The following is a 72,089-nucleotide window of genomic DNA, read 5'->3' as shown; positions in this document are numbered from 1 at the left end:
CTGTTATTTAAGTTTCAAATCAAAACTTTCAAATCGCTCTGACAAGGGAACCTCCCCATCGCACCCCCCTCAGATTTAGTTACAAGTTGGCACAGTGGATAGGCCTTGTAAAACTGAACACAGATCAATCGAGAAAACAGGAAGAAGTTGTGTGGAACTATGAAAAAATAAGCAAAATATACAAACTGAGTAGTCCATGCGCAAGATAAGCAATAACAAGGAAACAATATGCTTAGGAGTGCCGTGGTCCTGTGGTTAGTGTGGGCAGCTGCGGAACGCCTTCCCTCGGGTGAAAAATTTTAACTTTTTTTTCAGTTTATGTGACAAACACTTACGTTTTTATCACTTTTTTGGGAGTGATTATCACATCGACAAGAAAACTTTAAATCGGGCAAGGTAGAAGAATCTTTTTACCCATTCGCCAAGTGTACAAGTTAGGTTGGTTGACAACATATTCCTGTCATGTGACGCACATGCCGCCACAAGTGTTGTATAGATTATATCAGATGTGTTTTCCTGTGGAGGAATCGGTTGACCTATGACATTGCGATCAAATGTTTTCGGTTCCCATTGGAGAGGCACGACTACTAATCGCACAGTTTTGCGATGCGGTCGCAAAACACAGACACTAAACTTATTACAGTGAACAGAGATGTCAATGAACGAACGGACAGATCATAACTTTGCAAAAATAGAGAAAGTAAACTTTTCACCCGAGGGAAGACTTGAACCAAGAACCTCACATTCCGCAGCTGCTCACGCTAACCACGGGACCACGGCGCTCCTGGGCTCACATTTTCCTTGATGTTGGCTATCTTGCACATGGACTACTCAGTTTGAATATTTTGCTTATTTTTTCATAGTTCCACACAACTTCTTCCTGTTTTCTCGATTGATCTGTGTTTAGTTTTTCAAGGCCTATCCACTGTGCCAACTTGTAACTAAATCTTAAGGGTGTGCGATGGGGAGGTTCCCTTGTGAGCACTACGGGACTTAACATCTGAGGTAATCAGTTCCCTAGACTTAGAACTACTTAAACCTAACCAACCCAAGGACATCACACACAACCATGGCCGAGGTGGGATTCGAACCTGCGACCGCAGCAGCAGCGAGGCTCCGGACTCTAGCGCCTAGAACCGCTCGGTCACTGGGGCTGGCATTTAAGTTTCCTTCAGTACACTGTACTTCTTGTCACTCAAGATAAAACAGGGTATAACTGCTATCAGTACAGATATTCTTATTGTGGTGCCTTAATATTTACACACATTTGTGTGTTGATTGTTTTCTCCCTGCATTGAACACTCTTCCCTCAACACATCACAAACTTTACGAACTGATATTTTCTAGACGTTTGTAACTGCGTCAGTAAGTGGACTACGCCAGTCAGTATAGACTAACCATTTTGTGTTCATGCTCCCACAATTCAACACCTGATCTAATGGGTGGGGAAAATAAGCGTTAATGGTTGCTCTTGCCGCAGGTACTTGGAGATACTAACCAAGATAAAACCATACTACGCTAGTGGCAGCAGCGGCGCTTCTCGATATGTAGTTCTGCTGCCCTATCTTTGGGGCGACCTCGGCTTCTTCCGTGTGGTGTGAGTGTGGATTTCGGTTGGGGACGGAGGCGCAGCGAAGTCGGACAGAGCGACAACACGCCGGGACCTCTGGCGGCTTGTATGGACTGCTAGATCGAAGGGCAGTGGTCACAAGGGTGCACGACCTCGTCGAAACCGGATCCTGCATGTTTAAGTTGCATTTATCTTAGAGAAACCTCCACCATTGTGAAACCTCGCGGAGTGGCTGAGCGGTTCTAGGCGCTTCAGTCTGGAACCGCGCGACCGCTAGTTCGAAGTCGAGGGAACTGATGACCTCAGATGCTAAGTCCCGTAGTGCTCAGAGCCATTTTTTGTGAAATCTCGCGATTCTCCAGTGACTTGGGTTCGTGATGCTGCTCGTAGTGTCGCCGAGGCGAAAAGCAGTGAATGGAGTTCCTGGGGAAGGCGGATCTGATTACCCTTCCTGAGCTTCTAATTACTATTTACTATTTTCAGCTTCTTACATTGTTAAGTTCAACCAGTCGTATTTTTCTGTCTTGAGACTCCTAACACCCCAGTTACCGGCCCTGGGTGTTAGTGTTTGTAAAAGCAGTGTACATTTCCTCGCCTTTCCGCCGCTGTCCGGTGAGGCGTGTAAGTTTGACAACTTCTTGATTGTAGGTTGGGTGGCGTTCTTCCACCTTACTGGTAGGCATTCCTTCATATTCCAGGCGCTCTAAGAACGGTATTCTGCGGGCGGAACCCAGACCGCCGGTTCCGGCTTTGGCGTAATTTTACATCTTGCATTTGTTTTGTTTGATGTCAGATAGCCTTATCAAGATTATCTTTAGTCGCTCGTTAGTCTGCCACTAGTCCGAGTTACCATCTTGTGATCTGAATGCAACTCTTGGCTGCATTTATCTTCGCTCGCGAACTGATTTTTGGTGTGACGTACTCAGAGGTCGACTCCTGGAGCACCGTCCGTCACTGGCCTTTGTGTTTTAATTTATTATTGTATTGTTAAGTTACCATCATTTGTCTCACCTGTTTGGTAATCTGTTGTTTTCTTAAATTAACTTTTGCTATACCATTCGCCATATGACAGCATATTTGTTAAACTCTTTTAAATAATTACCATTTTGGGCGTTTCAGGCCATTAGCCGTGATAGTGGTTACTTGCCTTAAAATTTTGATTGCGACCACATTGGCTTGTTTTCAAAATTATTTGCTGTCTGTATTTTATGATTCGTTAAATTTCAAATAATTGCCACTTTGCGTGTTTAAGGCCTTCTGCCATGATTGTGGTTAAGTGCCTCAAAAGTGTGATTGCGACCTCGTTGGCTTGCTTAAAAACATATTTATTAAAATAAATGTATGAAACTGCAAAGCAAACAAATAGCAATTGATTCAGGCCCCGTACACAATCGTAACTCAATCCTGCCTTCCTTAATTACCAAGTTTCACTGGTTAGCGGCCACAAGACAGAAAAATACCGCTGGTTGAACTTAACAATGTTAGAAACTGAAAATAGTAAATAGTAATTAGAAGCTCAGGAAGGCTTATCAGATCCGCATTCCCCAGGTACTCCACTCACTGCTTTTCGCCTCGACGACACTACGAGCAGCAACAAGAACCCAAGTCATTGGGGAATCGCGATATTTTCCAGTATTGGAGGTTTCTCTAAGCGAAATGCAATGCACTCAACTTAAACATGCAGGATCCGGTTTCGACGAGGTCGTGCACTGCCCTTCGATCCGGCAGTCCATACACGCCGCCAGCTGTCCCGGCACGTTGTCGCCCTGCGCGGACCTCGATGATCCTCCGTCCCCAAACGAACTCCACACTCACACCACACGGAATAAGCTGAGGTCGCCCCAATGATAGGGCAGCAGAACTACATATCGATAAGCGCCGCTGCTGCCACTAGCGGACAGGCAACGCTTACGAAACGGAGTGGCGCTAATGGACACGAGAAGAAGACAAACAACGCAACCATGTTTACTAAACGATACGGACTAACAGAAACCTACACATGACAGCAACGCAAGTCGCAGCACGGCTCAATTATTAGTCTGAAAATGTAGTAAATAGTGATGTAGTATACAGTACACTGTCCTCAGTCACCAATAGAAATACCTGCACATATACAAAAATATATTGTCGGATTGTTTTGCAGCTCGTACATCAGTTTAGTTGAGGTAAATACTACAACTGTTTTACTATTTACCTCAACAGCTGGTCCACTAAGCCTGATTTGGTTGATAAATTGACGCGTAATAGCACATGGTGGAACAGAAAAGAGTTCACTGACTTCAGGATAAATGAAAAACGGTAGAAGGGCGAGTACGGAATGACGTACAGAAACAAGAGGATGCTAACTAAATGATACGACAAGGAAGACGTCGTGATGGTAAGCACATTTCATGACGATAGAGTCCAAGAATAAAGTTCAGAGAATGGCATCATGCAGAAGCCAAGTATTGTCGTGGATTACAACGGAGGAGGCGTAGAGTGAATTGATTCACAGTGACAAATCGACCTAGCGGCCATGAGCAATCTGAAAAATAATATCAGATTTTTTGCCATTTATTTGTTTTTCCATGTTTTATTGCATACGTTGCATACAAAAAAATATAGCAACAGGAAAAACAGATTTGAATTCATTATTTGTCTCTGGAGATAGTTGCCCATATTCTCTTCGCAACAAGGGTGTTCAAGTGGATGTTCCACATCGAATACCATAAGCAGCTCTTCTTAAAGGGAAGCGCTTGCAGAGACAAGAGAACTTCGAAGGGAGACACCTTTTTATGGCAAAATGTGATATTCCTCTTTATTTTGCACCATATTTAAAAATACCAAACCACCTGTTAGAATGTGAAAAGGTCAGCCGCGGTGGCCGAGCGGTTCTGTGAGCTTCAGTCCGTAACCGCGCGACTGCTACGGTCCCAGGTTCGAATCCTGCCTCGGGCATTGAGGTGTGTGATGTCCTTACGTTACTAAGGTTTAAGTAGTTCTAATTTCTAGGGGACTGATGACCTCAGATGTTAAGTCCCATAGTGCTCATAGCCATTTCAACCATTTCAAGAATGTGAAAACGATATTTCGTATACGTCTTTTGACAGAATCGCTTTTCTTTTAATCAACTTCAATTTTGTTTCACAACATGGTGAGCTACAGGTACAGCGTGTACTGAGATCGAAAGGTCGCTTGATCGAATCCGAGTCTGACGAAAAAGTTTTTCAGTCTGCCTTCAAAATAGCCTTTATCTCTCGATGGTGTGATGATTCGCCAAAAACGTCACCTAGTTCGGATTCCTCACTAAACTGTTGGCCCTTTCACTTGCTGTAACTCTGATTTATAATTTTTTTAAGTAAAATTACCTCCCTACTTCAAAAATCATCATTACTGTGGAACCGGTGGGCAATTAGGATATTTTACTACTGCAGAGCTACAAAGGTGGGCGGTAGGCAAAATGCGTTGGTTACCCTGTGTTAGTTGTTGTGACTTCCTTCATATTGGCACTAAAGTGACACGTTTCTGCGTTTATCTCTGCGGCTGAGTACAGCGCAAATGTATAAAATTAATTTTCAAGAAGCGGCGTGGGGAATGAGATGGTGGAAGGTTACGAACTCCTGTGTTGTTCAGAAACCCGTGTGCAAATATGAGAATTGAAAGACATGGAACGGAGGCAATAAGTAAGGGGAGAGCTATTGGATTGTACACACGATATTCAACTTGTGCTTGGAGGAAAGAGTAAGTGAAACGAAGGACACAGTTCTAACAGGATCTGCAACTGAGGGAAAATAAATACCGTAAGGCTTGTCGATAATGGAATACTTCACTTAGAGTCTGCAAAAAACTCAAGATCAGGTGAATGTTTTCATTAAAACAGGTTGTAAGATAATGACAATTGTAGAACAATGGTAATACATTTCAAGTAAATCATTCTACACTGAAGATATTTGATTAGGAAATGCAACAATCAAATTTTGATACTTGTGTATCAGAAAAACTGAAACTCACAAATGTAAAAATGATGTAACATACAGCACGAGAAAGAGAAACTATTCTGGAAACCAAAAATACTGGTAATACCGAATGTAAATACAGGTGTTCGGTATTTCTTCAAAGTATTTTTTTCACGGGTAGCATTATATGAAAGTGACATTTGTATGATAAACATTGCAGATAAGGTAATAGAAGCTTTCGAAACGTGTTGCAACAGAAACATATTGAAGAGTAGGTTGGTAGCTTAAGCAGCTACTGAACCGAACTGGGGAGAGAAGATTGGCAAAACTTCTGTGACAGGACAAATCCTGAGGCATCAAGGAGTGGATAACTAAGTAATGAAGGGGCGTTCTACGGAGGAGAATACACTAAGCAGACTGAGGTCGATAATTTTTTTCGTAGGAGGCTCCATTCGAGTAATGAACCATGTCAGAGTCAGTGACTTTTCAGCTAAATACAAGATGACTTAAATAGAAGACTACATTGTCCGATGTAGCGTGTACTGTGCTTTATTAAAATAGTGCTATTAGGTAATTTCGGCCGTAAGCCATCATCAAGCACTTTGCTACGTCATGTATTACACATCGTGCTCATCACTTTTTTATGTCACTTACATAAAACCAGAAGTCATACTCAGTCGCAACATCCTCTAAGTTCTGCAGCTTGACAACTTTGCAGCACTCAGAGTAATTTACGATGGATACGACTTCTCGGTTTATATATGTGACATAAAAGAATGTGATGAGCACGAAGTGTAATGCACGACGTAGCTTGATAATGGCTCATGGCCGAAATTAGCTAATATCACTATTTGAATAAAGCACAGTACACGCTAAATAGGACAATGTATTCTTTTATTGAACACTTATGGGGTGTGGATCACCACAGAAATAAAATCTACAAGATGAGTTGGTAGGAGGAGAGCAGCAGTTGCAATTAAGAAAATTTAGGAGGGAGCGCGGGATTTCCGGTTCAGACATTTCCCTAACAACCAAGGGAAACCACCCGATAACCTCGGTCAGAACCGGGGAATGGGAATAACTCCTAATTTAATTCTAGAAATAAATGTCTCAGACAAGTAAATATGAAGTGTATGTGAAATTATATTTGTGTATACAGAGTACAGTCGATGCAGTGTACTTATCGCTGTCGGTCTCAGGCAAACTGACTGACAATGGCGCAGGAGTAGCCGGTAGCGAAGGGTAAGCCTCATGTGGATCGTGGAGAGCTGCACCAAAACAGTTTTTGATTACTGAAAACAACAGCACCATCCCTATTTACTTGCCTTTACCGGATGACGACGCATCGATTGCAGAGATAGATTGTAGGTTTAGTGGCGACGCCAAAGACGGCAGTACTACGCAACGTAATCGCAGGCCACGCAAATAGGGCCGCCTGGTGAACTAAGAAAATGGCAACAGGAAAGGACGCGGAGGAAGCTGAAGCCCTGTTTCTCTTCAGGCAGCCACCTCAAGTGGATTATCGCCTACTGTGGTTCGCCACCATCCTCTTACCGTCACTACTACTAGACTTTATTACGACATCGCTCTGCTATCCTCAACTCAACCTGTTTCCTTGTCTCACCCACCTGTTGCCGTGCTTTGTCAGCGTTGCTGGACTGCAACTGATAGAATGTGGTACGTTTCCATAGGGCATCTGAAGATCTCGGTGTATACAGTGCTAAGGGACAATCGATGAGAAGCTAAAACTGTAAACATCGTGTGACTAGGGCCTCCCGTCAGGTAGACCGTTCGCTGGGTGCAAGTCTTTCGATTTTACGCAACTTCGGCGACTTGCACATCTGTGGGGATGAAATTATGATGATGATCAGAACAACACAACACCCAGTCCCTGAGCGAAGAAAATGTCCGATCCAGCCGGGAATCGAACCCGGGCCCTTAGGGAATGACATTCTGTCGCGCTGACCACTGAGCTACCAGTGGCGGATGACGAGAAACTGCATTACTACGAGTAAAATATGCTATATTATGTGCTTTATTCATGTTAGTTGATAGTTCCTCGATAAAGCGAGAAACAGCAATTCTAGGGCTAATTTCAGATCCTCATTAATGACACCTTTGTCAGAATGTGGGTATCTAAACAAAGTGCGAGAAAGTTGGCTGTTAGTAGTATCAACGTGTGCGGTATTCGCGAAAGGATAATGTTTTTCAGAGATAATTTGTACTGATCCGTGATGTGAATAACTACAACTAAGCTAAAGACCCTGAACATAGTCCTTAACGCAAATGGAATTCAAAAGCTGTTGCCAACTGGGAACATGTGAATGTACCTAAGGAAGTGAATATATTTAAGCAAGTAAACAATGCTGTGTCCTTTGCCATCGTTTACGTGAATTTACGTGACAATGTGATGGCAGAAATGTTCAGGGCCATCTTCTTGTTTACATACAGTGGTAAGGACACATTAAAATTAATTTTTATTGTTCTGATCACAGTAAATTTTTGGGGTTGCTATACTTTATTACTACAAAAACTGTTGGTGTAAACCGTACAGTCATAAACTGTAACAATTCGGATCTTTTAATTTGTGTTGTGGGGAATTTTAAAATAATACCCTGTTAACTCGCAGAACAAGTAAACAGTTATATGTCAGTGATAACCCATTTTAGGTGCAGTGAATTATCAAGTAAATAGTGTTAAGTACCCACTGAAATATTTTTAAGGATAAAATTTTGAATAGAATATACGACGTCAAAAATATGTCGCTACTCTACAAATTTTTAAAAACAATGGCTTACTGGGGAAAAAAATCACAATAGATGTACTTGAAATGCATTTTTATGAGATTTTATTAAAACTTTACCGCGAAATTTCTCAATACAAACAGATTATCCTTTACCACTGTTCACAACCTAGATCTTCATAAAACATCGATATAGTGTGGAAAACTCTGAATCTGCTAAAGTTATTATCAGGTGTTTCTGATTGTATCCTGTGATAGACTCTGAACTTCTGCAACTTAAGATACCAGTTTCTTTTACTTCACTTGTTTCCTCGTAGATTTAATATTTTCCCAAATACAGGTACCTTAAATTGTACTGATGTTTGATGGGCAATAAATTCTGTAGCCATGAACTTGTTATTGATATGCTGCAGCTTACAGCAATTACTGTACTTCGTCGTCAAACAACTTGTTGATTAATGTCACGCCCATTGCCACCGAATGGAGGAACTTTATTCGACAACACATGACGTGGGACGGTTCCTGAGGTCATCAGCAGGCCAGGGGCACAGGTGGCGCTTCGCGTGTCCTCGATGTTCAGCAGGCCGTTCCAGCGCTCCAGCAGGAGGCGTGTCCTCGTCAGAGTGCATTACCGGCACCGGCGACGACAGCGCCACACGCGTGAGCGGACAGCGGCCGAAACTTGAGCCGTGTCGGTGCGCCGAGGCGGAAAACGCCGCACAAAAGAGCTGCCTGGCCAGCGCTGACGTCATTACACAGTTTCTCCTTCGCCCGAGCCTCGTTGTCACTCTACAACACGGCCCATGCAGTTCCTTCGCACGGAATATTACGAACAGAAGAAAATTTCTATCACTATCCGTACGCCGCTGTATTCTTGCGTCCCCATATCTACGTCCGTACTCTTCAAAACACTCTGAGGCTCTCCACCACATACTGTACATCTACAAAGTGTTAAACAGACCAATTCTCTCCTAAGCCAATGTCTCCAGCATTTGCGCTCCACCGAAACGTTTCCACTCCCACCATCGAAGATCTTGTACTCTATCTTGCCTTCCGTATCCGCCCCCGATGCCCCGCTAGGGTCATGCGTCAGCGTATTAATTCCCCTCTCTCCTCCCCCGTATTGGGCAACTTCGATCAACCTACACTTCCCGCAAACTTGACACCAATCACCCTATCGACTCATCTTTGATTGTTAACCCAACTGTATTTACATCTACATCTGCATCTACATGGATGGTCTGCAAATCACACTTAAGTGCCTGGCAGAGGATCCATCGAACCATCTCCACAATAATTCTCTATTATTCCAATCTCGAACAGCGCGAGGCAAAAGCAAACACTTATATCTTTCCGTGAGAGCTCTGATTTCCCTTATTTTATTATGGTGATCGGTCCTTCATAAGTAGTTGGCGTTAACAAAATATTTTCGCTTTCGCAGGAGAAAGTAGGTGATTGAAAGTTGGTGAGAATATTCCGCCGCAAAGAAAAACGCCTTTGTTCTAATGATGTCCATCCCAAATCCTTAATCATGTCAGTGACACTCTCTCCCCTATTAAGCGGCAATGCAAAACGTGCTGCTCTTCTTTCAACTTTCTCGATGTACTATCTTAATCCTATCGGGTAAGAATCCCAAACCGCACTGCTGCACTCCAAAGGAGGACGCGCAAACTTAGTGTAGGCAGTCACTTCGTAGATCTGTTACATTTCTAAGTGTTGCGTCAATAAAACACAGTCTTTGGTTTACCTTTCCCACAACATTTTCTGAGAGTTCTTTTCAATTTAAGATGTTCGTAATTCTAATTCCGAGGGATTTGTTTGAATTTACGGCCTTTGGATTTGATTGATTTATCGTGAAACTGAACAGATTCCTTTCAGCACTGATGTGGATGGCCTCACCCTTTTCTTATTTAGGAATAATTAATAATTCCCTTTTATAAGAAAACACGACACTGATCCTTGACAGTGTTCAGCTAATTGTGAACGTCACAACATCCCAACGGATGAGTCATAGCGTCGATCAGGTAGAAGAAATTGAAGAAAACATGATTCGCCTTAAGATTTTACCTTCAAAGTTTTACTTCTTTGTCTTGAGTAAAAATGTCTGGAGAAACAAAATTTCTTTATTGCTAGAATGAAGCTCCTACTTCTATGGTACTGGACGGAAGAGAGACCTGAAGTGGCAACGAACAGAGGTTGGCTTCGATTCCACGCAGATGACTAATTAGTCACTTGTATTGACTGTGATAAGCAGAGACAGGACCTATAGCAGCATGCCTCTTTAAATCTGTCAAACCCGATTCCAATCTGAACGAGAATCTGCACGATTTACAGCTTTGTTACAATACGTCGCCGTTTTATGTTATCTTTTTCTGCCTTTTTTATGTGAATCTCTAACGGCGAAAGAAATGCTTTTTTCGCCTTTTTGATTATCATTTATTCCTCTATTATTAGAAACAGCAAGAGAGACGCCGTATAAACTGGTAATAGTAGGTAATGGGTTTAATTATCATTAGTGTTTACTTGGCTTGCTATCGATTGTACAAGCTAACTACTAAAGCGCCGAAATTCAGTGTTTCTTTACTCCGGGAGTTGCTAAATTGCATTAATAATTCGGATCTGACGTATTGTCTACTGACGGAAAAATACGTCTGGGCAAACATGTGAGCAGTCAGTGAATTACGAAAAGAAATTTCTCGACATAACAGTACAACCCAACGCAAAAATGAACATTCCACGGCTATTAGGAACAACTTTTCTTTGCTTCCGACGGTAACAGCAACAACAATTTAAAAATCGCAGTTTGCGTTCCATTTATGTAAACCATTTATTGCTGTCGGCATGCCTTTGTGAAAATTATAGAACCCTACAATAAGACAGAATTTTGGAGAAGTATGACTTTAATTTGCGAAAATGTAACTTAAGTGAATATGATACTAAAGTAATAAGAATCATTAAACAGGAAGTAGAGACTAAAATGATGTCAATATCAATCGACAAGTGATCCTATCGGTAGTTTTACTGCCAATGACACTGTTCGACCATTAGATCTTTCAGATGTTGAATCAATAAAAGCACACCTGCTTGGAGCAATCCGTCTGGAAAAAGTCAGTGTTTCAAGTACCGCATAGTTATTTATCAATTTGTTGTAGCTACTGTGGCATGAAGACCGTGCACCGTGCACGAAAACGGCTGCGACCACTTTAAAACTGCCATTCCCAAACATGCTTCAAACATGCTTAGTACATGGTTTTCACAAGGTATCAGAGTATGTACCAAGCTTGTTTCTGTATGTCAACAAATTGACTTCCAATATTACGAATATCTTTTTCAAAGCCTCGTCAAGGATTCAGAGATTTAAATGCATTGCATCAGGTATACTTCTGCCTCCTCAGTCTACCATAACGAGATGGAGGACATAGTTTTTAGCAACAGTTTGCTACGTTTCAGATTTTCGGTGTATAACTAAGGTGGTTAATGCTGTAGAAGAGGAAGCTCCTGCAACTGAAACAGTAAAGAAACTTCTCAGATCTGCGATAACTGGTAAATGACTTCACTTTCATTGCGGCCGAATGTGGTTTCCAGTTTCAAGGAACAGGGCAGGATCTGAGGAAGTCAGCGAAACTTGTTGATGATTCAGTGCAAAGACTGGAGAGTGTGCTGGGAAAATCAAATGGTTAAAATGGCTCTGAGACTATGGAACTTAACATCTGAGGTCATCAGTCCCCTAGAACGTAAAACTACTTAAACCTAACTAACCTAAGGACATCACACACATCCATGCCCGAGGCAGGATTCGAACCTGCGTCCCTAGCGGTCACGCGGTTTCAGACTGAAGCGCCTAGAACCGCTCGGCCACACCGGCCGGCTGCTGGGGAAAATGTGGTTCATTAGTTAGACACAAGCGCAAAATGTTGTATTCGAAAAATCCTGATCTTCACAAACTTAGAAACATTTTAAAAATTCTCGAGGTTACTACTCTTGTAATAGAATGGACCCCACAGTAATTCATTGCTTCATGGCTGTTCCAGTTACCTCCATAAATTTTTGATGAGTCATTTCCTTAAGTGGTAAATCTATTTTCTGACAGGAGGCTCAGCATGACTCCGGAAAATACAGAAATGAATTTGGTTGTCATGTGGAGCCAATAAGCCGATAAAGTACTGTAATGCGTAAGCTTTCAAGAAACTTTACAGTATTTCTAAGAATTACTATTAGTATTTTATTTAAAATTTCAATATTTTATATAGATGTGTAAAAACACGCTGTTAACATAAATTTGATGCTTGTGCGATTGTCTGAATAGTGTAATATAGAAAATAAATAGGCATATTCGTAATGTAAGATTATTCTGTATTCCCTTTTATTGCCTAGTTTAGCTTTTTATAATGCCTTTTCTCTTAGTGATTTATAGTGCTTAAACTTTCGGTACCTGATGAGAAGCCATTTTGGTGTGACAACGCATTGCACCATTAGATGGTATTCTTGCTTGTTACTTTCTTGTTAAGCGGCGTAGAACGACACATGGGCCGACTTGTAGCAAGAGAGGCACCACAGGACATTTTAATTTCCACTGTCTATAATTTTACAAATAACATCATAAAACTTTAACCGCATGACCAGGACGGATTCAGGATTCGTACTCATAGCAGTGGAAGCTCAAAAACGCAGCAAAACACATTTTCTTTACATGTGAAATTTCATCGTTTTTTCACTTACTACTGGCTGCATTTGTTGTTGTAGGTACACTTTTCCTCCTAAGTAAGAAAGATTCTTCGAGGACTTTTGCACAGGATACAAATTATAGTTACAGGTGTATGAAACTCTAGAACTTATTTAATTTATGAAAAAATGAATGAACTGTTACATTTTAAACTTCATGTTTAGAAAAAATTCAAGTTTTATAGTTAATTATCTCAATATTTTTCATAGTTTTTTAATAGATTTGGAAAATTCTAGAGTTTCGTACACTGTAACTAATGTTTGTATGCTATGAAAAATTCATCGAAGAATCTCTCTTACTTAGTAAGAAAAGTGTACCTATAGCAACAAATGCAGCCAGTAATAAGTGAGAAAATGATGAAATTTCACATGTAAAAAAAGGTATTCTGCTACGTTTCTGAACTTCCACTGCGATGAGTGTGAGTCCTCAATTCTTCCTGGTCATGGTGACAAAGTTTTATGAATTTATTTGTAAAAGTATAGATAGTAGAAATTAAAATGTCCTGTGGTGACTCTCCTGCTCCAAGTCGGCCCGTTTGGCGTCTTACCCCCCTTAATATTGAGCTTCGAGAGATATTTTTCTCTGATTTTTGGATGCGAAGATATCTGCCATGGGATGATCGTTGAGAGCGAGTGGACTGTAACCTTCGCAGTTACCTAAACAATAGTAGAGACAAATTTGAGTCCTCTATTAGCAAACTCACTCGTACCCACGCCTATAAAGGTAGCTAGTGGGCTAGTGGCAGGGGACAAGCAGACAACGTGGAAGAGCGCCCGATTACTGGCCGAGGCTCACGTGCCAGGCGGCACTCGCCCGTGGCCTTCCTGATCGATGGCTCGCGTAATCGATTTTATGCCCAGTTGCTGCGTTAGGTGCGACAAAGTACGCCACTGGCGGCGGGGGCGGTCTTCCGCTGAAGGCGTTTATTGCCGCGGGAGCGCCGGGGCGCTAATCGCCCACCGCCCACGTACCTGTACCTGTTTCCCGGCCGCGGGTGCATTCCCAGCCATCCTTAAGGCTGCAGTACTGGCGGCAGTGGGCGGGCTGTGGTCCACCCTTACTGTTACAGGTAGCTTTGTCATAATAATGTAGAAATAAACACCAATATCAATGAATCTGACGATCTGATAACAATGCAAGACCTGTAGAAAATGGTCCATCAAAGAAATATCAATAGTCGACGGGCACAGATAACATAAACATTGAGTTGATTAGATATATGTCTGATCAACTAAAGTATAAGCTAGTTTGTAAACATCTAAATGTTTATGACGCCATAGCTCTTGTATTACGCGTCGTAAAATGACAATAACTTCGCAAGTGCAGTCAGTGGTATATGTAGATAACATCTTCAAACTGCGTTGCGAATAGAGTAGTCAATAAATAAATAATACATTAAAACGTCATGATATGCTGTGGTTAGACTGCATGAACAGTGAAACTATAGTAAACGATAACTTTTGCCTCCCATCTCTCTTTTTTGGGTAGGGGTGGGGGGGAGGAGCCTGCCAACGAGAAAAAGTTTCGTATATGTAACAAACTATGTGTAAAGTTTGTTGGAGGTCACTAAGTTCATACTCAACAACAGTCCGGGCAGTTCCTGGCTATAATACCTGTATTATATTGTTGAACTCTCAACGTAAGATTGTAACTCTTATTGAAAAGCTCATGGCAGCACATTAAATTTATAGTTCAATCAATAATTACGTGAAATATTGAAAGTCAAACTTTTTTGCCCATGGAAGCCTTGAGGTAGGCAACTTGCAAATGTTGATGTTTTCCTGGATGGCAGTTTAGTAGTACAGATCTTATTGCGATAGTATGCAGATTAATAAAAAAAATTGAAAGAATCTATGACACCATCAACAGTACACTTATAAACCAAGAAATGAGATCAAGTTTCGTAACATGGCGCGAGTCCTCTTGATAACAGCAAGATCAGGACAATAAATTGATCATACAGCGGAAAATAAAAACCTGTCGATGGGATTTAAGACTAAAGACAGGCTACACAGCTACCTATACAAGAGACGTAATGTACGAAAGGTACGGAAACTGTTCAGTACATGGGATAGAGTATCCCAGTGTAGCGTAAAATGGAAAGAACATATTAAATTATTCGATGAAAATAATCTTTCAAATATCTTCATTTCTGATATGAGAGTCTGAACAAAAGCAGCTACTTAGATCTGAAGATAATACAGAATGATTGAAATACTTTATGTAATAAAAAATGTGCAGCTGATACTGAAGAATAAATGGGAATTATTTCAAATCTTATGTAGTTCACTAAATTTAGGAATATCATACCCCAGATGGGAGAATAGGTAGGAACTGTCCGGTATACGAGCTCCTTCTCCCCTGTGAATAATGTAAATGTTAGTCATATTTTCGCTACAATAATTACTAGCGACCCGCCCCGACATCGCACGAGTGGCACTGAGTATCTATGGCGGGACGACTTGTCTGGCGTAGCGGTAGGTTGGGTTATGATAAAATATCAGAAAAAATGGGTCAAATGGCTCTGAGCACCATGGGACTTTACTTCTGAGGTCATCAGTCCCCTAGAACTTAGAACTACTTAAACCTAACCAACCTAAGGACATCACACACATCCATGCCCGAGGCAGGATTCGAACCTGCGACCGTAGCGGTCTCGCGGTTCCAGACTGCAGCGCCTAGAACCGCACGGCCACTTCGGCCGGCAAAACATCAGAGAACAGTGTTAACTGAATACCACCACTTTCACATAACTTAAAACGATTTAAAGCAGCACATGCGTACTGCAGCGCCTATAAAGTCGATATTACTAGACACACTTAACGTGTACCAGCGGCAGAATGGGTGGAGCTAGTAGTTTAGAAGACGGTTTATCCGCCTAGGAGAAATAGGAGCCGTTCTACTATGGACACGCACATGCACAGTGGAGGTGATACGAAGGCGCATGCGGAAAACGCGGCAGACTTTCCGTTTGTACCTACGGTCAGCAGTCGAGATATACGTGAGCTCCGTGAGATATTCTACACAGTTTTCAGTAGATAGTCTTTTATAAATACAGTAATAAAACAAATTAAAATTCTCTCTTTTGTATTTCTCTTCAGAAAAGCTCTTTATCCAATGATCGCTGCGAGTAGTAGAAATGGAATGGGACAAAGAAAGTATAAGAATGCTTACTGGTGCATACAGCGAAGAAAGGTGGCTGTATGATGCTCTAGATCCGCCATTCCACAGTAAGGTACGTCAACAAGTGTTTAATTCTGCGTTTATGTATTTTGCATAAATATGCGCCTAATTTTACTTTCGATATGTGTACGTACCACCATAAGCAGTGAAAGTACCGTACGTATTTGATTTGATGACATCGTTTGTATTACTTCAACATACCAGGAAGGATACTCTTGAGAGAACAGACACAAAGATCGAAGCAGTTGTGCAGACAGCAACCACTGGAGACTGTAAAAGCCCTTTTTCATCGATGCGACGAACTGAAAAAGACACACTGAGCGTAGTGACACAGACACAATACAAATTAATAAACCGATTGGGCGAAATAGCTTCTCCCATTACTGTGTCATTAGTGCGAATCCCATCACTTAGAATCAACAACAGACTGTCAAAACAAGTCGGATGCATTCTGACGAAATTCCTAAACTCCTGTGAATCTTTGGACCTCAGCTCCTTCATTAACAAGGAGTATATATGTCGCTACCTTCACCCCTTCACCCTTTCTTCCCAGCTAGGTTCGAACCCAATTCCTACTCCTGTCATTACGTCATCGTTCTGTCCTTCTGGTAACGACAACGGCGGCCAGTTTCCCTTCAAGTACTGCGTAGATACACTCCTGGAAATGGAAAAAAGAACACATTGACACCGGTGTGTCAGACCCACCATACTTGCTCCGGACACTGCGAGAGGGCTGTACAAGCAATGATCACACGCACGGCACAGCGGACACACCAGGAACCGCGGTGTTGGCCGTCGAATGGCGCTAGCTGCGCAGCATTTGTGCACCGCCGCCGTCAGTGTCAGCCAGTTTGCCGTGGCATACGGAGCTCCATCGCAGTCTTTAACACTGGTAGCATGCCGCGACAGCGTGGACGTGAACCGTATGTGCAGTTGACGGACTTTGAGCTTTGAGCGAGGGCGTATAGTGGGCATGCGGGAGGCCGGGTGGACGTACCGCTGAATTGCTCAACACGTGGGGCGTGAGGTCTCCACAGTACATCGATGTTGTCGCCAGTGGTCGGCGGAAGGTGCACGTGCCCGTCGACCTGGGACCGGACCGCAGCGACGCACGGATGCACGCCAAGACCGTAGGATCCTACGCAGTGCCGTAGGGGACCGCACCGCCACTCCCCAGCAAATTAGGGACACTGTTGCTCCTGGGGTATCGGCGAGGACCATTCGCAACCGTCTCCATGAAGCTGGGCTACGGTCCCGCACACCGTTAGGCCGTCTTCCGCTCACGCCCCAACATCGTGCAGCCCGCCTCCAGTGGTGTCGCGACAGGCGTGAATGGAGGGACGAATGGAGACGTGTCGTCTTCAGCGATGAGAGTCGCTTCTGCCTTGGTGCCAATGATGGTCGTATGCGTGTTTGGCGCCGTGCAGGTGAGCGCCACAATCAGGACTGCATACGACCGAGGCACATAGGTCCAACACCCGGCATCATGGTGTGGGGAGCGATCTCCTACACTGGCCGTACACCACTGGTGATCGTCGAGGGAACACTGAATAGTGCACGGTACATCCAAACCGTCATCGAACCCATCGTTCTACCATTCCTAGACCGGCAAGGGAACTTGCTGTTCCAACAGGACAATGCACGTCCGCATGTATCCCGTGCCACCCAACGTGCCCTAGAAGGTGTAAGTCAACTACCCTGGCCAGCAAGATCTCCGGATCTGTCCCCCATTGAGCATGTTTGGGACTGGATGAAGCGTCGTCTCACGCGGTCTGCACGTCCAGCACGAACGCTGATCCAACTGAGGCGCCAGGTGGAAATGGCATGGCAAGCCGTTCCACAGGACTATATCCAGCATCTCTACGATCGTCTCCATGGGAGAATAGCAGCCTGCATTGCTGCGAAAGGTGGATATACACTGTACTAGTGCCGACATTGTGCATGCTCTGTTGCCTGTGTCTATGTGCCTGTGGTTCTGTCAGTGTGATCATGTGATGTATCTGACCCCAGGAATGTGTCAATGAAGTTTCCCCTTCCTGGGACAATGAATTCACGGTGTTCTTATTTCAATTTCCAGGAGTGTATTTGCGTCCTGCGTATCTAAAACGTTCCGAAACGTAAACACAGATAATCATTTGCTTGTCCCAAGACGACATAAAACGAACACTCCAGTCAATAATTCTGCATTAACGTAACGTAATTTCATTCTGTTTGCGGAAGATAACAGTATCTGCTTAATAAATATGAAGCTGTACTCCTCAGAAGTTTCAGTATGAGTAAATACAGACTTAACAACATCAATTTTCACACTCAACGACGTAAACAAGCCTGCAGTTCCCCTGGGGCGCCAATGCAGACTTCCACGTTAGATGTATCGAATAACAGGGCTAGCAAAGATGTTGGTAGTTACAGACTAGAACGCTTGTGTGGCAGGTTCAGACTTTTATACGACAGGCGTGTTTCGTTATACCGCCTGAAAGCAGTTGAGTGGACTGCCCGACCTCATCCTCCCAACAATGCGTGCCGAGCATCAAAGCCACCGCGTCTCGGCGGACGATCTAGATTTACATCTACACTTTGTCGACGAGACGTACACGGAGAAAAAGCGCTGCAGGATTGTAATTTTTCAGCCAGTCTGCACCAAAAATTTATAAATTACGTCTGTGGTCTATTAGCTGCAACGGTACATGATCTCAAAAGTAGTTCCCGGGACAGCGAGTCAAAGTCGGCGAGGGAGTTCAATTTATTGCGTGTACAGGAGAGTGTAGGTTTCTATGCATATATCCTGGTAATAATAATTTCGTGTGACTGTGTCCTGGTGCAAGTCTCAGTTGGGCATCACTTCGGCGACTTAACGTATCCCTGGCGATTTATACGGCAGGAAAACGACGAATTACAGTTAAATGTGGAATCCGACACGTGTGTGTGCTTGGATAAATAATCAGAGATACGAATCCGTGGTCTCGTGACCTTTCAGTTACTACGCCGCCACTTTACCGCTAGGCCACCAAGCACGACCTCAGTTCTGCTCTGGGAAACAAAACATATAGTTTAACATGGCATTTGAACCACGTTTCGCGTCTAGCGATAGTCCACATCATTGACATCTGAATGCTAGGTTAAAAATAGTGGAAAATCAGTGGTCTGTCCGGGATTCGATCTCGAGACCTTTCGGTTTTCAGGCAAGCGACAGAGGCTAGACGACCAGGTCCAATATGTCTGGAGCTGCAGCGACTGTATCGCTAGATGGAAATACAATTGTTTTGATAGTAGCGACGGACTGAAATTCACTCCTCCCCCCCCCCCCCCTTTCACACTTCAGTCACTTTCCATGAAATATTTCTAAATTGTATATGTGAACCTTCAGCGTGAATCGATCTATATACACTCCTGGAAATTGAAATAAGAACACCGTGAATTCATTGTCCCAGGAAGGGGAAACTTTATTGACACATTCCTGGGGTCAGATACATCACATGATCACATTGACAGAACCACAGGCACATAGACACAGGCAACAGAGCATGCACAATGTCGGCACTAGTACAGTGTATATCCACCTTTCGCAGCAATGCAGGCTGCTATTCTCCCATGGAGACGATCGTAGAGATGCTGGATATAGTCCTGTGGAACGGCTTGCCATGCCATTTCCACCTGGCGCCTCAGTTGGATCAGCGTTCGTGCTGGACGTGCAGACCGCGTGAGACGACGCTTCATCCAGTCCCAAACATGCTCAATGGGGCACAGATCCGGAGATCTTGCTGGCCAGGGTAGTTGACTTACACCTTCTAGAGCACGTTGGGTGGCACGGGATACATGCGGACGTGCATTGTCCTGTTGGAACAGCAAGTTCCCTTGCCGGTCTAGGAATGGTAGAACGATGGGTTCGATGAGGTTTGGATGTACCGTGCACTATTCAGTGTCCCCTCGACGATCACCAGTGGTGTACGGCCAGTGTAGGAGATCGCTCCCCACACCATGATGCAGGGTGTTGGCCCTGTGTGCCTCGGTCGTATACAGTCCTGATTGTGGCGCTCACCTGCACGGCGCCAAACACGCATACGACCATCATTGGCACCAAGGCAGAAGCGACTCTCATCGCTGAAGACGACACGTCTCCATTCGTCCCTCCATTCACGCCTGTCGCGACACCACTGGAGCCGGGCTGCACGATGTTGGGGCGTGAGCGGAAGACGGCCTAACGGTGTGCGGGACCGTAGCCCAGCTTCATGGAGACGGTTGCGAATGGTCCTCGCCGATACCCCAGGAGCAACAGTGTCTCTAATTTGCTGAGAAGTGGCGGTGCGGTCCCCTACGGCACTGCGTAGGATCCTACGGTCTTGGCGTGCATCCGTGCGTCGCTGCGGTCCGGTCCCAGGTCGACGGGCACGTGCACCTTCCGCCGACCACTGGCGACAACATCGATGTACTGTGGAGACCTCACGCCCCACGTGTTGAGCAATTCAGCGGTACGTCCACCCGGCCTCCCGCATGCCCACTATACGCCCTCGCTCAAAGCTCAAAGTCCGTCAACTGCACATACGGTTCACGTCCACGCTGTCGCGGCATGCTACCAGTGTTAAAGACTGCGATGGAGCTCCGTATGCCACGGCAAACAGGCTGACACTGACGGCGGCGGTGCACAAATGCTGCGCAGCTAGCGCCATTCGACGGCCAACACCGCGGTTCCTGGTGTGTCCACTGTGCCGTGCGTGTGATCATTGCTTGTACAGCCCTCTCGCAGTGTCCGGAGCAAGTATGGTGGGTCTGACACACCGGTGTCAATGTGTTCTTTTTTCCATTTCCAGGAGTGTATTAGTGGAAACCAGATCAAAATTTTTACTGTAGTTCTTGAGATCAGTCCATACACACAAAAGAACCGAGCAGGGACGTTCAATTTTTGTAAAGGGTAATTCAGCCGCCTCTAGCTATCGGGTTTTATGCAGACTGTAACGGTTTCAGAAACCACGTGTGACATATGCATGCTCTCTCGCTCACTACATACTGTTAACCCTACAGCAAACGAAACAGGATCATTTTGCAAGAAAGTTTACATACTTAAATTTTCTAATGGGATACGTTTTTGCTGAAGGGCACAATTTTCGATATATTCACGAAAAACGTTGTTGGAGATAACTTTTCCAAGTTTTTCTTGAATTATTGTAAAACTACGGCCTCTTGCGGAAACGTTTCTCAGTGCAAAAATTAATTAAATGAAATGTAGGGATGTCTTCTGCGAAGCTAATTCTATGCAATGTAGTTGGGGGGAAGTGAAATATGGATGACAAGTGGTTTAGACAAGAAGAGAATTGAAACTTTTTGAAACTACAGAAGAATGTTGAAAATTAGGTAGTTAGATCGAATAACTAATGACGAGTTACACAAACGAACTGGGGGAAAATGAAATTCGCAACACTTAGGTAAAAGGAGGGCTCGGCTGACATCACATATCCTGCAGAGTCAACCAATCGTCAGTTTGGTAAGGAATGAAAGTGGGGAGGGGGGCAGAGGAGAGGGGGTATGAACTGTACAAGAAGACCAAAGTCTGAATAAAGAATAAGGTTCATGTAGATAAATGTTCCAGTAGTTATGCAGAGATGAAGATGCTTGCATGGAACAGATTAGCGTGGAAGGCTATATCAAACCTGTTTTTCGGGTGACGAAAACAGCACAACACATGTGAACTGTACGTAGAGCAATCAGTTATTCACCAGATACGCCACGAATATAACACAAATCTGTAGAATAACCGAACAAATAAAACTGCTCTCATGAATTTTGAAATCTATGTGCTATATGATACAGCTTATTACACATAGAAAATACTGGAAGAGGGCTTTGAAATCCGGCACCGTTATTACATCATGTGCCAATGGCTTCCACTGTACTCAGAGCAACTCTTTACCATTCGAAACCATTTATCCTCTGCTAATTCGGGTTCATCAGTTATTTTCGGATTTACTCGCTTAGTGAAACTGAGTCCAGCTAATTACAAGCACGAAAGAGGGACACCGCAGACCCTGGTGCGGTCGACGGATCTGTGTTACACGAAATCTGTTTGCCATGATGCGCGCCCGCTAGAGTTTGCGGTCTGCGGTGGAAGTGAACGGCGACCACGACCAGAAGAGAGGGTGGTGGTGCGGTCGATGGCGCAGCGGCAGCGAGGGCGTACGAGTTGGAAACTGCTGCTGCAGGGCGGGTCATTCCGTGTTTGCACCTCGCTAGCGATGGCTAACATAATCTTCAATGTTATCCACCAGTGCTGTACCCTCTTTGACAACGAAGGTCAGTCGAAGTCTAATGACGGCCATGTAAGTCGAAAACCGGTTAACAAAATATAGAACATTCGCTATTTGAGTTTTCATTTATAATTATGAAGTTATTTCACTACGAATCGACGGAAGAATTACTTAAAATTTGCGTTACGGATACGGAGAGGAGAACACAATTGGGGCTAATAATAGTGATAAACACCAGAGAAATATGCATTAATAAGTAGGCCTTGGAACTTAAAAATTCGAGAATATTAAATCGATTGCAAATAGGTAAACGTTTACTGTATACATTCAAAGGGAAAAAGGTCTCGTCTGGGACGAAGAACAAGAAACACCAAAGTGTTGCTGGCTTGCACGTATTACACACATGAAAATATTTCAAAACAAATTTTAGCAGAAGACCGAGAAGATGACATGAAAGAAGGAAGTTAGTCAACAATAAAAAAATTGCAGGATCGACAAATATACTTACACTTAATAAGAGGTATACTTTCAAACGTTTGGAGGATATCTTATTGTTAGTTCAGCAGTGGGTTTTATATGGCTGGCTATGATAATTTGATTTTATGGTATTAAGTGACGGCAATTACACGCGCTTCCGTGTAGTTCAATGTGTTTACATTCTCTTGTTTGATATCATTGTGTTATTCACATTTTGCCTACCTACATATTTCACTCCAGGTCGGTACAGTATTAAATAAAATGGTGAATGAAATACTGATGGAATTTTTTACAACTGTTGCAGTAATTCTTCAGTGTTCGCATGTAGAATTATACGTACTGGCTGAAAGTGGCGAATTTTTTTGTGTTGTGCACTTAGTTTTGTAGGTCTTCATTCCCTGATTCCTAAAGATTTACAAAAAATCAGAAGATTATGATATACCTAGCAAGCCAAGAACAACTACGAATTGAGATGTAGTTTGGTACGCTTACATTTTCGTGTTTCCTTATATTTTTTTCTAATTTTTTTAGGTACAACAACAATCCTACCAACGAGATATAGTTTAACGTGTGCGCAGGTAAGCTGTGATCTTTATATGAGCACAGAGCAAGTCCATACGACAGCTTTTTGATTGCTTGAGTTATTTTCTCTGATAGTCTTCTAATGAGCCATGCCAAGAATGTGTAAACAAACAAGTTTTGACAATAAGTGGGTTCATCTCATCAGCGGGCAAAAAGCGATGATAAGGACGTGATCTGTACTTATTCTTCCATTTATCGTTTGATTGGAGATGTTGGGCAGAAACGGCCTGCGAAGCTTGTAAGGGTGTTGCAGGGTAGATTGTGCTGAGAAGTAGTTGTTAAGAAAAATCGATACATTGTGAAGTTGCGGAAATAATTAGAATTGAAGTTATCCAACGGAGTCGTTGTGCGGGAAAATTCAAGCGGCTCGCAGATACAATTAGAGTTGGTTGTTGTCATAGCCTAGATGATACGCACGAGACTGCTCAGCATTTGGCTCAGATTCAATCCTTACTACCAACCCATGTCCGAACTTTGTAGCGCTCTCTTGTTCGGTTGTAGGAAACCAAACGAAATACACGTTTGGCGACGCCGCCTCTGGCGGACTGCTTCAATTTGCACGCGCAACGGTGTGATTGGCTAACTTCAATGTTAATTAACTCGTAAACTGCGCAACGTACAGAACTTTCTTCTTAACATTTATTTCTCTGCACCACATCTCCTGAAACACCATTAAAAGCTTTTCAGACTGTTTCTGACCATAATGTCAGCAATGAGCCAAAACAATTGACCAGCTGCTAAATGGCGTGTAATTTCACCTCTGGTACGCGATAATGTCGTGATTGTGTGTGCCATTGATTCGACAAGTTCGTGGTAGGTTTCCGGAGATATATGGCAACACATATCTAGGCACATGCTACGCAGTTCAAATAAATTACGAGACGGAGATCTGTGAGCGCAGATCTGGTACCCTATAACGCCTGGCCAACACATCAGTATGAGCTTATTGTCATGATCCTCAAACTACTGTAACTTGAGTGACACGAAGAGTTATCCTGCTTAAATATGCCACTGCCTTAGAGATAAACATAATTCTTGAAGGCGTACAGGGGACCGCAAACATTTTTACGTGGTATGCTGCCTTTGATTATGACCTTAGGCCCGATGGAAGCCTAGATGTATGTACTTTGTAGCATGATTCTACCCCAGACGGCTTGCGTCTGTAGCGTCAGATTCCAGTAGGCGTTCGCCTGTGTATCCGGAAACGATTATCGGCCAGACGTAATGAGGAAAGTTATTCATCCGATCAGGCGACACGTTTCCGTTGATCCACAGGCCAATCTCTATGATGCCGCGCCCACTGCAATCGTAACTGACAATGCCGTGAGATCAATATCGGAATACGTACGAATCGTCGGCTGCGGAGCGTCGAGTTCAACAGTTCGGGTCCAACGGTGGACTCTACATCACCTTCACTAGCAGCATTACTGTAATCTGTTGCCAGATGTGTCACAGATCGTTGTCTATACCGAGCGGGCATGCCTACGGTCTCCACTTGGACGTCCAACACCTCGCTGCCTGCAGTCCTGCATTTGGTTTCAGCCTCTTTCAACCACATTCCATATATGCCCACGACCGTAGCCGGCGAAGAGCCGATCGGCTTCTCCGTGATGAGACAGGGTATACAGTGTTAGAGTGAGAATTTAAAAGGGCTTCGGACAACTTAAGAAACAATAAGGCGAAATAGGTCGATAACATTCCATCACAATTTCTAAAGTCACAGGGAAAATAGCAGCAAAACAGCTATTCACGTTGGTGTGTCGAATGTTTGTGACTGGCGATACACCATCATATTTTCAGAAAACGTCATCCACACAATTCCAAACAAAGCAAGAGCCAATCATCTTAAGAGTTAATGCATCCAAGCTCCTGACAAGAACAATACGCAGAAGGTTGGTAGAGATAATTGAGGATCTGTTAAATGACTGTCAGGTTGGATTCAGGAAAGGTAGAGGTGCCAGAGAGGCAGTTATGATGTTGCAAGACTGACTTAAAATCAAGACACGTCCATAGGATCTGTCGACTTCATAAAAGTGTTCGATATTCTGAGAAAAATAGGGTTACGCTGTAGGGAAAAACGGGTAATATACGATATGTACATGAACCAACAGGGAAGAATAAGAATGGAGTTTCAAGTACGAAACGCTCGGATTAGAAAGCGCGTAAATGACAGGGGTGTAGTCTTTCGGCCCTTTTGTCCGATCTATAACCCGAAAAAGAAATGACCCAAACGAAAGAAAGGTTCAAGAATGGGATGAAAATTCAAGGTGAAAGGATATCACGTGAGATTCCCTGATAACATTGCTGTACTGAATGAAAGTAAGAAGAACTACATGATTTCCTGAATGGACTGAACAGTCTATTGAGTGCAGAATATGGACTGAGAGTAAATCGATGAATGACGAAAGTAATGAGAAGTAGCAGAAATGAGAACAGCGAGGCAAGAGATGTCTACTAGTATCAAACATAGGCCTAAATTTTAATCACCATAAATGCAAGCTGCGTAAGGGTCCAGTGCTGAAGAATACTCCCCGTAAAATCGGACTGGTAATCCATCCGGAATTGGCAGCTTATTTGTGTTCCACTCCTGCAGTTGATTCTCAGTGACAGGGATGGTTATTTTTACGTCCTACATGCCAGTGAGGTGTACTCCATGGATGTAAGGTACGCACCGGTCACCCAGCATAAACTGGAAACTAGGGTGAAACTGCCGGAAGTATTACAGATCAAAAGTATTCTTTACATGACAAGTGCGAGATTATATAATATTTCAGGATTATCACTGCCGATTTCGTGATTCTCACCCAAATTAGCCGGCCGTGTTGGCCGTGCGATTCTAGGCGCTGCAGTCCGGAACCGCGTGACCGCTACGGTCGCAGGTGGCATGGATGTGTGTGATGTCCTTAGGTTAGTTAGGTTTAAGTAGTTCTAAGTTCTAGGAGACTGATGACCTAAGATGTTAAGTCCCATAGTGCTCAGAGCCATTTGAACCATTCAACCAAATTCTTAAGTTCGCGCTCACTATGTGTTACGATTCAGACGTGGACTGGCAAATGGCGGCTGTAGCTCGAAGGCTTGTGGCTCGTGAAACTGCTGCGGACCTTGGTGTGAGGTTATAGCAATTAAAAGCGAACGTTCTTTCCTGGTTTTAAAACGTACTCGTGGTGAAGGTTAATGACTGATTACTCATGTGATGTACAGTGTTATGAAGATTTTGCTTTTGTATAAATGGTTCAGATGGCTCTGAGCACTATGTGACTTAACATCTGCGGTCAACAGTCCCCTAGAACTTAGAACTACTTAAACCTAACTAACCTAAGGACATCACACACATCCATGCCCGAGGCAGGATTCGAACCTGCGACTGTAGCAGTCACGCGGTTCCGGACTGAAGTTTTTGTATAGTCTTATGTTATCTCAACACCATAGTCAGCTTTAAACAACCATCACATAAATATGCAGATGTAGGGCGGGATGGTACGTGTTCGGGTCTGTTGCGTATTCGTATCGCTGAGCGCCGAAATCATGGAAATTCAGACTTGGCAGCGCCATTGTCGATGTGGGACTCTGCTGCACAACTCTGCTGGGCACAGTGTTCAATAGGAGAACAAAATTGTACAGCTGGATAGACCTATGACTGAATCATGCAACATAACCAGAGATCTTTCAGTATGCAACTTCACAACAGTAACAAGTGGCTATCAGAATGCTGTAATATGCAAAATCTGACTGTACGCCATTATGTTGAGCTCATACATCTTCTGGGGACTGATGACCACAGAAGTTAAGTCCCATAGTGCTCAGAGCCATTTTTGTCATACATCTTCTCAGTGAATATAATGAAAAACTGAATACTCATTTGACTAATTCATCTGCGTTTACAGGTGTGTAAAATCAAATACGGAGTGACCTGACTGCTTCTGTTTCAAAGACACTCATAAGTAAAATAAGAAAAGAGAAAATTGAAACGAATTTTTTCTCACTTATTCTGGATGAAGCAACTGATGTCTGTAGTTTCTCACGTGTCTCCTCAGTACTTCGCAGTCACAGCTGTTGGTCAAGTGCAAGAAAGATTTATAAAATTTATGTACATGTTGAAGGCTCCGATGGAGCCGGTCTCTTGAATGGACTTCAATCAAGGGTTCCAGACACGTTCCGCTCATCGACCCAATTCAGTGCTATCGGAAACTATGTCAGTGATGAAAGAATGTAGATTTTTTCCTCGTTTCCACTTGTCTCCCAGCGTTTTTTTTTTTTTTCAAGTCATCAAAAACAAAACAAAAAAAATCTTTACTAGATGAGGAAGTAAAGAAATGACTGTCTAAATGGCGTGCCACGTGATGGTGCTCTGCATCCTTTTGGTGAAAACCTTATATCGCAGTCAACTAGTTTAACTTTTCAAGTGCTGGTGCTCGTGGATTTGAATTCACGGTGCAAGATGTGGGTATCAGTTTGGTTCCACATGCTTTGTCAGATATATTCCCTCTCCCTGATGAGAACGTCAGTTGTCGAACCACAACCTACCAACTATAGCCGCGAACCCAGGAAACAAATGTCGTATGTGAAAGAGGATATAATGTTCTACTCTCGTGGCAGAGAATGGACGTCATGGAGGAAGACAGGATAATTACAGATTTTACCCTCCGTCGAGAATGATTTCTTTGGAGAGACGGACCTCAATTACTAAATATGGAAAGGTATATGAGCTCCTAGTCCAGGCCTTGAAGGCCCAACGGATATCGACCGGCCGCCGTGTCACCCTCTGTTATTGCGGATCGTGAGATGCGGTATGATGGGGCATATGGTCACCACACCGCTCGTAGGGCAGTTTTGCTGACTTTCCAGACCTTGATGCAGCTACTTCTCGGACAAGAAGCACAGTGAACCCAGTACCAGTCATCAAAGAAATAAAAATCCCTGGCTGTAACGGTCATCGAACCCGGGCCCTCCACGTGCTAGTCACTGACGCTGGCCAGTCAGCTATTGAGGACTAATAATGGAAAAGGAGCCATCTCGGTATTTACCTTAACCGAAATACGAGAAACACCGAGAATATAAATCTGTATATCCAACTTGGGATATGAAAAACGGTATTGCAGTGATTCAAAAGGAAGCTACGTATTACAGTTGTTTATTATACACAAACTATGAAGGATAGAAACACATTGGGCGTGTCACTGGATAGAGGAAAGTTCATAGTTTTATGTTCGCACAGACACCGTACCGCACACTTAACATGAGCACCATGCGTCGCTCGAGAACATCGAAACGGTAGTACATTTCATTCAACACACGAATCAACAGGTACCTGTTTATTGATTCAACAGCTTTCACAATTCGGCCAACTCTTTAAGAGTAGCTGCAGTATGTGGGAAAAAGACCACGTCTTTTATGTAACCCCCTCCCGCCCAGAAAAGAATCGCGATATGTGAGGTAGGATTACCTGGGACGTCGAAAGCAATGAACAAGATCTTGTTGTCCATCTCTTCCAGTCCAACGTTCTGATACGGTGTTATTAATAAGGCCGCACCTCAAAGTGAAATTGAGGCGGACCTCCGTCATGCATAAGCCTGAAATCAGTGGAATCTTCGTAAAATTCAGGAAACAACCAATTTTACAGCATGGCCAGGTATGACATTCTGTCACAATTGCCTTTGAAAAATAAGAAAGGTCCATAAACCTTATGAACAAAAACAGCACAAAACGCGTTCAGTTTCGTTGAGTTTCTTTCATGCTCAACAACGACGCCACGATTTTGTTACCTCCAAACTGTTTCGTTATGGCGGTTTACTTTTCCCGATGCATGAAAATTCCATTTGTCCAAAAAGATGAGTAGTTTGTGGAAAGTGTCCTCTGCTGTATCCTGGAGAACTGTAATGCAAAATTTTACCTTGTGCTATGGTCGCCGGGCAGTAACTGCAATTTGGGTGGTTTTATATGCAGGTGTCGTTTCGGAACCCACCACGCCGTTGTCTCAGAAAACTGAAGTTCGTGACCTACGCGTCTTGCGGACTTCCACGAGCCCCGTGTGAACGAATCTTGGGAACGATCGACATTTTCGTCAGCCGCTCGTGGCCGTGCAGTGCTCTACCCTTTGCGTAAGCAACCAACTTCAAGAATTTTGTATACCACTCATAAATCTGCCTGTGCAGAGGCGGCTTCTTGCTGAATCGACGGCAGAATGCACGTTACGCTTGTACTATGGACTGATACCGCACAAATTTCAACACAGACAATGATTTCTCTTGTGCTGTAGTGGCCATGTTGCTACTTTGTACAAACAAGCAACAGCGCAGCTGTGTCGAAATTTTGAACCTTCCCCTATCCAGTGACACTCGCCATGTATTTCTGTCTTTAATTGTTTGTCTGTAATAAACAAATAAAATCCAATCTTTGTTTCACTTTGTTCACTTTTAAGCTACTGAATCACACGAGCAATACCAAAGACAGCACAGAAGAAAAATGTTCTCACGACACTGAACAAAACAGTAACACAAAGCACAATCGCGAAACAAACTGTCACTGCGATGGGGCCGGGATGTTCCCACAAGAACAACACTACGTGGCAATGGCAGCTAAATATGAATGTTTTCCGGGTGACGTAACGGGAAACCAGCAAGGTCGCAGTTCACGGCTGCCGGATGGCTCTTGACACGGACTGCGTGTGGAAGAGTGGCGTGCGGAAATTATTACTTACGAATATTTCAGCATCACATTAGCCCACCACTGTTAAGTTTGACACTGTGCATCCAAAGAAGCAAATAAATCGTAGTAACCCTACAACGAAACTGCATTAGCAACTAACTGCACACTTGTCATTCGTACTTCGAAATAATTATAAGCATTCAGGTTCGTGTGAGGCACTATACTCGCCGGCTGCTGTGGCCGAGCTGCTCTAGGCGCTTCAGTCTGGAACCGCGCAACCTCTACGGTCGCATGTTCGAATCCTGCCTCGGACATGTCCTTAGGTTAGTTAGGTTTAAGTAGTTCTAAGTCTAGGGGACTGGTGACCTCAGATGTTAAGTCCTATAGTTCTCAGAGCCATTTGAACCATTTCTTGCATTGAAGAACAGGGACCGTCGCGTATTGCGAAGGGAGACAGTAAACATGGCATGATATCAACGGTGGGAAGCAGAGTGCTACCAGTACACAAGATGGTACAATGACTGTGTGCAAGTATTAAAGGAAATAAGATACAATGGTTGAGCATCAAACTACGGCAGAGTTGGGATTACGGTATGGGGGTATTTTCCGTGGTTAATGTGATGTCCCCTTAATGCGCTTAAAAGAACGCTAAACGTCGAAAGATATGAACACATTCCACTCGATTCTGAATACAGAGAGAAACAGTCAGTTGAAGACTTGTACCAGCACGACAACGCAGGCTGTCACAAAACAGCGTTAGTAAAATAATGATTTGCGGCTAGTAATATTTCTGAAATGGCCTCGCATGCCCAGAGTCCCGACGTGAACTCAATGGAACCTCTCTGGGACAAGTTAGAAGTCAGACTTCACTCCAGACCCGAGATAGTTCAACATAATTACCTTTTCTGGTTCCAGCTTTTGAGGAAGAATGGGCTGCCATTCCTCCACCTGTATTCAGACACCTCCCAGAAATAATTGTCCGGACGCTTTTGACCCCATAGTAGAGGATCTAAAAAAAATAAAAAAATAAAAGTAAAAAGTTCAAAAGGCTCTAATCACTATGGGACTTAATATCTGAGGTCATCAGTCCCCTAGAATTAGAACAACTTAAATCCAACTAATCTAAGGTCATCACACACATCCATGCCCCCTTGCCCGAGGCAGGATTCGAACCTGCTACCGTAGCAGCAGCGCGGTTCCGGACTGAAGCGCCTAGAACCTCTCGGTCACCACTGCCGGCCTGAGGACAACCTCTTCTGCATACCTAAACGTACCATACGGCTAATAAGTATGCGGAAAGACTCATTATTGTTCGACTCCATATCTACCTATCAATCGCTGGAAACAGTGACAACAGAAATTTACACAGGATTTTTTTGTACGGAGAAATACGTTGCAGATCGAGTACATGAAACTGAATGTAGAAAAGACAGATGGTAGATTTGGATTCAGCCGACTAATCATTGATGACATTTATTTATCCATCGTAGACAGGTTAGATGTACCAGCGGCCTTGCCGCAGTGGTAACACCGGTTCCCGTCAGATCACAGAAGTCAAGCGATGTCGGGCTGGGCTAGCAATTGCAAGGGTGACCATCCAGACTGCCGAGCGCTGTTTACTAGCGGGCTGCCCTCAGCCCTTGTGAGGCAAACTGAGGAGTTACTTGATTGAGATGTAGCGGCTCCGGCCTAGTAAACTGACACACGGCAGGGAGTGCGGTGTGCTGACCACATGCCCCTCCGTATCCGCATCCAGTGACGCCTGTGGACATGAGGATGACACAGCGGCCGGTCGGTACCGTTGGGTCTGCAAAGGCCTGTTCGGACGGAGCTTAGTTTTTAGTTTTAAAGATAGCTTAGGCAATCATCGTTCAAACAAGTCTCGCGTATTTACTGCCACCCGTAACGGGCAGGACTAGTGATGGAGGTAGAGAGAAGATCCAAAGATAATAAAACCGTTTCATTACGAAACGAAAGGGGGGAAAATTAGATTTTAATGACCTGTTGATCAACAGCGTCCACTGGGACTGAGGTAAATCTCAGATTTGATGAGGGGTGGGTAAAGCAATCCCGAGATTAGGGAGACCAGGGAAAAGTAAATCAAGAACCATCGGATGAGGATTAAACTATCGTCCTACCGAATGCGAGTCAACTATGCCAACCACTCTTTCGTCACGCGTTTGTACAGTACGGTCACGAGGTGCACATCAAACTCCAGTGAGTGGCGTAACAAGAGTGGCGTCGTGTGCCAAGGAGATATTCAGTTTTGAAATTCTACGAATTCAAGTACCAAGAAGATACAAGCCACGTATCATTTCTTCCCACGAACTTCTCGAGAAATGACCATGACACTAAATTCACAGAAATCATAGTTCATGCGAAGCCTCGCCAACAGCCGTTGTTTCTGCACGTCATTCAGTGTCGTAACATGATCGCAGCAGTGTGACTGTCATGTCTGAGCCACCATGCGGTGTAAGGGGTCTTTTGTAGCACAGATGAACGAGTACATATCGTGCATCATTCGTCAGGAAAGCAACTATTTCTCTCAGAGATAGCATATATACATGGTTGTAAATATTTTGGAGTTTCCTTCGACCGGTGACGGCTTGCCCATGTATACGTGACCGGCAGCGAAACGGTGCCTTTCTGAATGCGTAGCTCACGAGTTAGATGGCTGTCTCAATATTGGATAGCTGAGTCACTGTCATTTGAAGTGTGAGTAGTAATCTGTGACAGATCAATCGAAATTTCGTCTATATTCATATTGCGGTGCATGGTCACCAGACATGTTCCAAGAGTCATGTATTTCCGTACACCGCTGGGTTTTGAGCCGCTGTCACAAGTGTCAACTATCTCAACACAGGGAATGAAATAAACACTTCGGAATTTGAAACTGTACTGTCCTTCAGGGAGCACCGTATTCATTTTGTTTTTATTTTATTTAATTTCGTCTTGTTTAGCAGGAGATCGAAATTTATTTTAATTTTATATCTTATTAAGATTCGTGTTCTTTATTGGATGTTTCGTTTTCTTATTTTAATTTATTTGTTGACTTACGGATGCTGTGTAGAACACTCAAAACTGATTAGCAGCTCTGAAACTACGAGCGATACGAAGATGTCCCGTGACTGAACAAAAGCGGGTATCATTATGAAAAAAAGCGACGTTAAATTCTAATAAGAAAAGTGTTATAATAATTACTTTTCTGCGCGTTGGTTCTCTTGAAAATTTGTCAAGATTCCTTTCCTCTTATTTATTTATTTATTTCTGAAAACGAGCCCTCTGATGTGTCAAACTCATTCCGTACAATTAATTGTTACAGCATTTGCAGTATTAAAGCACACCGATTAGCTTGTAACTCCTGAAGTACTGATGCAGCACATCTCCATACGGGGTTTATACATAAAACTTTTGTATAAAAAACTTCTGTATGATACATTTGCCACTGTGTTGGAACTGTGTGTCTGCTTACTGTGAAACTTGACAAAACTTTGGGTCATTACTACACCGTCAGAGAGACACCCACTGACGACAACCAGTAATACACTCCTGGAAATGGAAAAAACAACACATTGACACCGGTATGTCAGACCCACCATACTTGCTCCGGACACTGCGAGAGGGCTGTACAAGCAATGATCACACGCACGGCACAGCGGACACACCAGGAACCGCGGTGTTGGCCGTCGAATGGCGCTAGCTGCGCAGCATTTGTGCACCGCCGCCGTCAGTGTCAGCCAGTTTGCCGTGGCATACGGAGCTCCATCGCAGTCTTTAACACTGGTAGCATGCCGCGACAGCGTGGACGTGAACCGTATGTGCAGTTGACGGACTTTGAGCGAGGGCGTATAGTGGGCATGCGGGAGGCCGGGTGGACGTACCGCCGAATTGCTCAACACGTGGGGCGTGAGGTCTCCACAGTACATCGATGTTGTCGCCAGTGTTCGGCGGAAGGTGCACGTGCCCGTCGACCTGGGACCGGACCGCAGAGACGCACGGATGCACGCCAAGACCGTAGGATCCTACGCAGTGCCGTAGGGGACCGCACCGCCACTTCCCAGCAAATTAGGGACACTGTTGCTCCTGGGGTATCGGCGAGGACCATTCGCAACCGTCTCCATGAAGCTGGGCTACGGTCCCGCACACCGTTAGGCCGTCTTCCGTTCACGCCCCAACATCGTGCAGCCCGCCTCCAGTGGTGTCGCGACAGGCGTGAATGGAGGGACGAATGGAGACGTGTCGTCTTCAGCGATGAGAGTCGCTTCTGCCTTGGTGCCAATGATGGTCGTATGCGTGTTTGGCGCCGTGCAGGTGAGCGCCACAATCAGGACTGCATACGACCGAGGCACACAGGGCCAACACCCGGCATCATGGTGTGGGGAGCGATCTCCTACACTGGCCGTACACCACTGGTGATCGTCGAGGGGACACTGAACAGTGCACGGTACATCCAAACCATCATCGAACCCATCGTTCTACCATTCCTAGACCGGCAAGGGAACTTGCTGTTCCAACAGGACAATGCACGTCCGCATGTATCCCGTGCTACCCAACGTGCTCTAAAAGGTGTAAGTCAACTACCCTGGCCAGCAAGATCTCCGGATCTGTCCCCCATTGAGCATGTTTGGGACTGGATGAAGCGTCGTCTCACGCGGTCTGCACGTCCAGCACGAGCGCTGGTCCAACTGAGGCACCAGGTGAAAATGGCATGGCAAGTCGTTCCACAGGACTACATCCAGCATCTCTACGATCGTCTCCATGGGAGAATAGCAGCCTGCATTGCTGCGAAATGTGGATATACACTGTACTAGTGCCGACATTGTGCATGCTCTGTTGCCTGTGTCTATGTGCCTGTGGTTCTGTCAGTGTGATCATGTGATGTATCTGACCCCAGGAATGTGTCAATAAAGTTTCCCATTCCTGGGACAATGAATTCACGGTGTTCTTATTTCAATTTCCAGGAGTGTATATCGATCGTGAACTGAGTTAAGTCGTTACATTCACAACACTTCACAGCTACCACAGTGTCTCTGCATTATTTGTTGAACTTACCGTCGTGCACATTTACGTGTCCACAGAGAGTTGCACGTCATAACACAGGAAAATGAAGACAGGATCGCTTTTCTATTCCATGTAAATATAACTGGATGTGGCTTCTTCCTGCCTGCTCCAACGTGTTTTGTCGTCTTTTAATCCTTCCGATACTATCTTGTTCCTTCATAATGTGCATTTTCGAAGTCGGTAAGGAGTGGTGTACGCAGAAGTAATTATTCGATCAGTATTTCAACGTGGGGATTAAATTTACGTTTTATAAAAGCAGAGGAAGTGACCACCATAGTTACTGAGAGGAGCATTCGAAACGTTTTTCGGAAAGCGTTTTGAATGTATTGGAATTGGCGACTCGGAAACTCCGAGAAGGAGTGCCCCTAGAGAGCGTTTTTACGGCACGGAGAATGGCTATTAGCTATTGCAACTGTAAACCAATGAGAGTCCCCCCGTTTAAGAAGCAACACATACCACTGATGGGCTAAGAGTCTTAGATGCTCGACAAACGTGGAAAGGTATTGGTAGATCCTAGCTTTGAGGAATAAGTCGTGGATCTTCTGGAGAAACGAAGAGGGACCTGTGAAACAGAAAAATTCTGCGCTAACGCAGCTGGGCGTGATATGACAGTAGCAGCTTAGTAATGACTTATAGGCGGTAGCTATTGTTCGGAGAAGGGACATGGCGAGATGTATTAAGAAGGAAGAAAGTTATATTGTTTCGGTGGAAGCTGAAGTATTTCGTTTGACTTTCTAAAGTTCAGTACTCTGAACATACAGTCCGAGACTTTTTTCTATCTGAGACTTCTCAGGGCATTTTAAAGGGGCAGCTGAAAGTTAAGCAAAATTCCGGCATTTATCTTACTTCAATCAGATTGCTAACTGGCACTGATCAGTTATGTTAGAGTTTCAACTTTGTCTGACAGGTTAGAATGAAGCTGTCGACCCCTGCAAAAATTCTTTTCACTAATACAGTTATGCAGAGAGTTTTACATCTACTTGCATACTGCGGTTATAATTAAAATGCATCTACTCACAGAGGTCCAGTGTGGACCGTAATTATCAGAGGACAGCGAAACTCAGTAGATATGCTAATGCGTTAATGCGGAACCGATTTACGCTGGAAAAAAAAGAAAATTAAATCCCGATGCAAATCTGGCGCTCTGAATGCAAGGAAGACGTTTAGAAATGTTTACATATGTAATAAAATGGGAAAGGCACGTGGCCAGAAAAGTGAGATAGGCATAATATTGATTTTATTATTAACCGCTGATTACACAGTTTGTTCAGTACGAGAACCGAGACGTCGACCGTATGCTACATCCGTTAAAGGACGTGACCAACAGTTGCTCGCAGCAGTTCCGGTGGAATCTGAGCAAAGTAATCCTATACTCTGGCCTTCATACCAGGTAGAAACCGAACGCGTCCCTAGTATAGGCGTTATTTTAGGTATCCCCAGAGCCAAAACTCACTTTGATTCATATCAGGTGGTTTAGCAGGCTATGCGTCTGGGAAACCTCAGATAGTAACACGTTCGTGGAAGGTTGCATTACTCATATCTTTCAGTGGACGAGCGACATGAGATATTGGTCCCGCTTGCATGAAAGGAGAGGTTTCCATACTATAGTATTGTTCCAAAGCCCGAATCACCTCTTGTACAGGGAGGTGTCGATAACGTGCTGCCGGCCATAGTGGCCGAGCGGTTCTAGGCGCTACAGTCTGGAACCTCGCGACCGCAACGGTCGCAGGTTCGAATCCTGCCTCGGGCATGGATGTGTATGATGTCCTTAGGTTATGTTATGTTGAAGTAATTCTAAGTTCTAGGGGACTGATGACCTCAGAAGTTAAGTACCATAGTGCTCAGAACCATTTGAACCATTTTTCTGATAACGTGCAGACGTCTCGGTACACTTGACAGGCTCTCTGGCTGTATTGTTTTTAACGAAGGTGGGACCGAGAATAAAGCTGTTTGTGAAACCAGATCACACAGTCACATACGGCAAGTGCTGTGGCTCTTCGGGCACAATACACGGTTTCACAGTACCCCAAACTCAGTAGTTCTGTGTATTCACTGCACCCTGTAGTGTAAAATGTGCCTCACCACTCCGTAGAACATTGCCCGGCCACAAGTCGTCAACTTCGATCCGTGCCAGAAAGGAAGAGAAAATTCAGAACGTCGCTGCAGATCAAAAAATGGTTCAAGTGTCTCTCAGCACTATGGGAGCTAACTTCTGAGGTCATCAGTCTCCTAGAACTTAGAACTACTTAAACGTAACTAACCGAAGGACATCACTCACATCCATGCCCGAGGCAGGATTCGAACCTGCGACCGCAGCGGTCGCGCTATTCCAGACTGTAGCGCCTAGAACCGCTCTGCCACTACGGCCGGCGCTGCAGATCACGAGGCTTCAGTTGCTGCACAGGCTGTATCTTGTATGGGTACCAGTCTGTAAAAGACCGCAAAGCTTTCGGTACTGTTGACCATGGGATGGACCGTTCCCGTGATACTGTACGAGCACTAGCACTACTCAGGGTATGTGCTGCATGGTCACTTGCAGCAAAAACAAACTTACGACGCCTTCCTCTTCCAGGTGCCACACCAATCTCACCCGTATTTTAGAATTTCCATACGTATACTAATTAGTACAGTATAGAGTAATAAAGCTATGGAACGTTAGTTGGCAAATACTGAATTCTTTATTTCTCGTATGTTCCTAGAGATTTCAAAACATAAAAGTTTATCGTTTCAATGCAGTATTTAATAAACGCGTACGAAAGTTAAAGAAAAATTAAAAAGCAGAACAGGAATATACCTTTAGTCCTTATTGTGCCGTGTGAAGCTGCACTTTCGGACTTACCGCCGCCGGGGCACAGAATTTTGCGAAACTTGACGGCGCGCTCGGCCAAGTGGCTCGTTATAAGCGCGGGCTTCGATGTGAGCGCCTCTGGATGGGTTCGTAAATAAGCAAAACTGGTGCACTTGTGGCACTGAGAATCTTCATTTCGCGATCGAGAAGAATCTTCACCCTCAACGGGAGACTGTGTGGTGTGCCATGTCCAGTCACGGAATAATGTGTGCGATATTTCTTTATGGCACTGTGGTTACCGAAACTTACTTAGGTTTTGAAAGATGATTTCATCTCTGTTATCAAAAGTGACCCTGATTCTGACAATATGTGCTTCATGGAAGACGGAACTCGACTCCAGAGAGGCAGGAGAGTGTTTGATGTCCTGGAGGAGTAGTTTGGCGACCGCATTCTTGCTCTGAGGTATCCAGAGGCCACTGGCATGGCCTCGATTGGCCGCCATATTCTCTGTATCTGAAAACATGCGACTCCTTTTTGTGGAGTTGTATGAAAGACAAGATGTACAGCAATAACCCTGAAACCATTGCTGTGATGAAAACTGCCACCCAGGAAGTGAGCGGGTCATGCAGAATTTCGCTATTCGTCTGCCCCACATCATCGCCAGTGATGGCCGGCATATCGAACATGTCATAACCTAAATCCCAATATCTGTAGCGCCGTTTACATGTTGATTAAAGTGTGTGTACCCCGTAGTTTGTAACCAATTTACGTTTTATTTATATAGTTCAATAATGGCCAAGCTGTAAGATCCTTGGCTTAGCTAAAGTTCTGGAAATGTAAAGGATACCAGAAATCTGCCAGTAGTTTCCCCAGAGCTAGAGAACACAAAAAACACGACTGGTCATTAAAATTGCTACATCACGAAGATGACGTGCAACAGACGCGAAATTTAACCGACAGGAAGAACATGCCGTGATATGCAAATGATTAGCACACAAGGTTGGCGCCGGTGGCGACATCTACGACGTGCTGACATGAGGAACGTTTCCAACCTACACTCCTGGAAATGGAAAAAAGAACACATTGACACCGGTGTGTCAGACCCACCATACTTGCTCCGGACACTGCGAGAGGGCTGTACAAGCAATGATCACACGCACGGCACAGCGGACACACCAGGAACCGCGGTGTTGGCCGTCGAAGGGCGCTAGCTGCGCAGCATTTGTGCACCGCCGCCGTCGGTGTCAGCCAGTTTGCCGTGGCATACGGAGCTCCATCGCAGTCTTTAACACTGGTAGCATGCCGCAACAGCGTGGACGTGAACCGTATGTGCAGTTGACGGACTTTGAGCGAGGGCGTATAGTGGGCATGCGGGAGGCCGGGTGGACGTACCGCCGAATTGCTCAACACGTGGGGCGTGAGGTCTCCACAGTACATCGATGTTGTCGCCAGTGTTCGGCGGAAGGTGCACGTGCCCGTCGACCTGGGACCGGACCGCAGAGACGCACGGATGCACGCCAAGACCGTAGGATCCTACGCAGTGCCGTAGGGGACCGCACCGCCACTTCCCAGCAAATTAGGGACACTGTTGCTCCTGGGGTATCGGCGAGGACCATTCGCAACCGTCTCCATGAAGCTGGGCTACGGTCCCGCACACCGTTAGGCCGTCTTCCGCTCACGCCCCAACATCGTGCAGCCCGCCTCCAGTGGTGTCGCGACAGGCGTGAATGGAGGAACGAATGGAGACGTGTCGTCTTCAGCGATGAGAGTCGCTTCTGCCTTGGTGCAAATGATGGTCGTATGCGTGTTTGGCGCCGTGCAGGTGAGCGCCACAATCAGGACTGCATACGACCGAGGCACACAGGGCCAACACCCGGCATCATGGTGTGGGGAGCGATATCCTACACTGGTCGTACACCACTGGTGATCGTCGAGGGGACACTGAATAGTGCACGGTACATCCAAACCGTCATCGAACCCATCGTTCTACCATTCCTAGACCGGCAAGGGAACTTGCTGTTCCAACAGGACAATGCACGTCCGCATGTATCCCGTGCCAGCCAACGTGCTCTAAAAGGTGTAAGTCAACTACCCTGGCCAGCAAGATCTGCGGATCTGTCCCCCATTGAGCATGTTTGGGACTGGATGAAGCGTCGTCTCACGCGGTCTGCACGTCCAGCACGAGCGCTGGTCCAACTGAGGCGCCAGGTGGAAATGGCATGGCAAGCCGTTCCACAGGACTACATCCAGCATCTCTACGATCGTCTCCATGGGGGAATAGCAGCCTGCATTGCTGCGAAAGGTGGATATACACTGTACTAGTGCCGACATTGTGCATGCTCTGTTGCCTGTGTCTATGTGCCTGTGGTTCTGTCAGTGTGATCATGTGATGTATCTGACCCCAGGAATGTGTCAATAAAGTTTCCCCTTCCTGGGACAATGAATTCACGGTGTTCTTATTTCAATTTACAGGAGTGTATTTCTCATACACAAACAGCAGTTAACCGGCGTTGCCTGGTGAATCGTTGTCGTGATGTCTTGTGTAAGGAGGAGAAATGCGTACCATCACATTTCCGACTTTGATAAAGGTCGGATTGTAGCCTATCGCGGTTGCGATTTATCGTATCGCGACATTGCTGCTCTCGTTGGTCGAGATCCAATGACTGTTGACAGAATATGGATTCGGTGGGTTCAGGAGAGTAATACGGAACGCCGTGCTGGATGCCAATGGCCTCGTATCACTAGCAGTCGAGATGACAGGCATCTTATCAACATGGCTGTAACGGATCGTGCAGCCACGTCTCGATCCCTGAGTCAACAGATGGGGACGTTTGCAAGACAATAACCGTCAGCACGAATAGTTCGACAACGTTTGCAGCAGCATGGACTATCATCACGGAGACCATGGCTGGGGTTACCCTTGACGCTGCATCTCAGACAGGAGCGCCTGCGATGGTGTACTCAACGACGAACTTGGGTGCACGAATGGCAAAACGTCATTTTTTCGAATGAATCCCGGATCTGTTTACAGCATCATGATGATCGCATCCGTGTTTGGCGACATCACGGTGAACGCACATTGGAAGCGTGTTTTTATCATCGCCATACTGGTGTATCACCCGGCGTGGTGGTATGGTGTGGCATTTGTTACACGTCTCGGTCACCTCTTGTTCGCAATGATGGCACTTTGTACAGTATACGTAACGTTTCAGATGTGTTACGAAACGTGGCTCTACCCGTCATTCGATCCCTGCGAAATCCTACATTTCAGCAGGATAATGTACGGGCCTTTCTGGATACAGAAAATGTTCGACTGCTGCCCTGGCCAGCATATTCTCCAGATCTCTCACCAATTGGACACGTCTGGTCAATGGTGGCCAAGCAACTGGCTCGTCACAATACGCCAGTCACTACTCTTGATGAACTGTGGTATCGTGTTGAAGCTGCATGGGCAGCTGTACCTGTACACGCCATCCAAGCTCTGTTTGACTCAATGCCCAGGCGTATCAAGGCCGTTATTACGGTTGTTCTGGGTACTGATTTCTCAGGATCTATGCACACAAATTGCGTGAAAATGTAATCGCATGTCAGTTATAGTATAATATACTTTTCCAATGAATACCCGTTTATCATCTGCATTTCTTCTTGATGTAGCAATTTTAACGGACAGTAGTGTATTTTTCTTTGGCAGTGATCCCAAAACGCCCTACTTTCATGTCAGATTTGGTTTACTCGTCACATTACGTTGTTTAAACGCACTGGAATGTCACACGAAACTCTGCTTCAACAAAATGGCCATTGTTAGCATTGATTCGTACATTCATGAGCCTGGTGTAGCGTAGCGGGCTCCTCGGTAAAACGCTGTACATGGCGATCAATGGCAGTTCTGACGACACAGTCCAATGCTGATACAGGAGCAGCTTTTTCGAAACACACTGTGTAGCGCACGTCGTTGAACAAGGGGCTACGAAGCAGACGACCCATGTTTGTTCTCATGTTGACCCGGTAACATCATCACGATTGCAGTGAGCTCAGATCATCGAGATTCTGACGTGGATCGATGGAAACGTGTCGAGTGGCCGGATGAACCACGTTTCTTGTTATATCAGATAGACAGTCGTGTCCGGTTGTTCCGTCATCCAGGGGGAACGGCTGCTAGAAAATTCACTGCGTCACGGACATAGACTGTTGCGGCAGTACTGTGCTTTGGGGACATTCATCTGGGACTCCATGAGACTTCCGGTAGCAATCGATGTCAACACGACAGCTGTCGACCACGTGAAGGCTATTGCGGACTACCTGCCTCCGTTCATGCTTGACGTCTTTCCCGGTTGCGATATTGTCATCCAGCAGGATAACTGGCAATGTCGTGACGATAGACTCGCACCACAGTGGTTTGAGGCGCACAACAATGAACTCACGTTGATGTCTTCGCCACTAATTTTACCTGACTGGAACCGACTGAATACAAGTAGGACACTCACAAACCACCGGCTGTAGTTTATGGAAACGTATTGCCTGTGCGCAGACATGTGGCGCCATGTACCTCTGAAAATCTACCAAGGCTTTGTAAGATCCATGCCACGCAAAATCGCTACTCTATTGCATTCCAAAAGTCGTGGCAAGTGGTCACAATTCCAGTTCAACAGTGTATATCAACCAGCCGTCGTACTGTAGCCCAAAAAAAATGGCTCAAATGGCTCTGAGCACTATGGGGCTTAACATCGGAGGTCATCAGTCCCCTAGAACTTATAACTACTTAAACCTAACTAACCTAAGGACATCACACACATCCATGCCCGAGGCAGGAATCGAACCTGCGACCGTAGTGGTAGCGCGGTTCCAGACTGAAGCGCCTAGAACCGCTTGGCCACATCGGACGTTGTACTGTAGCCCGGATGAACTGTAGTATGGTGAACCTAATAATTAAAAGCGGAACGGAGAGCACATTTTTAAAATGTTGTGCTAGAACACTTTCACGTCTTCTGTTGGTGCGTTCTCTGTTGTTCCCTAACGATTTACGTACTATGGTGGGTTGGCGATCATGAGTTAACATAGGAACATAAACGACAATACATTGCTGCCTGCTGATGGTTCCGAGGAAGGTAGAGAGGAAGTGGTAAGAACGTTTAACTACACCGACAGAAAAATTGTGTTTACCGCGAAGCAAGAAATTGATTGCGATTTAAAATTCCTATATTTAAACATTAAAAGTTAGGGCAATACACACGTGTCGACTATTTTCGGTAAACCGACAGCAACTGACGCTGTAATTCCCAAAGTTTCATACCATTCACAGGCTTGTTAAGAGGCTCCTTTTCGTAGGTTAGTACACAGTTCAGTCAATTTAGCAGTGGGAAGGGAGGATAAAGAGAAGGAACTAAGCATCATTAAGAAGATTATGGTCAAAAACAATTAAATAAACGTAAATGTCGTGTGACGAGTGCCTCCCGTCGGGTAGACCGTTTGCCGGGTGCAAGTCTCTCGATTTGACACCCCTTCGGCAACTTGTGCGTCGATGGAGATGAAATGATGATGATTAGGGAAACACAACACCGAGTCCCTGATCGGAGAAAATCTCCGACCCAACCGGGAATCGGACGCGGGCATTTAGGATTGACATTCTTTCGCGCTAACCACTCAGCTACCGGGGGCGGACAACAACAATTATAAAGTACGTATTGTCAATAAATTGCTGTGCACAGGTAATTAGAATAGAAAAAATAAACTTAACGAAGAAAAAATGAAAGTGGGTGCTATGCCGTACTATAGACGTCTCGTAAAAGATCGCGAGAATTTTAGTCCTTACAGTGCGAAATTAGGGTTTCAGACAAATAATCTGCTTAGGTATAGTCTGAAGTACGAAATCTTATAAAGTTAACGAGTTTGATAGATCAGAAATTAATCAAATACGTACGCTGCACAACATGTGACGCATAGTATAGTGGACAGACCGGTAAAACAATTTCGATCAGTTAGAAGGAACATAAAGATGCTTTCAGACTAAGTACCAAATCAGCAATTCTGAACCATGTATACTAAAAAGTACCTTAAGGAAACTTAGGAGTTAGGAATCCTGAACGTAGAAACGAAACGACGAAGAGTCGACATGCTGGTACAGCTGGAGACAGCTTAACGCACAATTGAAAGGCAACGAAACGAGAGTACATTAGGTTTTTTAGAATTATTTTAAAACTGTTGCATAAACAGAAATTGGTAGGACATGTTCCGAGGCATCAAGGGATAACAAATTTAGTATTGGAGGGCAGCGCGGAGAGTAAAAATCGTAGAGGGAGACCAAGAGATGAATTCACTAAGCAGATTCAAAAGGATATAGGTTGCAGTAGGTACTGGGAGATGAAGAAGCTTGTACAGGATAGAGTAGCATGGAGAGCTGCATCAAACCAGACTCTGGACTGAAGACCACAACAACAACAATCGGAAATTTGCTATACCTGTTTTACGAAGCACCTAGATGCCGACGATCACAGACTAATCACGAGTAGCAGCTATGAAATGAGAAAAAGTTGGTGACCAATAAAACAGAATTATCGTGAGCCAATAGCAGTACTAACACAGTAATATCGCGGGCATCCTGGAGAGGCGTCAACTGGACACCATAGGAGCCCAGAGCAGAACAGTAGGACACGGCCTGGTGAGGAGCTCAGCGTGAGAAGAGACGAAGACTGACAGAAGTCGACGATTTTAATGTAAGGAGGGAACAAACAGTCCAGCCTATTTTTATTCTACTTTATTTTATGAATGCCGCAAATGTGTTGGTAGGTTTTTAATGTTTTAACCTCGAAAACCAAGTGTGACAACCTGATGATGAGAGCATTGTCTCTCCAACCGCGTTGTTGAGTCGTGTGTAGAAATTATAACTGTTAAAATGTAGCAACCGTTACCTCACGTTTTTAAAGTCGATAATATTAAATAGAAACATCGCCTTTTCAAGGCCAATGTGCACGTATTTTCTCGTTGTATGCGTCAGGCGTTATGTCCAGAAAATTGGGCGTATCTTTCTGTTACGCTGTATGATTATCCAACATCACTAGACAGATATGTACAGTAATTACATTACGAATTACGAGCATCGGTGTTCGAGGGTGCAACGACTTCTAATTGCATTGCCGATAGTAGCAACGAACCAGGCAGATAGACACGACTGCGCGAATTTAACAAATGGTGACGGATGGGAGCGGGGCCTTTATAAGCTACATAACGGCACATGTAATCTGTCAACACATTCCTAAATGGAGCTCTCAGAATATGGTAGGTGTCAGATAGTAAGCGTCACGAAAATAAGCATATGCCTGCACTGCATATTATACATCATAAATTGGCAGGTGGCATTACTGATGGATTGCTTGATCAGTGATGACACTTGGAGATCGTTCAGAAAAGTGATCTGGGCCAAAGAAGGGTCCCGATTCCTGCTGTGTATACCAACTGTAAAGTGGTGAGAGTTGTTAAATCACGTTGTCGGAAAAAATGGAGTGAAACAATTGAATTTTTTGTTCGCGTGTACGCATATACTTTCCAGGTACACTATGTAATCTTCGGTGCACATCACAGTCACGCACAGGTAGGAGAACCAAAGTGACACAGCTCATTGATAAAATGGATCATCGTGCGTTAATTCGTTGACTGCATTTGAAGGAGGATAAGACTGCAATAACAGTGCGGACTTGGTAGAAGTGTACGACAAAAATGCATACGAGAATATGGCACAGCAGTTAGAGGGCACGCACTCTTCCGACATGGTCATATTTGTTTGAATGACTATGTACGAAATGATACTCCATATCTGTGTGAATTACCGGGAATGATAACAGAAAAGGAGAGCATCGCTCTCGAAGATCGGCTTACGACAATCAAGGTGACAGTGCAATGACCGCAGCTCGTGGTCGTGCGGTAGCGTTCTCGCTTCCCGCGCCCGGGTTCCCGGGTTCCATTCCCGGAGAGATCAGGGATTTTCTCTGCCTCGTGATGACTGGGTGTTGTGTGATGTCATTAGGTTAGTTAGGTTTAAGTAGTTCTAAGTTCTAGGGGAGTGATGACCATAGCTTTTAAGTCCCATAGTGTTCAGAGCCATTTTTTTTTTTTTTTGACAGTGCAAAAATAAATATATCATGGTTCAGTTTTCAACATCCTGCACGACATTTTCAACATGACAAAAAGAGTCGCCCATTACATTCGACGAATACTCACAACCAGTCAAAAAGCGTGCCGAGCCGAGACAGCAGCTACGGCAGGCCAATCCAGACGACTTCTTGACACCCAACCAACGTTAACGAGTCCTGTACGTATTACTCTGAGCCCGAAATAAGGTATCAAACCTGGAAATGATGTCGCTTCACCGCCGTCGGCAAAGGCGAAGATCAACCATCACTGAGCAAAGCGACGCCGTTTCTGAGGGCTCCCATGGCCTGTTATGAGACTACGTCTGCAAGAGGCAAAACGTTCCAGGAACGCTCTACCGAAATCTGGACGAGGTTGCGAGAGGCAATGCTTCACGGGGAGCTGTCCAAGTGTCCAAGGGGTGGGTCTGCTCCACGACGACGTCACAGCTCACTCTGCACAGGGTGCTGTCAAACGTGCAGCTTCTTTGGCTGGATAATTTTGCCTTCCCCCGCCCTCTCTACCGTATTCTCCTTGCATAGTACCAACAGTTATTTCCTTTTCCCTGTTTTGACTGAATTGTTGGAGCCAACAGTTATAGAACGACGAGGCGGTAAATCACGAGCTGTAACGTTTCCTAAACAGTCACAATGCAAACGTCTACAACCAAGATTTTCCCCAGTGAACGTATTATTGGGAATAATTTGTCGCTTTCATGGGTTAATTTGTGGAGAATGGAAAGAGTGATCGCTAGACTTCATGGCCGCACTTTGATTTTTTCGAGCAGTGTGTATCCAGCCGACCATGAAGGCTTATCAGAGTCAAAAATGTTTCACATGCCTCTGAGTAATATGGAACTTAACATCTGAGTTCATCAGTCCCCTAGACTTAGAACTAGTTAAACCTAACTAACCTAAGGACATCACACACATCCGTGCCCGATGCAGGATTTGAACCTGCGACCGTAGCAGCAGCGCGGTTTCGGACTGAAGCGCCTAGAACCGATCGGCCATATTTCAGAACAATTCAGGGATATTCCACCAAGTCAAAAATTGATTACAAGTGATAGTAATACACAAAATATGAAGGTATACATGCGTAGCTCTAACTTACCTTCTCAACAGACAGATAGGTGAAAGTTGTTCCAATACAGTCTTCAGAAATTATTATGAAATAGGAAAGAATTACCCGTCCGAAAGGTCGCTAATTTGTTCGCTTCTGTGGTAGCACTTGACTGGAGGTAAGTCGGTTCAAACCCTGGTGATCTTGAATGCTAGTCTTTGGGCGGAAAAAGGGGGGGGGGGGGGGCGGTGAATACGTCGTGACGTAAAGTTCCTCATCACCAGTCTTTTCGCTACTGCCTTGGCTTTAATTTCAAACTTCTCAGAAATGTCTCATGAAATTAAGGGTATGTGACACTGCTGCTGATGTTCCGTCCATCGGATGGGGAGGCTTAGCTCGGCAGTCGCCTTACAATGGGTTGGCTATTTGCTGGCATCAGGTTTCGGCCTCACCCTTCTCTTATCATCATACAACGAACAAATAACATTACACTATGCAGCCGGCCGCGGTGGTCTAGCTTTTCTGGCGCTGCAGCCCGGAACCGCGGGACTGCTACGGTCGCAGGTTCGAATCTTGCCTCGGGCATGGGTGTGTGTGATGTCCTTAGGTTAGTTCGGTTTAAGTAGTTATAAGTTCTAGGGGACTTATGACCTGAGTTGTTGAGTCCCATAGTGCTCAGAGCCATTTGAACCATTTTTTACACTATGCCCGCATCCGTTGCACACACCTATACTCTGCAACTGCACGTACGTCAAAACTCTTACAAATCCTTACGGAGCGGGACCAATCTACGCAGACGAAGAACACCTTTTGAGACAGGCAGCTAAAACCACCTCGTGGAATATTCTATCCAACTACACCACACGAAAATCCAAAATTGTAATCACCTCTATTGTATTCTATGTATGTAAAATGAAATAACGTATTTGTAATCTTCTATGACCAGGAGCCATACACAAAATAATTTATGTCTTCGTGTTTTTCACCTTTTCCTTTGTATTTTATTATTGAATCAACACTATGAAGGTAACATACGAGTCTAGTGTCACCGGTGTTGTAAAACTTGAGGGCTCTCTGTCGACGTGTAGCTTATTTTTATATATGTCCAACACTTTTGACGATGCATTCAGTACCGTACTGAGAACACATGTTCCATCAGTACTGTCCAGTACTTCACCACTGAATTGCTGGACATTATATGAGCTTCTGACTTACAGTTAAATGAAGATAATGACTTGTGTCTTGATGAAGTTCTGTAATGAGCACTCTCATATCTTATAACGATTTCGCAGCGTAAGTTCTGAGTTGGATGTGTAGGTTGAGTACTATACGTACAACTCTTTACACAATGGCTCGTCCTGCCTTATTTTGGTTCTTCAATTGTCTACAGAAACCTGAAGATGGTCTGTTAACGACTGAAACTGGTCGTGTAATAAAACTGAGCATACAGCTATGTGCAACAATGATTTTTCAACAGTTTTAAAAGCTTAAATCATCACCTCTCCAAAATAAAATGCAAGTTAAAATTCTGAATGTAGCTGGTCTTCAGAAACGTTGAATGTAGCTGACTGAGTAGAGAAATTCAGCCAACCAGTTTCAGGTATAAAGGTTTATTAGCCACACTTGACCATGGTTTCAACAATTGTAATATTGTCTACTTGAGAAGTACGTGTAAGGGATGTGCAAAATTATTGGATAAATACACAATAAACAAAAATTACTTACACGGAAAATCACATATTGGTGACGACAAATTTCAGAACAAAGAAGTTCATGTCGAGTAACATGGTGTGTATGACCGTCAGTGAAATAAAATAAAATCAATAAAAAGCCACTAAAAGAACTTAAAAGCATAAAAAAATTAAAAATCAAAAACAAAAAATGGGAATGTTTTTAATGAATTTTGTGTGGATTTACTGAAAGTCATGTATACTACGTTACTTGTTATGAGCTACTTTGGTCTGCAATTTGTTGTCATCGCTATGTGTAAAGAGTTCTTCTTATGGAACAGCCGCAATTTTGGAAGTTTTGAAATATGAAGAAACCACAGGGCAGTTGCTTAATCCACAATATTTTCTTGTGTACAACCGACCGGTTTCGGAACAGCTAAAATTCCATTATCTGGTGCAAACTGTACAGTTTAAAATTATTTTGTTACACGCGAATGTGAGGTTATCCTCTAGTCTGGAATGTCTGATAAGGAACTATGCCGCTAAAATTTCTAAATTAAAGCAAATTGGAAGAGAGAACAGAATGTTATTTACAAACAAAATCACTTAATAACTCGAGGTTCTCCCCCCCTCCCCCCGAGTGTTGTCATGGAACCAAAGGTTCTGCGCCAAAAGGATAAAAGGGACCTAAAAAATCCGAAAAAACACAGACATCACGAATGGGCAACAAACGTTACCAAAATAATGAAACATGTTAAATGCAAAAAATGGGGGGAAGGAGGAGAAATCACGTATTGCGTGGAATTACTTACAAGAATTCCATAACAATTGTTCCCCCGTCCTGTGCGAACGGCAACGCAAACGGTAAAACTACGCAATAGCAAATACTAACCGTGAGCGCTGGTGCGTTACGAAACATACATGAGATTGATGAATTGTTTGAAGTGGAAAAGTGGAAAGCCAGAGCAGAAAGGAGACATTAAGAGCGAAGAGGACCGGTACACTTAAAAAACAAGGAAAAATATTAGATTAGATGGACACCTTAAATTTGCTGGAAAATGTCATACTTAACTAAAATATTTCTGTTCGTTCATTGATTGTATCAAGAGGATGGAAATGATGACTTCTTAAGATTTCAATTTCTTCCACTACATTCAATATCCGACGTATCTCTGCAGTGTGTAAGACAGTTAACTTGTCGCTAACCTGCCGCAGCCGATGGTGATTGTCAGTCAAAAGCCTTGGCGGAACTGATCTGGAACTTTAACTGTTCCGAACCTGGTAGTGTGTACACAATAAAAGAGTGTGGATTAAGCAACTGTCCTGCGGTTTCTTCATTTTCAACAATATGTGATTTTACATTTAACTGTTTTTTGTTTATTATGTTGTTATCCAGTATTTTGTGCATCCTTTACACCCTCATAATTCTTTTTGACTATGATGTGAAACATATCCTCAACAGGCCCATATACTTCTGAAGAAGACAATTTTACAATTGTTGAAATTATAGATGAGGGCTGTTAATAAACCTTTATACCTGTACCTGGCTAGCTGATTTTCTCAAATCACTCAAAAACACAATTTGTTTGCATTTCACTCCTAAAAAACTAAATATTCAGTTACGCCCTTGCCTAAAAGTAGCGTCGGATCCTTAACTGCATGTACCGATAAAATCAGGAATTCAAAACATCGTCAGACCAGGGTTCCCTAAACTATATAAGACAAATCCCTCTATTCCCTCTGTCATCCATATAACCAATACGTTAATCATTTTTGACAGCCTATACAAGAGATGGTAGCGTGCTTGATAAGTTGTGCAACTTTCTGCTGAAATCAATTTTTAATTAATTCCTCGCTTCCGTTGTTGGGAGAATGCCTCCGAGCACTCGCCTTATGAACCTGGGTCCGGCTGAACTGTGAGTGACGCGACCGAAGCTCGGCCGCTGGCCTATTGATCGTTAACGAGCCACGCAATCGATGTCCGCCACGCCGTTCCGATTCAGAGACCATTAAGCCTCACCGCCCCCGCACAGAAGGTCACCCGTCACCACTATTCGCGCCCCCCCTCTCATCACCCTTACAACATCCCTACCCACCACCCGCCCCAGCGCAACAGCTGGTCGCAGTTTCGCATCAGCACCTACACCACCAAATTCAACGTCATAAAATCTTTCTTCAATAAGCATACCTGCTTATACAGTGCGATAAAAAAGACGCGAACACGAAAATAAATGCCTCTGTAAATAGGAGCTCTATTTCATTCGTTCGATCAGTCACCACAACATAGCACAACACGGATCGCCGACAACAAAAATCACTCTGATCACTATGGGACTTAACATCTGAGGTCATCAGTCGCATAGAACCTGGAACTACTTAAGCCTAACTAACCTAAGGGCATCACACACATGGATGCCCGAGGCAGGAGTCGAACCTGCGACCGTACCGGTCACGCGGTTCCAGACTGAAGCTCTTACAACCGCTCGGCCACAGCGACCGGCCGCCGACAACAAACGCAGACGCTTTCGCCAAAAACACATCTGCCGACAACGGGCTACTGCCGACCTTCAGTCTGTCCCGGCCAAGGGATAACAGCGGGCCTGAAGATGACGTTACAACGTTGAAAGTAGTTGCCAAAATAGAATCGACACCTTTAATACAGCTGGAGAATTTCTTCATTTTTAGTATAAATTTATACCAGCTCACGTCTCACTGTCCTCCATTTCATCTATGAATGACGAAGAATAAACACATATACCGATGAAACAAAAACCTTTCACAAAATGGCACGCCACATCGGCCATAGAACAAGGATCAATAATCACACAAGAACCGGGGATCGCAAAAGCCACGAGTGAGTGCAAAGGTCACGAGAGGGCTGGAAACGTCGGTGATTGTTTAACTGGGCCGCACATTCTCCCGGATCGACTTGATAGTGGCACGTATCGTGTATTGCTGCGAGAGGTTCTGGACATGCTGAATGATATTCTACATCTACATCTACATCTACATCTACATTCATACTCAGCAAGCCACCCAACGGTGTATGGCGGAGGGCGCTTTACGTGCCACTGTCATTACCTCCCTTTCCTGTTCCAGTCGCGTATAGTTCGGGGGAAGAACGACTGCCGGAAAGCCTCCGTGCGCGCTCGAATCTCTCTAATTTTACATTCGTGGTCTCCTCGGGAGGTATAAGTAGAGGGGAGCAATATATTCGATACCTCATACAGAAACGCACCCTCTCGAAACCTGGACAGCAAGCTACACCGCGATGCAGAGCGCCTCTCTTGCAAAGTTTGCCACTTGAGTTTGCTAAACATCTCCGTAACGCTATCACGCTTAGCAAATAACCCTGTGACGAAACGCGCCGCTCTTCTTTGGATCTTCTCTGTCTCCTCTTTCAACCCGACCTGGTACGGATCCCACACTGATGAGCAATACTCATGTATAGGTCAAACAAGTGTTTTTTAAGCCACCTCCTTTGTTGATGGACTACATTTTCTAAGGACTCTCCCAATGAATTTCAACCTGGCACCCGCCTTACCAACAATTAATTTTATATGATTATTCCACTTCAAATCGTTCCGCACGCATACTCCCATTGATTTTACAGAAGTAACTGCTACCAGTGTTTGTTCCGCTGTCATATAATCATACAATAAAGGATCCTTCTTTCTATGTATTCGAAATACATTACATTTGTCTATGTTAAGGGTCAGTTGCCACTCCCTGCACCAAGTGCCTATCCGCTGCAGATCTTCCTGCATTTCGCTGCAATTTTCTAATGCTGTAACTTTTCTGTATACTGCAGCATCATCAGCGAAAAACCGCATGGAAGTTCTACTAGGTCATATATTGTGAAAAGCAATGGTCCCATAACACTCCCCTGTGGCACGCCAGAGGTTACTTGAACGTCTGTAGACGTCTCTCCATTGAGAACAACATGCTGTGTTCTGTTTGTTCAAAACTCTTCAATCCAGCCACGCAGCTGGCCTGATATTCCGTAGGCTCTGACTTTGTTTATCAGGCGACAGTGCGGAACTGTATCAAACGCCTTCCGCAAGTCAAGGAAAATGGCATCTACCTGGGAGCCTTTATCTAATATTTTCTGGGTCTCATGAACAAATAAAGCGAGTTGGGTCCCACATGTTCGCTGTTTCCGGAATCTATGTTTATTCCTACACAGTAGATTCTGGGTTTCCAGAAATGACATGATACGTGAGCAAGAAACATGTTCTAAAATTCTACAACAGATCAATGTCAGAGATATAGGTCTATAGATTTGCGCATCTGCTCGACGACCCTTCTTGAAGACTGGGACTACCTGTGCTCTTTTCCAATCATTTGGAACCTTCCGTTCCTATAGAGACTTGCGGTACACGGTTGCTAGAAGGGGGGCAAGTTTTTTCGCGTACTCTGTGTAGAATCGGACTGGTATCCCGTCAGGTCCAGTGGACTTTCCTCTTTTGAGTGATTTCAGTTCATTTTTCGTCGCCGCATTCGATTTCAGCACAACTGGGCCTCCGCGCATTTCAGCAGACAGGTGAGGATTTACAGGCAAACATCTCCGGCCGCTAGAGTGGTCATGGTGGGCCAGTTTCATGGCTACCACAATAACGTGATCGGTTCACAATGTATTTTTTCCTGTGGGTCGCCTGAAGGGTCTTGTGTATGAAACACTTGTTACATCGTCGGAGTATCTAGGGGGCAGGACTGTTGCAGCAGCAGGATGTCTTAGAGGTACATCAGATATCATTGAGAGGGTGCGCCCTTCAATGCAGTGTCGAAGTCAGGCGTGTCTCGATGCATCTGCATGAAACTTTGAATGTCTCCTGCAGTGACTGTCCAATTGTAGCATGTGTCTAAATAACTGCAACGCCGTTTAGTAGCCTCTGACGTCTTTGCGTTCTCCGGTTCCTATGTGATTATTGATCCTCGTTGTATGCCCAATGTCACTTTGCAAATGGTTTTTTTCAGTCACCCTGTAGACCTCATGCGCCCTTGTCTCTGTCGTGTTAAGGGCTGAAACCATCATCTACGTCACGTGACAGACGGTAAAATGCCGGGCTTTTGTCATTGCGCACTATACGAAATGGAGCTGACGTTTACCGTTCTTCCCATTCAGAGCTGAAACCAATCACTGATTTTATCAGTTTAACGAGTTGTTGAATTATTAATATACAATTAGTACATTCAGCATAATTTCCAATATATCCTTCTGTTTGAGTTCACTAGAGGGGCGACAGCAGCTGAGACAACCAGAAACATTTGCGCCGTGTACGGAGATGGAAAAAGAAATGAGCGTTTGGCGTCATTGGCCGGGAGGCCCCTTGTGGGGAAGGTCCGGCCGCCTTGGTGCAGGTCTTATTACATTCGACGCCACACTGGGCGACCTGAGCGCCAGATGGGGATGAAATAATGATGAAGACAACACAACACCCAGTCCCTGAGCGGAGAAAATCTCCGACGCAGCCGGGAATCGAACTCGGCCCCGTAGGACGGCAATCCGTCGCGCTGGCCACTCACCTATCCGGGGCGGACAGTTGGGAGATAATGCCGCTGGACAGAGCACGGCAAGAATATGGTTTCCTCGCTTTAGGAAGGGTCATTTTGAGGTTATTGACTAACGATGGTCAGGGAGATTTTTGGGGTTTGATAAAGATCGTTTAAAGCATTAAACCACAATGAATCAAATCAGTGTACTCAACTGGCAAGTGTGATGAACCTCATCAGTGAACCATCGCGCGACCCTTGCATGGAATAGGGAAGGTTGAAAAATCGGGTTTATGAATACCACAGTCTCTAAGCCGCAATCACAAAAATCAGGTGGTGGCAGTATGTGCATCTTTGCTTGATCATCATGAACTGACTTGAGAACAACACCGATCATTCCTACCCCGTAACGTTACTGGTGACGAGCGATGGAGTCTTTACGCTAACATGATTAAATGAAAGGAATGGTTGAGCCAAAAGAAAGGAAAAAATCCCCGTACAAAAATCTGCACGCATCCTCAGAATATAATGGTATGCATATGGTGGAACAGTGATGGTGTGGTGTACAACTGAGGCAATACTGCGTGAAGTGATGCTCCTCCACGATAACGATAATGCCCGTCCACACCTTGCTAGACGTTTGGAAGTCATTCCGCAGCCACCTTATTCGCTTGATCCTGCGCCTTCAGAGTTTCAACTTTTCCAGTCTCTATCGAATAGCCTTCAAGGAAATTCCTTTTCGAAAGAATATGCTCTCCGATCATCGCTTGACGAATTCTTCGCCTGAAAGCCACATGATTTCTTCAATCGTGGAATCGAAAAGTTACCATAGCTTTGCAGACTGTTGTAAATAATGAAGGAGAATATATTATTGATGAATACAGTTTCTGTCATGTGTATCTCTTGTGTGTATTACATTTATGGATATCCTAAGAAGCTATGAACCAACCTAAAATCGTAGGCCATCTAAGCACAAACAGCAACAAAGTCCTAAAATGTGTCTAAATATTTTAGACATGGGTGTTTAAATTTCGTCTGATCTCATTATACTATACCAGATGTAAGTAGGCTGTTTAGGTTTTTATGTTGGTAACGTCTACATGAAAATCACTGACTGTGCTGTGTGCAGTCTGTGGCTGGTTTGCATTGTTGGAATTTGCTATTGTAGTGTTGGGCAGTTGCCTGTTAACAGCTCATAGCGTTGCGCAGTTGGAGGTGAGCCGCCAGCAGTGGTGGATGTGGGGAGATGGCAGAGTTTTGAGAGCGGATGATCTGGACGTGTGCCCATCAGAGACAGTAAATTTGTAAGACTGGATGTCATGAACTTTTGAACACTATTAAGGTAAATACATTGTTTGTTCTCTAGCAAAATCTCTCATTTGCTAACTATGCCTATCAGTAGTTAGTGCCTTCAGTAGTTAGAATCCTTTATTCAGCTGGCAGTATTGGCGCACACTGTATTGCAGTAGTTTGAGTAACGAAGATTTTTATGAGTGATTCATGAAAGATATAGGTTATTGTTAGTCAGGGTCATTCTTTTGTAGGGATTATTGAAAGTCAGATTGCGTTGCGCTAAAAACTACTGTGTGTCAGTTTAAGTACAGTCATTTATAATTTTTCTACGGGGACATTTCACAGATAATTTCTTTCGATGGCGGTTCCAGGAAGACGAGAGTATTGAATACTGACTCTCAGCAGGGTGAATGCGTTGAGGATAGCTTTTTATGTAATAATACCGAATGAAGTTGCGTAATACGAAAATTTATCTTTTCGAACTACTAGCGGGTACTATGTCCATTTTAAGCTGCATGCAAAAAAAAAAAAAAAAAAAGAAAAAAAAAAGAAGACAATATCAGAAAACTCTCACATACAAGAAATATTTTGATTCTTGACCCACTTACAACCTTCTGGATTTCAGCTTAGTTGACTACGTTTGTGGCAGATCAGACCCATGAGACCTTTTTAATGGAATATCGTAGGACAGATGGTTCAAATGGCGCTGAGCACTATGGGACTTAACCTCTGAGGTCATCAGTCCCCTATAACTTAGAACTACTTAAACCTAACTAAACTAAGGACATCACACACATCCATGCCCGAGGCAGGATTCGAAACTGCGACCGTAGCGGTCGCGCGGTTCCACACTGTAGCGCCTAGAACCACTCGGCCACTCTGGCCGTCTACGTGTAATCATCTCTTGTACCACTTCTAATTTAACATATTGTGTGGTTCTGAATTAAATGTTCGCTGACATCAGTGTGCAACACTTTTGGTTTTGTCTTGTGTTTGCTTGTTGGTGAAAAACGCTATAATGTGCAATAATTGTTGGACATTGGAAATAAATATAAATTGCACAGTGATCGCTTATTTTTATTATTATTGTTATTATTTTAATGACCGTCATTCGATATTTAAAACTGATTCACCTATATATTACTGCCTAACGAAACATGATTCAACTTTGTATTACTGCCGTCACCTCGAAACGAAGCGTAAGAGGGAACCAAAATGAATTCAAAGGAGGCTTGCAGTTCCACGCTGTATATACGTAGCCACGCCATTATATTCGGAGAGTTAACAAAAAACCGATAATCGAATAAACCTCGCCGAGCTCTGCAAATAGAGAACAAATTTATGCAGTTAAAACATCAGCCGCCGACTGCGGTGGTCTCGCGGTTCTAGGCGCGCAGTCCGGAACCGCGCGACTGCTACGGTCTTAGGTTCGAATCTTGCCTTGGGCATGGATGTGTGTGATGTCCTTAGGTTAGTTAGGTTTAAGTAGTTCTAAGTTCTAGGGGACTGATGACCACAGCTGTTAAGTCCCATAGTGCTCAGAGCCATTTGAACCATTTTTAAAACCTCAGTCGAGCGTCTGTGTCTGCAAAATATGTCCCTATCAGTTGTACGACTGCTATATTCTTTGCATTATTTCTCATTTGCGTCTGCCAAAGAGAACACAGGTAAGTAAAGAAATACGAACATAACATGATTTTCAATTGAAACGTAAATAACACAGAATATTACTTGATCAGGACACAGTTCATTCGACGAACGATTAAAACACTGAGTCATGCTATGACTTAAAATAGAAGCAGACAGTGCCATTAAAAGGGGAAAAGTTACTGATACATGACTCCTGATTTTTAACTTCTCGTAGCAGCGGTCAAGAGTCATGTAAAAGACGGTTTGTGCTTTCAGTACAGGAGTACTTCACTTGATAACAGCCACTGTACGTAACTGATATAGTGAGCTTTACAGTTAAAGGCGACCGTGGTGACCTTTAAAAATAATTTCGTGATTAGAACCTACAAAATATGTAGATGATATAGCCCAAAGCTTTAATTAAAGTAGCCAAGATTAATTTCATTCCAGATATTTTAACCTGCCTGTTGTATGTAAATCACTGTAACCCAGGATAAAACATAATTGTTTTATTACTGCTGCAGCCAATGATGTACTGTTGCGAAATGCCTTGTCGATGATACAGACAAACTATGTGGTGCGTAAAATATACACGCAAGTTAGTAGGTCTTTGATTTATGTCGCTGCAATATCCATTGACTAGCTAAGACATGACCGCAGCCCACCATGAGTTTGAAACGTCCCCTTTGAACAATTATACATGACTGTGCTTAAACTAACACACAATATTTTTAGCGCAACGCAATCTGACTTTCAAAAATCCCTACAAAAGAATGGCCCTGACTAACATTAACCTATACGTTTCACAAATCACTTACCTCACCAAATATCTTCGTTACTCGAACTACTGCAATACAGCGAGCGCCACTACTGCCCGCTAAATAAAAGATTCAAACTACGGAAGGCACTAGCTACTGATAGGGATAGTTAGCAAATGGAAGATTTTAATAGAGAACAAACAATGTATTTACTTTAATATCATCAAAAGTCATAATATATACAGCAGTTCATGACATCCATTTTTACAAATTTCAAAACTGCGCCATTTCTCTCCCCACATCCAGCACTGCTGGCGGCTCACCTCCAACTGCGCAACGCTACGCGCTGTTCACGTCCAGCTGCCCAACACTACAATGGCAGAAAACAATGCAAACTAGCCACAGACTGCACACAGCACAGCCAGTGATTTTCATACAGAGAGCGCTACGTGGCGGCGGCGTTACCAATATAAGAACCTAAACAGCCTACTTAGGACCTAAACAGTCTACTTACAAGTTTTAATGCCTCGTGGTTGCATTGCGGATATGTGACGCGGTATCGAAAGTAGGAGGGTGAGTCAAAGAATAAGTCTAAAGCTAGGATAGAGGTAGCAGAGCCGCAGATAGCAGCCTGAAATTTGTTTTCAGTTTCAGTATACTCCCCTTGTAAACTTAAACACTTACGCCATCGCCTGACAAGACCTTAAAAGCCTGCAGCATAGAATTCTTGTGGCAGCTTTCTCATCCAACAAGTGAACTCTCGATATGCAACAAGCGTATTTGGTTACTTAAATTGTTGCAGCCTAGAAGACCGGTGTGTCCTCGGGACAGTCGAATACCATTAGATTGGGAACAACGTGCCGTCACTATATAAGCAGCGTAGCTGGGAAGGCCCTTGTCTGTGAGTCTTTCTTGTTCTTTGTAGAATTCCTTTACCAGTGGAACACAAATTTCCATGGCACGCGAGTCTAAACATATATGGGACAGAATGAAATATCAGCATGAAATAATTTCAGTCTGGAAACATCCTCCCGGCTGTGGCAAAGCCATGTCTCTGCAATATCCTTTCTTCCAGGAGTGCTAATTCTACAAGTTTCGCAGGAGAGCTTCTGTGAAGTTTGGAAGTTAGGAAACGAGGTATTGACGGAAATACAGCTGTAAAGACGGGTCACGAGGAGTGCTTCAATAGCTCAATTGGTAAAGCACTTGCTGCGAAAAGCAAAGGTCCCGATTACGAATTTCGGTCCGGCACACATTTATAATCTGCCAGGAAGTTTCATTTACTGGACGAGGTGCGCTGTGGGCGTGCTCTGTGGACGGCCCCTCGGCTCATAAAATTCACGTTGTTCTACTTGGATATACACTCGTAGCAAAGCTGCCTTCTTGGTCTGGTTGCAGACCCCTAACCATTGAACGCGGAATACTGTGTGTCCACTACCCTAGATGCGGTATTACGAGTTCGCAGCTTGTTTATTGACTCGCACAGACGAATGAGAAAGCTACGATATCGGACGCAGATGGGGAAATCCACTAGCAAGGGTGACTTTCAAAGAGCGTAGAGAGTTATAGCCCGGTCCCTGGGAACGAGAATCTCGGAAGCAGTGTAGCCCTTCGGCTACTGGCGTACTACCGTCCTAGGCATTTACGGAAACTGGCTAAAGGACGGTGCAACTACTTTTAGACATTATGGCGGACGTCCACACCTCATCACACATCATAGAAGCCTATGGCTTGTCACCTCTGTACAGCACCTTAGGTGGTGATGTATAGTAGATATGACCGAAGGGTACAATGCTGATGGAAGAACAGGTGCTTCGGCGTATGTCTACATCTAAATGATTACTGTGCAATTTGCAATTAAGTGCCTTGCAGTGAGCTCACAGAACCATCTTCAGGCTACTTCCCAACCTTTCCACTACCGAAGAGCACGCGGAGAAACTAAGACTTAAGTCTTTCCGTGAGAGCTGTCATTTACTTTTTTGCAATTATCATTCGTCTCTATCTAACGCTAACAAGACATTTTCACCTTCTGACGTAAGAGTTCGTGACTGAAATTTCATGTGAAGATCCTACCACAACGTAAAACGCCTTTGCTTTAATGACTGCCACTGTAATTCCCGTAACATATCCATGGCGCACTCTCCACTATTTCGCGCTTGTACAAAACCAGCTGCCTTTCGCTAAACTTTTTCGATGTCCTTCCTCGATCCTATCTGACGGAGATTGCACGCAACACAGTAATACTCCCTAAATGTTCTGCCAATAGATCGGAGTCTTTGGTTTGCCTTACCCACAATATTATCTTTTTGATCGTTCCGATTGACGTTATTTGTAATTGTAATACATACGTATTTAGTTGAATTTAGAGGCTTCAAATTTGTGTGATTTATCTTGTAACCGAAATTTAGCTGATTCCTTTAAGGAGTTATGCAGATGACTTCACATTTTTCATTATTTAGAGACAGGTGCCACTATTTGATCCATACAGATACCTTGTCTCGGTCGTTTTGAAATTTGTTCTGCTCATCTGACGACTGTATGAGACGATTAATGACGGCATCATCTGCAAACGATCTAAGAGGGGTCAGGAACAGCAGCGAAACTATAACACTTCCTTGGGGAACACCAAGTATTACTTCTGCTTTACTCGTTTACCTTCCCTCACTTACTACGAACTTAGATTTTTCTCACAGGAAATCACAAAAAAAAAAGGTTCAAATGGCTCTGAGCACTATGGGACTTAACATCTGACGTCATCAGTCCCCTAGAACTTAGAACTACTTAAACCTAACTAACCTAGGGACATCACACACACCCATGCCCGAGGCAGGATTCGAACCTGCGACCGTAGCGGTCGCGCGGTTCCAGACTGAAGCGCCTAGAACCGCTCGGCCACCTCGGCCGGCGAAAATCACAAATACCAAAAAAAAAAAATGGTTCAAATGGCTCTGAGCACTATGGGACTTAACTTCTAAGGTCATCAGTCTCCTAGAACTTAGAACTACTTAAACCTAACTAACCTAAGGACATCACACACATCCATGCCCGAGGCAGGATTCGAACCTAAGACCGTAGCGGTCTCGCGGTTCCAGACTGTAGCGCCTTTAACCGCTTGGCCACTCCGGCCGGCTCACAAATACAGTCTCACAACTGAAATTATATTCCATAGGCACCCAATTTCATTATAAGTCGGTTGTGAGGAACCATGCCAAAAGTCTTTTGGAAATATGAATATATGGAGTCAGTTTGACATCCCTATCAGTAGCACTCATCACTGTGAGAACAAAGAGCTATCTGTGTTTCACAAGAACGGTATTTTTTTTTATCTGTGTTGGCTGTTTGTCAATAAATGGTTTTCTTCGAAGTAACTCGTGGTGTTCCAACACGGTATATGTTCTAAGATCCTACCGAAAATCGACGTTAGCGATATGGGTGTGTAATCCAGCGGATTACTCCTATTTCATTTCTTGGATATTGATGTGACCTGTGTTACTTTCCAGACTTCAGGTACGGATCTTTCGAGGAGCGAGCGGTTGTATAATATTGCTAAATATCGAGCTATTGTATCAGCATACTCTGAAAGGAACCTGACGGTATACAATCTGGACCGGAGGCCTTGCGTTTATTGTGTGATTTAAGCTGCTTTGCTACAGCGAGGATATCTACTACTATGTTACTAATGTTGGCAGTTGCTCTTGATTCGAATTCTGGAATATTTACTCCTTCTTCTTCGGTGAAGCACACTGCTGAGCGTGGATCTCTGCAATAGTCGACCTCTACCTGATCCCATCCTTACCGAGAGATATCGTCAATTACTTTAGAGGCACAGGTTCACCGAGAGTTGTCCGCGAATCAATGTATATGTAGAAATGTGGCCTTTAGCAATGTTCCCTGGAATAACCACTAAATAAAATGAAACTGTCCCCAGAAGAGTTCACTTCTCGTAATTTGACGCACGCACTGGATGTGTTTCATAAGTTGGTGCACCCAATCTGTAATATATTTTCACTAAGAGGCAGCCGAACCGCTGTTTAGGTGTTGGTAGTACGAGCAAATAACTCTCGCCGCGGAAGTTCCGTTCACTGTGAAGGCATTCTGTCACTGTTTCCCGAACAGAACGAGGTTTTCGAGGAGCATTGCTTGTTTAATGAGATACACTGCCTGTATTGTGGTACTCAGCATTGTTCTTTGGTTAATCCTATGAACTATGGTTCCTTCTCCACTGTTCGTAATGTTACTGCTTAACGATTTTCTTTAGGTTGTTAAATTTTAGATTCCTAGCATTTCCTGAGCGGCTTTTAAATCCACATCTTTATTTCGTAATCTTACATAACATGTGACAATGAAGCCTTTCGCGATGGCACTGTTGTATAAAACATTCATTGGCTTCTTGCCGCGAGAATACAGGGAAAAACCTCGAGCTTTCAACGATTAGTTCCATCGTTTTCATCAGGAGCTTCTGACTTTACAACCTGCTTCTGTCGTGGCCTTATACAGCCCCTAGACGGCTTCTGATCGGTCGGTAATTACCTAATGTCGCAGATGGTGTGAACATCTGCGCTGTTGGCGCCACGGCTCCCGTAGTAGCGTAAACATTGCGACAAATATCTCTGCCTCTTCTCTGCATCAAGAGCTCGCTTCCATGCTTCGCTAAGATTATATCCTCTATCATGGTTGACGCTCTTCTCTCAAAACTTATTTCTGGAGACTCTTTAATTACAAAATTACAAAATTCGTTTGTAGAAGCCCTAGACCAAATTTTTCTTTCCTAAAACAGTATTTTGTGTTTGTGAGGCTGTGCACGTCAACTACGTATTTCTCTACTTTCAATATGCCGTTGATGTTCTCCGCAGTAGTCGAAAATGGTACGGATGGACTGAGGATGTAATTGCTTTCGTATAAATAAATCCCATGGATCCTGAGGCCGAGACTGTCTTTAACATGGCATAGCATCTACTTTGAGGAAAGGAATGTACGGGAAACACTGACACGAAGAATGGACAGTTGTATGCTGCAGGTGCTACTATGAGATGAAGAGGTTGGCGCCGGACAAATATTCATGGCAGCCTACGTCAAACCAGTCAGAAGACTTATGACTCAAAAAAAAAAAAATCTCCTAAAAGTCTCCTTTATATTGCTGTTCGTATCCCCAGGACTCTGCCAACGTTACTGGATGTAGTGCCGGAGTACAGTCAGTGGCTCGTCACGTGAATGTTCAGCATATTCCTGTTTCCTTATGTATTATATTTTCTCACAGGTGGTCCTCAGATTAGCCTGAGTTTGAACTTGCTATCTTAAAAGCAACGTTCTCTCCTCATTCTCACATGTTCAGCATGTTGGCGTGTTGCAACGTCTTGCCTTCACACCGCGTTTCCAGGCTTCTGTTCCTGCTTTCATTAATTGTATATTTAAGAATCTATAGAATCAATGTTTCAAGCGAAACCTTTTAACTACTCTTGTCCCTTTCATTTACAACTTTCCATCCGCCTGGTTAAGAATATTGAACGTTATTAAGCACTGGTGACTAATCAGAGTGGACGTTTCATAGAATGCGCCAGCATTTAGCATTACTGGTGTCATGCTTGTTCAGCGAGCTTGAAAAATGTCTCTGAGCACTGTGGGACTTAACATCAATGATCATCAGTCCCCTAGAACTTACGCCGACCGGTGTGGCCGTGCGGTTACAGGCGCTTCAGTCTGGAACCGCGTGACCGCTACGGTCGCAGGTTAGAATCCCGCCTCGGGCATGGATGTGTGTGATGTCCTTAGGTTAGTTAGGTTTAAGTAGTTCTAAGTTCTAGGGGCCTGCTGACCACAGATGTTAAGTCCCATAGTGCTCAGAGTCAGAGCCCTAGAACTTAGAACTACTTAAACCTAAGTAACCTAAGGACATCACACAACACCCAGTCATCACGAGGCAGAGAAAATCCCTGACCCCGCCGGGAATCGAACCCGGGAACCCGGGCGGGGGCCGCGGTGGTCTAGCGGTTCCAGGCGCTCAGTCCGGAACCGCGCGACTGCTACGGTCGTAGGTTCGAATCCTGCCTCGGGCATGGAGTGTGTGATGCCCTTAGGTTAGTTAGGTTTAAGTAGTTCTAAGTTCTAGGGGACTGATGACCACAGATGTTAAGTCCCTTAGTGCTCAGAGCCATTTGAACCATTTGAACCGGGCGGGGGAAGCGAGAACGCTACCGCACGACCAAGCGAGCTTGAATAAATTCATTCTCGAACAGAAGTAAAAACTATATATATATTTCACAACATTCACTGGATTGCTCAGATAGGATGAGTAAGTTTAATGACGAATAATAATAATAAAAAAATTATCATACACCCTCCTTTAAAGGTGTCACCTGGTCAGAAGGATAACGTTTCTTGTTACATTAGGTCCATGGTCGTGTCCGGGTAAGCCATCCTCCAAGCAATGGCCTGCACAGCGCATCGAAATGAGGCCGGTGGGGCAGTATTACGCTACGGTGGACATTCACCAGGGCTTCCATGCGACCTGCCACAGCAATAGAAGGTGCCTTCACGCTTTATGTCTTCGTCGATAGCGTTGGCATCTCCCAGTAGGATAATTGTACGAGTCAAAAGACCAGTATCATACTGCAGTGATTTGAGGAGCATGATAGAGAACGCACGTTGAACTATTGCCCTCGAAATTTACATTTAAGGCATATGCATGTATATGTTGCTCAACATTTAAAGAGTAATCTGTTAGTTAAGAGGAGAGGCTACACACCACTTTTATGTTTTGCAGCAAGCGAAAGAAACAAAGATTAGATTTATTATAATCTACTTCTTTTCTCTTTTATAGTTTTTCATGGTATATTTTACGGTTAAAGGTGACAGGAAAAAAATTGCTGAATAGATGTAAAAATTTGCGAGCATTCGTCGTCAATAAAAGAAGTGAATCGGATCTCATAATTCTCATTTCAGCTCTCATTCTTAAGAGAATCCTCCTTTCTTGCCTGTCGGTGTGGCCGAGCGGTTCTAGGCGCTTCAGTCTGGAACCGCGCGACCGCTACGGTCGCACGTTCGAATCCTGCCTTAGGCATTGGTGTTTGTGATGTATTACGGTTAGTTAGGTTTAAGTAGTTCTAAGTTCTAGGGGACTGATGACCTGCGATGTTTTAAGTACCATAGTGCTCAGAGCCATTTGAAGCATTTTTCCTCCTTTCTTCAGAAACTACGTATCACATCAGTCAGCTAAGCGTTAGAGACGTGAACACAAACGTATATCCGAGACAGTCACATATAGTACTCCTCAAGTGTAACGCGTAGAAATTTTGGAAATTTGTGGTAAGTTCTATGGGACCACACTACTGAGGGCATCGGTCCCTGCGCAGTAATCTATCACAGATCATTATTCTACTTCCTCCAGTTAAACGTGAAAAGGAGCTGAAAGTTTGGTTCTTCTTGGCTAAATAATTCCCAGCAGGTAAATCCTTTCAAGCTTCCCTTTGTTTTTATCGCTTTCACCGCAGAGCTTTACTGGATCGTTTTGTTTCGCCTAGCAACAAGTGCCTCTCGAATTTCCAGTTTACGTGGTTGACTTCCTCTGCAGCTTTTCATTCATATTTAAGTGACGAAAAAATAGCCCGAGGCACCAAGGCAATTTAAATCTGGAGAAAAGATTCCAGATATTCAACTGACTTCCGATAAAAAGCGACCGTATCCGTGCCTCACCTTATCCTGCATATCTTCAACGCGGAATAAGTCTAAAATTAGAAGATGTATTGTGCAACTTCCTAGTGTATGTAGAGTGGCGTGCCGAGACGTTACCCTAACCTGTCCAAAGGACATAGCCCCGCCTTTACGATTAGCCACACTTCGTCCCCAGTACTAATACAATGTTATATTTTAATCCAGGACTATTAATTACGTATTCGTTCTAGTGGTTGCTCGCACGTAACGCATCTCCTATGGTATTTCAGAAGATGGTTCAAATGGCTCTGAGCGCTATGGGACTTATCTGCTGAGGTCATCAGTCCCCTAGAACTTAGAACTACTTAAACCTAACTAACCTAAGGACATCACACACATCCATGCCCGAGGTAGGATTCGAACCTGCGACCGTAGCGGTCGCGTGGTTCCACACTGTAGCGCCTAGAACCGCTCGGCCATAATACAGAAGAACTCAGGGATATTCCATTAGTACGCGCATTTAATGTCAGCTAGCCTAAATCAAATTTACTGTGTTCGTCGACAATTATACTACACATGGAAAGTGGTGAAAAGTTATTACTCTGCAGCGCTTGTGTTATACCAGAAAGCAAATGAGGACTGAGTGAACTTTGTGCCGACGGCAATTTAAAATTACCTCTAAACACGATCTCTAATTCTGTAGTACAGTACGTTGCTAAGGAGATCAATAATCCAATAACTTTTACGGGAATTGTACACACGTAATGTCGCGCCTTCTGTGATGTTATCAGTTATAATATTTGCTATTTTCACCTCTTTAAGACATTTAATAATTTCAAGATGCGAGATAACAACGGATATAGCTGGTTATTTATCTCGAAACAATTTTATCGCTCGGTAAGGTGTTCTACAGCGGAGCCGGTCAACTTACTACGAAAACGCAATGGATATCAACATATTCAGACCATATCGCGCTGCTGTTACGGTCGCAGGTTCGAATCCTGCCTCGGGCATGGATATATATGATGTCCTTAGTTAGGTTTAAGTAGTTCTACGTCTAGGGGACTGATAACCTCAGATGTTAAGTCCCATTGTGCTCAGAGCCATTTGAACAATTTGAACCATATCAACAAACGTAGTAAATATTTACCGTAGCTACTACTCATCTTACTTACAGTAAGTACCGATTTAATAAAATCTCTCAACATTAAATGGCAACTCGTCTCTTTCTACGAGAATTCCGATTGTAGCCATCGAAGTTTCAATTTTATTATAAACCAACGATACAGCGATAACTACCTCTGTGATAATATTAACTTCGATGACCTCTACTTGCTCTTATTATACCTTTTATCATCTTTATCTCTTTAAAACGTTGAAATAACCTTTTAATTATGAACGTTATTATTTCCTTTTGTATATCTCAAATGAAATTCGGATTTAAACCTTTCTAATATTTACTCGACTTTAACCGTAACTGAGTTATACGTGCGACAAACAGCTTTCCTTGTTTCTTTTTCTTTGGCACTACTGAAACTGAGTAATCTTTGTGACAGTCTCTTTTGAATGTTTTGAAGTTCAAAATAATATCTTTTCCTTGGTACCGCTACTTGCGTAAATATAATTCAGTGGGAATTCCCTCATTTCTACTAAATTGAAATGAGCTAAGCACATTTATGTTTGACTGTTTCTTAATTTAATTCAGTTAATTAATTTCGACACAACTTTTAAACTTCAGCAATGAAGATCGTCGGTTGTTCGAGTTCTGCTTTGGTGAGTATCTACTGAAAGTGGTTGAAGAATGGAATTAAATTTGCCAGTTCATATTTAGATGTATGAGATGTGGCTTCTAATTGGAATTTGCGTACGCAAATGAATAGAACACCAATCAGCAACACGGTTACAATACTGTTTTCTGTGCAAACTGCCGACAGCCGGGAGTAATGCGCATATAACGACACGGTACTGAGTCACCACCCTTCAGAATTTTGTTATCATGTAAGTAGGCTGTTTAGGTTATTATATTGGTAACGCCACGTAGCGCTCTGAATGAAAATCACAGGTTGTGCTGTGTGCAGACTGTGGCTGGTTAGCATTGTCGCAATATTCGCTATTGTAGTGTTGGACAGTTGGCTGTTAACAGCGCGTAGCGTTGCGCAGTTGGAGGTGAATAGCCAGCAGTGGTGGATGTGGGGAGAGAGATGGCAGAATTTTAAGAGCGGACGAACTGGACGTGTGTGCGTCAGAAAGAGTAAATTTGTAATACTGGATGTCATGAACTGATACATATATTATGACTTTTGATCACTATTAAGGTAAATACAATGTTTATTCTCTATCAAAATCTTTCATTTGCTAACTATGCCTATCAGTAGTTAGTGCCTTCAGCAGTTAGAATCCTTTATTTAGCTGGCAGTAGTGGCGCTCGCTGCATTGCAGTAGTTCGAGTAACGAAGATTTTTGTGAGGTAAGTGATTCATGAAAGGTATAGGTTATTGTTAGTCAGGGCCATTATTTTGTAGGGATTTTTGAAAGTCAGATTGCTTTGCGCTAAAACTATTGTGTGTCAGTTTAAGCACAGTCATTTATAATTTTTCTAAGGGGACGTTTCAACCATAACTTGCATATCTGATGTCGATCGATATAGTAAATATGAGATAGAATGTCATGATTTTTACACTAAGAGGTGTGTAAAAACTTCTAGTGAGTGGTGCTATATCCCACATCTACAGTCTTTCATACGGAACTGATTATTTTGAGTTGGTAAGAGAAGTTATCCTCTAGCTAAAGCTGACTGAATTCAGACATCGTTACTGCCAACAGAATGATGATTTAAGCAACTTTCTTTAATCGTGTAATACTAATATGCATTGGTGTGCTAAACTTCAGGACTTAAGTACTTCCGCATCTTTTGTCACTGCCAAGAAACGTAGATGGACGGTACTTGGACTCACAAAGCAAAAACTGATACACTGTAGTACAGAAGTTAAACGAAAAAACAAAAATAAAACGCATAAAGAGACGAACAGAAATGACACATTTATTCAAAGACAGTAACTACACTGTCATGGTCGTCTCGACATTACAAAAGTCAGGATATGGTCTTTAATATGGAGTCTGATGATCACAGACAGCAAACAGGCATAGAAATGAAAAAAAAAAAAATACACAAAGAGCCGAACAGAAATTACAAGTTCATTCGAAGACAATAATTACACTGAAGCCACCGACATCATGGTCCACTGGACATTACAGAAGGCAGTAAGTGGTACTTAACACGGCGCGTGACGATCACAGGCCACAGTGTGTAACTGTGACGTGTTCCCATGCTGGCCAAAATGTTGGTAGGGAGTTCTTGTAGTAGGCCGTTCCATTCCACCCCACAAGCGTGGTTGACAGTTGCTAGATGGATACTAGTGCATGCGGACGTCCTGCAATACTATTTTTTCGCTTCAGCGCGTCGCACACGTTTTCGTGGTATTTCAGTCTGACGCATGTTCCTGGATGCATTATGCCATACGAGGGTGCGCCCGGCATTGTCGAACAATCGTTTCGGTGGCCCAGGTGTTAGGGTGTTAGGAGGCATAATGCTGCATGGGCGTACTGACCTCCAATGCTTTGAATGCGGTGCACTTGCCGATCAGCGTCCTAGTGGCACTCCACTCTATATGATGAGCGTCCTTTTGAGGGGTGCATCCGGCACTGACTTTATTTTTATGGATGACAATATGGGGCAGCATCGAACAGTGCATATGCATGAGCTATTGGAACTAGAGAACTGGATTAACTTCTCTTTTCCCCCGACATAAACCTCATCCAACATTTGCCATATGTGGGATGCGTTTAAAAGACATAACGCAGCTCGCCGACGAGCACCAACGGCCACCTAGCAGTTGTCAAAAATTTGATACACTCTTGCCAACATCTTTGTTATCCTGTATTGAAGAACAAAACTATTTATTCTCTCAGGCACATTCTCTTCAGGTACGTAGAGTGGTAAGTGATACCCCATAGATTGGTAAGCGACACCTTATACATGTACATTATGTGATCAATAGTATCCGGACACCTGGCTCACAAAGACTTACAAGATTGTGGCTCCCTCCATCGGTAATCCTGGAATTGGCCCACCCATAGCCTTGATGACAGCTTCCAGTCTAGCAGACATACGTTCAATCAGGTGCTGAGAGGTTTCTTGGGGAATGGCAGCCCATTCTGCACGGTGTGCTGCACTGAGGAGAGGTATCGATGTCGGTCGGTGAGGTCTAGCACGAAGTCGGCGTTCCAAAACATCCCAAGAATTCTGTAGAATTCAAGTAAGGACTCTGTGCAGGCCAGTCCATTACATGGACGTTATTGTCGTGTAACCACGCCGCCACAGGCTGTGAATTATGAAAAGGTGCTAGATCGTGTTGAAAGATACAATCGCCATTCCAGAATTGCTCTTCAACAGCGGGAAGCAAGAAGGTACTTAAAACATAACTGTAGGCCTGTGCTGTGATAGCCACGCAAAACAACGAAGGGTGCAAGCCACATCCACGAAAAACACGACCACACCATAACACCACCGCCTCCGAAATTTACTGTTGTCGCTATACACGTTGGCAGATGACGTTCACCGGGCATTCGCCTTACTCACACCCTGCCATAGGATCGCCACGTTGTGTACCGTGATTCGTCACTCCACACAACTTTTTTCCACTGTTCAATCGCCGAATTTTTATGCTCCTTACTCCAAGCGAGGCGTCGTTTGGCATTTACCGGCGTGATGTGTGGCTTATGAGCCGCCGCTCGACCATGAAATCCAAGTTTTCTCACCTCCCTCCTAGCTGTCATCCTGATGCAGTTTGGAATTCCTGTGTGACGGTCTAGATAGATGTCTGCCTATTAGACATTACGACCATCTTCAACTGTCGGCGGTCTTGTCAGTCAACAGACGAGGTCGGCCTGTATAATTTTGTGCTGTACGTGTCCCACCACGTTTCCACTTCACTATAACATCGGAAACAATGGACCTAGGGATGTTTGGGAGTGTGGAAATTTCGCGACTGACGTATGACACAAGTGACACCCAGTCACCTGACCACGTTCGAAGTCCGTGAGTTCCACCGAGCGCCCCATTCTGCTCTCTCGCAATGTCTAATCACTACTGAGGTCGTTTGCAGTAGGTGGCAGCTCAATTCACGTAATATGAAAAACGTATGTTTTTGGGGGTATGTGGATACTTCTGATAACATAGTGTATAAGTGTGTCGGATCTTCAAAATGGAACGTAATCTGCTATGGGTACAAGACGACTTGCCGCACTAAGGGATTAAGGAGCTCCAAATTAGGCTGTGCCGACTGGCGTCCTCCAATTGCTGCATTTTTCTCTTTTTAGCGGCGTTACTTAAGCCATCGCTCATAGGCCTCCATAGAGCGTGTGGAGAGACCCATGCCAAGCGTAAGCCTTCTTCGCATAAAGTTTAGAACAGAGCGCCAAAAGCATATTTTCCTGCTGTGTAGACAGGAAAATTTCTGTTTGAGATCAATAGCGTCTCTGAATTGTGAATGCTTCATCTGACAGGCATTTTTATCGCGGTGGATAAACTGTCAGACACTGACTAAGCACAGTTTAACGGTGCGTCATAATTATTCAATATAAATTCGCCAGGTGTGTGGAACTAATGAAGATTGATTTAGTTAATTATAACCTTTAATGGAGGTTTTATTCTTGAGCGAAGAAATTTGTAACATTTTATCACTTTTCAGATGTCGTTACCATACCATTAACATTACTGTGAGCTCAATTATCAAATTAGACGTCCTGAAGCATTTATTCTAACTTTGAAAACAATGTCCATAGGCCTCATTTGCTTGTCCATGCCGTTAATGTAAATGTAGAGACGGATTTCCAACACCTCTGATAATTTTAAAGCAACTGCCTTGCAGAGTAAGCATGAGGCCCATGGAATTACACGATCCGGATGACCGAATCAAAACCAAACCTCCGCCACGTTTAACTTTCGGGACAATAAACTCGGCCGGAAAGTTGTAAAGAACAGTATGATACAAGATTTATCCGACCACATGACTTCCTTCCATTGCTCCATTGCTTTTGCTTCGGTATCACTTTTCCTATTATGGACATAATTATTATTGATGAGTGGGTTTTGGGGTTTTTTGTAATTCGCTGTTGTTGTCGCAGAGCACATGCTCCGGCTGTCGCAGTGACCTTGGAGATGGCTCGTGTCAACAGCGAGAAACGTCACACCGGACGGTTTTAGTTTGGCGGAGACACAGGCGCCAAGGTGAGCCCGGGAAGGCGGTTACTTCTAGCGCGCCAGGTGGTCTGTGTTTCTTTTGGCCGGTCGCAAGTGGCGGACACGTCTATCGCACGGAGAACAAAGGCACCCTCTTTGCAATCCCAGTCCCACAAATTTTGCCTCGTGCTGAGGAAATCCTTTTTTGCTATGAAGACGTAATTACCAG

The sequence above is a fragment of the Schistocerca cancellata genome, chromosome 3 (genome assembly GCF_023864275.1).
Source record: "Schistocerca cancellata isolate TAMUIC-IGC-003103 chromosome 3, iqSchCanc2.1, whole genome shotgun sequence".
Taxonomy (NCBI): Eukaryota; Metazoa; Arthropoda; class Insecta; order Orthoptera; family Acrididae; genus Schistocerca; species Schistocerca cancellata.
The sequence above is the reverse complement of the archived record's forward strand: the minus strand, read 5'-3'. Positions refer to the sequence as shown.